Source organism: Oryctolagus cuniculus, chromosome 18 (genome assembly GCF_964237555.1).
Source record: "Oryctolagus cuniculus chromosome 18, mOryCun1.1, whole genome shotgun sequence".
NCBI classification, from domain to species: domain Eukaryota; kingdom Metazoa; phylum Chordata; class Mammalia; order Lagomorpha; family Leporidae; genus Oryctolagus; species Oryctolagus cuniculus.
The window spans coordinates 24,199,058-24,271,146 of record NC_091449.1 but is presented as its reverse complement, the minus strand read 5'-3'; the positions used below and the strand labels follow the sequence as shown (position 1 = coordinate 24,271,146).

Genomic DNA, 72,089 nt, shown 5'->3' with positions numbered 1-72,089 from the left:
TCTCTCTCACTGTCCACTCTGCCTGTCAAAAAAAAAAAAAAAAAAAAGAAAACAGAGTCCAAAGATCCATTTACCTTGGCACACACGAGCATTGACACCCACACACAGCTTCTTCATCCTGTGTGTCTCCCACAGATTTTTGGAGGGCCCACTCGTGCGCCTAAGTGGACTCACCTTCTAATTCCCTCTCTCCGTGAACTCCCTGAAGCACCCTCTGGCACAAGAATTCCTTTCTGTATATTTCTGGGGTTTGCCTTTGCCCACTCATTTGCTTCTCCCAGCTATGAGCTGGGATCCAGGTTGGATCCAGCCAGTGGGAACCCCAGTAGGGAGGCAGAGGAAGAAGGGCGCTGGTTCCTTCTGCCTGGGGCATGCTGCGTGCTGATTTACTTCTCCATCCAGCTTTCTCCGGCTTCAGGCTCAAAACCACTTTGGTTCCCACCCTCCGGGCCTCCACCTCCCCGACCAGCACTCCAGCCTGGGGGCTCCTGAACCTGGCCTGGTCCCTTGTTAACGATCCTTCATTATATTAAATGAAGTTGCATTAAATTGCAACCATTGAGCTTTGAGCGTGCCAAATCTGATCCTGTTGGGCCCTTACCTCCCAAATCTGTACTCTACCCACTACACTACACTGCCCATGTCCTGGGCCCCAGCAAACAGGATGGACAGAGAAAGGGAAGGGAAATCCCTAGCCCAAGCGGACATCACGGAAGCGAAAAGGAGGCCTGGGAAGGCCCTTCTTGTCCTGAGCCTGGTGCTGGGCTTTCGCCAGCTGCCCGGCAGTGGCCAAGGGAGCAGAGGCATCCGGCATCAGGCACACCCACCCTCATGGGTCCTGGCGGCCCACGGACAGCTATGGAGGCCCAGTTGTTAAAATGCAGCTGGGACAGTCACAGCAACTCCTGCAGAAAGCTGCAACAGTGCCAGCAGTGTGTGCAGAGGCGAAGGAAGATGCCAGGCCCCAGAGCTGCAGAGCAAGGCACCCACAGCTCGGCAAGAGTCTTCAAGTCTCAAGTTCACCTGAGTGTAGCCCTCGTCCTGCTGGGCTCAGGACTGTCAGAGGGAGCCCGGCTGGGAAGCCAGGCAGCATCTTCCCTCTCCCGCGCTCTGCTGAGCCCATCCGTGTGCGGGAGAGAAGACTGCTCTGGAGTGCATGGTGGGGGGTGGTCTCCCCGCAGAACAGGGGGCAGCTGAGAGGGACTCCGGCTCACTTCCTTGCACCTGTGTCTCCCAACCAGGAACTGTGGGTTGCCCGGAAAGCCCGGCTCCCTCGCTTTCACAGCAGCTTCACAGGGACAAAGAACACCTTGGTACATGCACTTCAGGTTCCAGCAAGGTTCAAGGCCCAGACCAGCTGCCCTTTGCTCTGTGAAGCTGGGCTACAGGAGTCTTCCTTGAGCTGCGCCTGTGCGGGCCAAGACGTCTCTCACTGCACGGACCATCTTGCAGAAGCTCCAGGCAGGCAGGGACGCAGCCTTGGTACCCTTCGTCACTCCCCCTCCCGTCTCTCTGACACGCAGCCCACACCTCAGAGCACTGGCTGGTGGCTCTGCAAAGCAGCTCAAACAAAGAAAACTGCCAATCACCAGGACCAGAAGGGACGTTGCTGACCATCGTGCCATTTTACAGAGGGGGAAAACTGACATGTACAGCAAGAAGAACTTAGAAAACTGGCTGCAAGGCTGGGAGGTCTGACTCCCAGCTGTGCTGTGGCAGACGCACCCCACCCCCAGCCTTTTTGAATCTCTTTGGTGTCAAAATTGCCCTAGGGCACCGCTGGAACCTCCAGTAACAGCCCAAAAGGGGGCGCTCTGCTCCAGCTTCTCAGGGCCCCAGGATGGGGCTTTCTTGTGCCAGATACCCTGTGGCCCTGCAATTGGTTTTTAAGTTAAATAATCATCAAGGTTTCCTGCCTCTGGGCCTCAAGGGCTATAACCCAGAGCCCTTTGCGCTTCTGGGGCCGTGTGCTGTTTGACCTCAACGCAAGGGTGGGAAACATAAAAAGGTGGTTTTCTTTAAAAATGCGTCCATTAAAAATTAAAACGTTCCAGGGGCTGAATGCCAAGTGTGCAGGTTCAGCCTCCTCGTGCTGTCTAGGCCAAGCGTTCTGTGGCAGGGATGGGTAACGCCTTGGAGAGCCGTTGGGTCAGCACAGAGTAAGGCAGCATTGAACTTGCCCTTCACACAAGAAAGCATCTGAAGGGGCTGGGCCACTGGGCTCTCCAGAGTGGCTCTGAGCCCCACACTTGGGGTTGTGATGGAGAAGGAGTGAGGGTTAGTGTCCAGTTTTCAAAATGAGATCTCCATTTTTGAGGGCACTGCCCAGAACAGGGGGGCTTCCTAGTGGCCATTCGGAGCGCTCCTGCAGAAAGAACCCATGGTGGCCACATCCTATGCCACTAGGGGGGGGGGGGTGGCGCCATTGAAAGCTGTCTGGGCACAGCATCCAACTCAGCAGAGCCAGGAAGAGCAGCTGTTAAGAAAGAGATTCTCACCCTTCCTCAAGCTCAACCTGAGCCCCTCAACCAGCCCAGCTCCCCCGGGGCCACAAAACTCAAGTTCCTGCACCCCCATATCTCTCACCCCAGAACTTCATCATGCCTCCCGCCTCCAAGCAGGTGAGTCTTTATTGAGATGACCTTTTGCTTCAACCAAATGACTCCAACCCAGGGGGACCAAGGATCCGTGTAGGGACATCTGGGCCCTCTATCACCAGAATTGGCCAGAGTGACACGGGGCCACAGAGCCCTTCGTTAAGAGGAGCTAACAGTGGCGCCACAGACAGACCCCGAGCCACAGCCAGGCTTGTGGGCACCATGATCCGACAGGAATAAAACTAAATTATATCACTTGTCATCATTAAGAAAAATTTCCATCTCCGTTCTTCATTTGAAAAGCACTATATTTAATGAATGGGTACTGAGTCATGACATGTGAATGACTAAAATATAGGAATTAACCTGAGGTCAACCAACGTCTTTTTAAACCACGAGATGAAGGACCCTACCCGAGGCTGCAGACGAAGCCTCTCCCAGCAGGATGGTCGTCTGCATGGCTGCCCGTGAGCACTGGGTGACCGTGACCGTGGGTGTCTCTACAGGAGGCCGACTAGATTCCATGCAAATGCCCTTGTGAGAGGGGTCCCCCAGGGCTCACAGGTGAGGGCCATGGAGGCAGGCAGCAAACAGGACCAGCAGGTTCTGGTGTTCTGTAGGTGGCTAGGCGCGGGGATTACAGGAACTGATGATCTGGGTCACTAACTAGAAGAGAGGACTTCAAGGCTTCCCAACACGAACAGATGAGAAACGCTGGCCACGATGGGGGATGCTGAGCCCCTACATGTGCTGTGTGTGTGTGTGTGTGTGTGTCCCCTGAGGGTGCTGCTGACCTTGTCCCGGGACAGCCCCTTCTCCAGGGGCATCTCGGGGCTCAGCCCTAATGCAAGGTGGAACTCCTCCTGCACTTCAAAAGGGAGGCCACACCAGGGGTGCATCAAGAGAACCCCTCTTTCCCAACTGCCTTCATCACTTCCCCATCTCTGGGAAAACAAAGGTTTGGGCTCCAGGAAAGCCTGGGGGAGAAACAGCAAAGAAAACATAAAGAAGTCAGGACCGCCCAGGAAGCCTGGGGCGAGCCGCGCACCGGCCCTGCGTGGCGGCTTTCAGTCTTTCCTCGCCGCAGACATTTCAGCTCTTTTCTGGTGAAACGTTGTGCTGAATTTTCTTCCATTCTTGGTTGTGGAGCTGGAGAGGGATTGACCCCACACACAGCATCCATGTTGGGCACCAACTGTCTTATGTCAGTCAGTCCGTGCCCAGACCCTGACCCCAGGAAGTAATGGCTCAACTCTGGCCGAGTAGTTGACAGCTGTGTGGAGACACAAAGCTTGCAACGGCCAGAAACACATGCACTCACAAAACGAGGGCTTCAGGGGCCAGCACTGTGGCGTAGCAGGTAAAGCCGCTGCCTTGCAATGCTGGCATCCCACATGGGCGCCGGTTCATATCCTGGCTGCTCCACTTCCGATCCAACTCCCTGCTAATCCGCCTGGGAAAACAGTGGAGGATGGTCCAAGTGCTTGAGCCCCTGGCACTCACGTAGAAGATCTGGAAGAAGCTCTCGACTCCTGGCTTCAGCCTGGCCCAACCATGTCATGGCCATTTGGGTAGTGAACTAGTAGATGGAAGATACCTCTCTCTCTCTTTCTCTCTCCCCCATCTCTGTGTCTCTTCCTCTCTCTGTGTAACTCTGACTTTCACATAAATAAATCTTTTTAAAAAAAGAAAGGAGGGTATAGAGCTATTTAGAAGAGGAGGTAAAATCATGCAGAAGCTAATTGTGGAGCCAACACCAACAAGGCCCTTGCAACATCGTTTGGTGCTGGATCAAACCTCACCTGAAGCAGACTGACTTGACCTTCATTATCTAAAAAAGGACAAGAAAACGTTCTCTCTTATTTAATCCAATGACAGTTTCCAAGGCAGGAAACTAGTCTAGGATCCTGGGCTCTAGAGCATGAAGGTGCTTTCTGATCCTCTCCCTCCAACACTCACAAAGCTGGCTGGCACACTCTGAGGCCACTGCAGAGTTAAAAGAGGCAGGAGACAGAGGTGCAAGGGGCGGGGCAGCATCATGGGGATGCCGACTGGGAAGCCAGTTCCACGAGGGCCCTTGAGACATCCTGTAATCTGCTGAATCAGACCTCGCCTGGAGCGGCCAAGGCTGCGACCCGGCGGGAGGAGGAGAAGATGAGGAAGCCTGCACACTGTCTTTCTCTTTCCTGCACGCAGTCGGGGTCCGGATGTGTCATCGCAGGTTCTGCCTAAGTGGAAAGGACCCTAAATGTCACCTACTCTGACTCCTAATGTAATGCATAACTTCCTCTCCAACCCCTCCTTCACGTGGCCACATAGGCTGTGTTGAATGCCTCCAGGGACGGGGAACTCACTGCCCACATCCCTCAGAGTCGGTGCTAAAGGTCTCAACTTTTCCATGTTCTCAACCGGTATTTGGGTTGCTCAGGCCCCAGTCTCCGGGGCTGCTCCTCTCCCACTGTTTCCTCTGGAAGCAAACAGAAAGCCAGAAATCATGGTCCCCTGCGTGTTCATTTCTGGGCTGATGTCCCCTACTCATTCTTCATATAGTCTCGGTCCAATGTACCTAACACTGCCCCTGTCTGTACTGGGCACCATGCTTTGCAGGGTAGGTCTGCTCAGCCCAGCCCTAGGGGCGCCTTCCCATCACCTCCGTTATTCTTTAGACCCTACTCCCATTAATGCAACCACAATTACAGAGTGATCAGAGAGCCCTATGGAGAATCACACCCCTACAATTTCCCCTCCTCACTTTTCAGCAAAGGTAAGGCACCGTCTGCTTATAAGAAATCCACCTTCCAAACGCCATCCGTGACCATCAGTTCCTGTTGCTTGCTTTCTCCTAGCTGCATCACACTCCCCAGCCCTGGGGCCCTTGGACTTGAGAGAAAGCACGCCTCCTCGGGTGAGTTAAGAGCATCTGTGTTTGGGGGGAGTGGGAGGGTTTTTGGCTTTGGAGATGAGTGTGTAGGTAAAAGGGAAAGCAGCCAGACTGAACCTGATCCGCCCAGGCCACTCATCACTAATCGTCACCCATCATGTGGCAGGTGGCAGCCACAGGCACGGATGGATTCTGACCCAGACAAGAAATCTGGGCTTCTAACAAAGAGGGAGGGAAGGGGAGAAAGAGGCGATCCCGGCACGAGGAGAGGACCAGGAACAAGCCTCATCTTAGCAGCTCAACCCTCTGCCACTGGTGTCGAGGCTGGCCGGGACAGCTGGGAGAAATAGGGCCTCGCCTGAGCCTCCCCCCACACATACCCCGGCATACGGCTATCAATAACCCTGCATGATTAATGCTAATGATTTATGTTAATTTTGCCATAAGCTTTATTTGTACCCATTGTTGAACTTAAGGATGTCAAATCATCCCTTCGGAGGCTGTTAAGGGATTTTTAAAAGCAGAGTCTAGAATATAGCGTCTGACATCCTATCTATCATGGCCACAGCCTCCCCAACATTCCCAGCGAGACGAGGGTCACCAGCCCCCTGGAATTACCTCTTATCCGGCAAGGAGTTCCTGGGGAAGGATCCACGAGGGCCCGGGGGTTCCCCTCTGCTTCGGGGGGGGGGGGAGGGGCAAGATTATCAGGGCTGCTAAGAAGGCAAAGGCCATCACTCGCAGGCCACCTGCTATTCGTGAGGCCATGGTTCAGCTGGGAGGTGGCGCGGGCCATGGTGAGAACTCCTAGTATCGTCCCCACTAACTGTGTGGCAGCCCCACCCACCCACTGACTTTGGAGCCTCACCTTCCCTTCTGCTGAATGGGGGCAGAGGGAATGCTTGGCCCACTTCACAGGGGAGCTGGGAGGCCCACTCTCCAGGGTACCCCAAATCCCCAGAGCACTGCATTCTCCTAGATGGCTTTGGGGTCCAGCTGCTCCCCCAGAACAAAGGATGGCAGCTGGGGGTGTAGAGTATACCTGGCCCTCCAGGTGGCCCCTGTCCCCCTGGCTGCTCTCCAGACGTCATTTGTGATCCAGATGGCCTCTTTGGTACCTCGTGTGTGCCCTCCTGAAACCCATGGGACAGCCTGCATGCAGCTGGCACCATACAAGGTGCCAGGGACCACAGTGAACAAGACAGGTGAGACCTAAACCCCCCCGGTGGGCCAATGCCCACCCCTCAGAGATACCCCCCTGACTGCACAGGATCTGGTGGGTTTCTTTTTAGTTCTTGTTATTTGGAAGGCAGGGTACCAGAGGGAGGCAGAGATGGAGTAACAGGGATCTTCCATTTGTTGGTTCGTTCCCCCCAAATGGCTACAGCATTCAGGGCTGTGATGGGCCAAAGCTAGGAGCCAGGAACTCCATTTGGGTCTCCCACATGGGTAGCAGGGACTACTTAGCCCATCATCCACTGCCTCCCTGGTACATCAGCAGGGAGCTGTGTGCCTGCTCCATAGAGGACAAAGGAGGCCGGCTCAGATGGACACAGCATAAACTGGAGGAGGGGTTGGCATCCCAGTGCAGGTCTCCCAGATGTGACAGCGCCCCATCCCCATGGCAGCTCACTCGGGCACCTGAGCCTCACACAGGCCAGAGGTCTGTCTCTCCCTGCTCTCATCAGGACCCAACACCATCGTTCCCAGCCCGCAGCTGCCCCGGCATCCACCTTGGCTCCTATCATCAAGGCTTCTTAACAGCCCAAGGGACCAGTAGCTCTCCTACCTATAAACCAGTGACCTCATCTGCAGCTCCTGCCTTTAAAATCAAACTCTTCGAGCTCTCCCGGGATAGAACTCAGATCCAATCCAGACTCCAAATAAAAGCCCAAACTACGGGGAATCAAAGCCCTGGTCCCTATGGCTTCCCTTTCCCTCTCTGCTCCCCAGTAGAAATTCATTATCTAGAGCTTAAAAGCAACAATTTCTATATGGGTTTGTACCAGAAGGGAAACATTCTCTCTGCTCTCTGTTTCCTGTGACGGGGCGCCACTAAACTGGCTTGGCCTGGGCTGTTCAGCAAACACCTGTCAAAATGTATGGCCCACGCCATTTATCAAATAATCTGCTCCAAGAACAGATAGGCACTATCAGCAATCTGGTATTGATCTGTACAGGCCCCTGCTATTGTTCATCCCCGCATCCCGAATGGCAGCGGGAATTAATGAAAGAAACAAAACAATGCATACCAATCACTCAGCCCCACAACTTTGTTTGCTGCTCCCATTAAGTTGGGCAAAGTTTCCCAGTTGACCCAAAAGCTGGCTCAGGCCCTCTGGTCTGCCAGTGGACCCTCTGGCTGCCTCTTTCTCTCCTCCTGACACCCCCTCTGACCTCATGCTTCTCGATATTCCTGTGCTTGTGAAGCCTGTGGGAGTGGGCATGCTCAGAGCATGCAAGAATCCCACCTGTGGAAGAGGACACGCTGACCACATGTGAGAATCCCACCTGTGGAAGAGGACACGCTGACCGCATGTGAGAATCCCACCTGTGGAAGGGGACACGCGGACCACATGTGAGAATCCCACCTGTGGAAGGGGACACGCGGACCACATGTGAGACTCCCACCTGTGGAAGGGGACACGCTGACCACATGTGAGAATCCCACCTGCAGAAGGGGACACGCTGACCGCATGTGAGAGTCCCACCTGTGGAAGGGGACACGCTGACTGCATGTGAGAGTCCCACCTGTGGAAGGGGTTCCGCTGACCACATGTGAGAATATCACGTGTGGAAGAGGACACGCCAACCACATGTGAGAATCCTACCTGCAGAAGGGGACACACTGATCACATGTGAGAATCCCACCTGTGGAAGGGGACACACTGGCTGCGGGCAAGAACCATGGACATGCTGCCTGCTGGCAATACTCCCCTGGGTCTCCCCTAGGGTCAGAGAGAGCCTCCTCTGACAACCCTCTGCAGTGGAGTGTAAGTCATGCTTGTCCAAGGTCTGCTTGCCTCTCAGGAGTGCAGACTTGCAATGTGGGTGCCTGTGTCCACAATCAATACCCCTAGCCTACCAAGAGGAAACTAGACACTACTCAGGGGGAGAGGGGTAAAATCGGTCCCGACCCTGAAGGCAGGTTTTGTAAAAAGACACCTTCCACCTCCCATCTCTGTGCTTCTCACTAAGCAGTAACACACACACATACATACACACACACACACACACACACACTTGCATCACTATTGCTGTGTCCACATCTGGGCGAGCCTCAGGGCTCAGCTGAAATGGCAACACCTGAAGCCTCCTCCAATCCATCTACCCATAACTGATGTCCCTTTCCTCTGAGTTCTCACCATGCTTCACCTAGGCTGTGAAAACTAGTGACTTGGTGTCTTAGTGTCTCCTCCGTTCTAAGACTTGCAGGGAGCCAGGAGTCAGGCAAAACAAGCACACAGTAATGAGCCCAGCCCTCTGGGGACAAGGACATAGATGCAGTCAACTTTGCAGCTCTACATAGTATCCAACACTATTGACGATGGATGGACGGACAGACAGATGTGTGGATGGATGGATGGATGGATGGATGGATGGATGGATAAACAGATGGGTGAATGGATAGATGGTTAGATGGACAGATGGATGGACAAATCAATGGATGGATGGATGGATGGATGGACAGGTGGATGGATAGATGGACAGACAGGTGGGTGGACAAATCAATGCATGGATGGATGGATGAATGGGTAGATGGACAGATAGATGGATGAATGGGTGGGTGGATGGATGGATGGATGGATGGACAGACTGATAGATGAACAGATGGACAGACAGATGGATGGATGGACAAATCAATGCATGGATAGATGGACAGATAGGTGGGTAGGGGTGGTAGATGGTTGAATCGATGAGTGGGTGAGTGGACGACTCTCAATTAAGTGGAAGGAAACCCAAGAGTGCACCAGTGCCATGGCTGTGAGCCCACAGTGATGGTGTCCTGGTGATGGACAGCACTGGGGATTTCACTCTACACTGTGCCAGGGAACTTTTGTCCTGACAGAACAAGAGGAAACACTGAGGTGCAGAGGGGATGAAGGAGGTGCCTTGGACCAACAGAGACAGCCGCAAACAACAGCCTTCTTGGAAGGGAGGAAGCCTACCCACTGCCTGTTATAAACGAGAACCATAGCCCCTAACTCCTCAGGACAAGCATCCTAATCCTATGCCATGGAAATCTCCAGGCCATGCTGAGACCAAACCACGGCCCTAGCCCAGCCAAGTCATCGCATGCCACAGGGCTCACACCACACCTGAGTGACCCCTGATCCTGCTCTTCTTGGAGGGGCCCCTCGCTGGGCCGCCTTGGTTGCCTGTGTGGGGAGTGGAGCGAGCTGCGTGTGTCTCCCAGGCTGGAGGGATGAACTCTTCCCTCTTTGGAGGCTTCCCCCTGGGTTTGGAGGCATCTTCTGCAGAAAAGCTGTCAGGAGTGGAGCTTTCTACTCCCCACAAGTTTTGCAACAGAGGCAGATCACCCTGAGTTCAAGAGAAGAAGCAGAGATTCAGAGAGGCACTGCCGGGGCCTTGCTCAGCTGAGCAGGCTCCTGGTGGGGAGTCTGGGAAAGTAGAGATCCCAGGGGTCAGGCCAGGCACACGGCCAGTCTCCAGGTGTGCAGGGCCCTTGGAGATGAGAGCAGGCCTGGGGGCTGTTTCCCTTCCTGCCTGCCCTGAGCACCCCTACAGCATCACCCGGACATGGGGCCTTCCTCAAGGGTTGTGTCGCAGTCTACACTGCCCTGCTGCCTCCATTTCCCGGTAGGGGTGAGAAGGGCAGAAGATGAGGCTGGGAGGAGGGGGACAGTTGGGTGCAGGAGAGAAAGGAGAAGAAGAAACTCCAAGAGCAATGGAAGAGCAAAGCAGGTCATGATGGCTCTCATGATGCAGTGGGGAGGCAGGGATGGCTACCACAGCTGTCAGATGCTAAGGCCGAGCAAGGATGAGAAGCCAAACCCAAGGCCCCATGCCCAGAAGGGCATCTTCTCGGGGATCTGGGGGTGTGTGCAAAAGGTCGGGTGAGTGCCAGATTCCCGTGCTGTGGTTGGCATGGTCCCCCTACCCCAGGTTGTCACGGGTTGGAAGCTGAGCTCACAGCACGGCCATGCTGGCAGGTGGTGGGACTTTGCCGAGGTGGGAGCTGCTGGGATTTGGCTAGGTCATGGCTATGTTCTGTCCTGCGAAGGGCTTAAAGGAGCTCTCCTGGGACTCTGAGTTAGCTCTCAGGAGAAGAGTCATTTATACAAGATCCAGCCTGCCCCTCACTCTGGCTTTCTGTCTCACCATCTGATGGTTCTCGCACACACTCCCAGGTGACGTGATGCAGCGAAAGGGTCCTCGCCTGATCCTGAAACTTCAGCCTCCCAACGGTGAGCTAAATAAATCCCCTTTCTTTCCAAAACAGTTATTGTTACAGCAATGGAAGACAGACCACGGCACCCCTTTTGGTGGACTCACAAACATCCCTCGCCCAGTGCCAATCAGGGCAAGATAGGGAGGCGGGCTTTTGTCTCCTGAGCCCTTCCAGGTAAATGCTGCAGGGACCACAGGCCCAACCCATCTCAGTACAGGTCTTTTTGGTGCAGCCTGGCCCATGCCCTACTGTCCCTACTGAGACATGAAGACAGTGGCAGGGGCAGGGCAGACCTTGCTGGAACCCCAGGGGATGAGAACGGAAGACGGGTCCTAGCATGCCAACTCCTGTCCCACTGCAGTAGAGTTCATGGAACTCCAAGGGTGTGCTGGAGAGGAATGGATTCAAAAGGCAGGGAGGGGCCCACCAGAGGGGACCAAGTACAGGGGTGAAGGCGGGGATGGGGACATCAGCAGCTCAGGAGCTAGCGCACCAAGCGCAACAGCAGGCCTGTGCCATGCACCCCGAGAACCACCCTCTCTGCACCCCCTCCTGCTCACACTTGCCTGGCCTTGCCCCTCCAGCAGCCTCATCTCGGGACAGAAGAACTTGTCGCTCAGAAGCCCAACACCCCAACACCATCAGCCTCGGTTCCCATGCACACAGGACTTCCTGTCGAGCTCAACTCCAAGAAAACTGGTGGATCAGCAGAACTGGACCTTACGGCACAGGCATCTCTCCGAGATGGCATCAGTGAGCCCGGGAGCCCCTGAGCTGGCTCAGTGCAGTCTCCTCTCGGCAGGGGGACACGGCTTCAGGAGTGCCAGCCGCCCTTCAACTCCAGCGGGGCGGAGCCTTCATGGGTTCTTCCTGGGACCCTGACGGCCAGGGTCTCCACCCTGCCCTCCTTTTCATGGGCGAACGTCACCTTCCCTGGAAAGCAGGAGCTGCAGCGCAATAGCTGCTGGTGCAGAGCCGAGCAGGGCACACGGGGCAAAGAGAAACTCGAAAGCAAGCCCTGGCTGCTGCCCTTCCGGATCTCAGGATACAGTGGGGGAGGATAAGACACCAAGGACAAGGGCCGGGTGTTGTGGCACAGCAGCTTCAGCCACTGCTTGGGACACCCACGTGCCATACTGGAGTGCCTCCTCAAGTCCCAGCTCCTCCACTTCACAACCAGCTTCCTGCCAATGTCATGGGAGGCAGAAGATGACACCTGGGCTGCCTGACTGCCTGACACCTCCCTGGGAGACCCAGATGGAAGTCCAGCTTCCACCTGGCCCGGTCATGACTATTGCAGACATCGGGAAATGAAACAGCAGGTGCAAGGCTCTCTCTCTCTCTCTCTCTCTGTCTCTGTCTCTATCTCTATCTCTATCTCTATCTCTCTATCTCTCTCCTTTTCAAATAAGCAAATACATCTTTAAAACTAAAAAGCCAAGGACAAGGAACCAAGCCACCAGCTCTGCCCCCTCCCCAGCAGCTTGTCTGCAGGAATGTGGGGAGTGAGACTCCTTTCTGAGCTTCTAGGTATCTCCTACCCAGTGCTCACCACCCCTCAGAGCCTCAGTAGAGCCTGCAGCTTGGAAGCCACTGTCTGTCTGTCCCAACGTTAGGTCAGACTCGGGCTCTGATTGGAGGCAGGGACCCTCTCATCTGCTCCTGGCCAACTGGGACATTGTCACGTGGTTCAGCCTCAGTTGCCCCAAAGCCCATGAAAGCCCATTCAAAGCAGGCCAGAAGAGGTGGCGCCCAAGCCATCACATGCCCACCTGCTTCCCTGAAGCCATGACTGAAGTCACACAGCAAGTGCGGGCGGGAGAGGAACAGAAAACAGTGAGCTGGAACCATGTCTCCCTCTGAAAAGCCAAAAGGCTTACATTTTTTGAAGTCTGAGCCGCTTGTATGAGAGCCCAGACGACACCTAGTGGCATTCCCACCTGGCCCTCCCAGCAGGGGCAAGGCAGCCCCTGACCCTCACTGTCCCACTCCTCTGATGTCAGCTACTCACCCGGCCCTGATGGCGTCTGCTTTGCATGCTGGGGTGGATCTTGGAGGGTCCCGGAGGCTCCTTGGGGTAGTGCTTTTGGCCACAGCCAGCTTCACCTCCTGGTCACCGGAACAGCTAATGCACCTCCCAGGGAACTTCTCCAGAACTCAGCAGGTTGCCCGGAAGCCGGTGAGACCTGGCTTCACTTGGGGAGTCACACTTTCAGAGAGGCCAGGGCCAGGCTCTAGGAGTCCCTTTGAAATGAGACCAGAATCCCGGCTTCCCCCAGCAACTTCACAGGGCAGGCGTCTGCCCCCCCGCCCCAGGTGGGGGGGCTACTTCCAGGTCGCAAGCAGGCTCACTTTGAATGCAAGGCAGGGCTGTGAGGGACCACAGAGTCGCACTCAACAAAGGACGTTAGGGAAATGAAGTCAGGCTTCCCGAGTGCCCTTTGCATGTAGGCAGCCACCTTTGGCCCCGGCTGGCGTGCGACTACACGGGCGTGCTGGCTTCTGGTACACAGGACGTCAGCAAGAGGCAGCCCTGATCTGGGACGGCCAAGGACCGGGTGAAAGACAGGGAGGGAAAGGGGCCGAGCAGTGGCAGGCATTCCACACGGCGCGGCTTGAAGGGGAAAGTGTTGACTATAAAGATGACGGGTGTTGTAGCACTGAGGGAAAAAACATAATTTTTCATTGATGTACGGCAGCAGAGCTGGAAGGAACACAAATCCTACAGTAGATCCATTAGCTGCATGACAAGAAACAGTGTTCACAGCCACTCACTAAACTGTTTTTGATTCTTTAGTACCAACATGCAGAATGATCCTTACATTATGTTGCCGGGGAAAAACCTTAAAACGCATTTATTTCCTAATGTAACTTCCATGGATTATCATAATAGAGCCGTAACGCTTGTGGGAAACACCATGGGGTCTCCAGAACACCTCAGCTCAGTTGTTCCACGGGAAACTGTTTCCGAGTGAGAAACTGGGAGTGGCTACCAAAGTGAGGCTGCCTGTGGGGACGTGGAAGCGGCCAGCGACGTCCCCACCTGTGACCTCTCGCCCCGGCCATCCAATCGCCAGACTCTAAGCGCGGGGTAAAGAGAGCTAAAGTCACTCCAGCCCGAATGCTGTGCGGGAAGTGAGATTTGCCCACAGGGATGGCGATCGCCGTGCTCATGTTAACTCCCAGCTCCCCCAGTGCCACCCTCCTCTTCTTCACCCACCGCCTGTGCTTGGTTCATAGGATCCCATAGGAGCAACAATGACTCGTTCACAGGATACACCTGGCCCGGTGCCTGGACCGGCTGGGAGGCAGTAACAAGTGTAGGACAAATGATGCATGGAAAAATGGAAGAAAAAGACAAACATTTTGGTGCAAACGCTTGTTAAAATTCATGCATATTGGTGGGGGGTGTCTTTAAAACCTTCATAGAAGACGTATACCATGCATTCATTTCCAAACATTTTTGTGCCAAAACAAACTCATGGCTTCACTGTGGGCAGTGGCCTTGTGGACTGGGCAGCAGTAAGCAGCATGAGTGGCATTTGCCTTCCCAGCATGGCCTCTCTGCTGGGAATCCACACCCAGGAGCTTGGCCATAGTTTAGGCTCCAGAGGAACCAGCCCTGGGTAGGATGGTCCCAAGATATTCAGAATGGTAGTGCTGGTTTTATCGCTATCATAACCAAGCCGCCCCATTTTAGGCACTGAGCTCTGGTTTGAGAACTGCTTGGCCTCACTTGCTAGGGACCTCACCGGCAGCCTGGTAGACTATCAGGACAGCTAACCGCAGAAGTAGTGCTGGTTTTATCGCTATCATAACCAAGCCGCCCCATTTTAGGCACTGAGCTCTGGTTTGAGAACTGCTTGGCCTCACTTGCTAGGGACCTCACCGGCAGCCTGGTAGACTATCAGGACAGCTAACCGCAGAAGCAGAAACAAAGCATGGGGAGGGTGAGGAGGCAAACCAGGAAGGCTTCTCAGAGGAGGTGGCACTTGTGATCTGGGATACAACAGACCCAGAAGGCTCACACCCGAGCCAAGTGAGCAGGTGCACTGAGATGGCACATGCAGGTGCTGAGTGGGTCTGCCCAGCTCACCTACCGGTTGCTGAAGCTGGAGAAGAGGCTGGCTGGGGTGGTACAGTGGGGAGATCCGGGTCCTACAGTTGGCTTCCAGGCACTCCCTGGTGTCGCCACGTGGGACTGAGAATGGTGCACTGGGTGACTGGTGGTTGGAGGAGGAGCCAGTGCAGAGGAGGTGATGAGGCAGTGAGGACAGGTAATGAAACCAGGGGTGCTGGCACGGCAAGCACTGTAGACAGCGCTGGTCTTTGGTTGAAGGAAGGAAAATACAAAGGGGTGCATAACAGCAGGGGCCAACCTGCACCCCGAGGTTGTAACTGGGCAGGTATCAGGGGTACCCACGTTCTACCCATTGTCTCATTCAAGGCCCCCACCCAGCCCAGGGAGGGGTGTATCCACATTGTGTGGATAAGGAGGCCAGGGCTCAGAGAGGGGACAAAAGTCTTCACAGTTGCACAGCTGTACAGCTGGCTCCAAGGCTCATCCCCTTAACAGGCACTGCCCCCTTTCGATCCAATGCATGACAAACTTCAGATAAACTCCACTGAACAGCGTCTGTGAGAGCAGAGGACAAATGGTGAACCAGGCAGCGCCCGGAAGCAGAAGCAGTTCAGACAGCTCTGCTCTGCATCTGTGGGTTCCACAACCAGGGATTGATTCCATGACTGAGGGTCAAAAACATTCAGAAGTAGCTGGGGGCCTGCACTATATACGCAGTAGCAGGTGTCTTTCTGGCCATCATTTCCTAGGCCATACAATGCAACAACTCTTCACTTAGCATTTGCCTTGCGTTCAGCATCCTCAATCCACGGGAGATGATATAAAGGATACAGGAGGCCAAGTGTAGGTTACAGGCAAAATGCTCATAGAAATGGAATTAAAATATAATGCACACTTTCCAATGAGTGTCTTGAAGGATCCTCGTATGAAAATACCGTGCCATTTTACACAAGCAAGGGTCTTGAGCATTCCTCAGGTTCTGGAGCCACACACAGGAGACCCTGGAACATTCTCCTAAGAATCTGAAGGAGCACTGCGCTCTTAGGAGACAGCTGACAAAAGCAGAAACGAGAAACCAAAAACCGATTGGTTGTTTCAAACCTGCTTTCCTTTTAAAGGTCAAAGCAGAGGGCGCTTCCTCGTGCAACACACACGACCTGTTTGGGGATTTGGTTATTATTTTTCCCTCTCTCTTGATTTCCTGGAAGATCAGATAAAAGACTGAGTTTTGCCTTGGTGATGTAGCATGAGTGACTCCATCTTGGTTTGGGCCGTTGGGAGCTGGTGCAGGGGCTCCATTCAAATCAATAGTCTCCTATGGGTTTTGTGAAATAAACCTCATCCTATCAGCTATGAGGAAAGAGGTGGTTGCCAAGGCAGGATCAGCAAGGATATTATGATAGATGGTCCATGAGGAAGAAATAAAATGAATCTCTTACCCAGACTTAGCACCTCTGATAGAAAGGGGCGGGGGCGCCACTGGGGCTTGATGGGTGGTGCTGCTGCCTGCAGCGCTGGCATCCTATGTGGGTGCCATTTCGGGTCCTAGTTAGGGTCCTGGCTGCTCCGCTTCCAACCCAGCTCTCTGCTATGGCCTGGGAATGCAGCAGAGGATGGCTCAAGTCCTTGGGTCCCTGCACCTACATGGGAGACCTGGAGGAGGCTCCTGGCTCCTGGCTTCGGATCAGCTCAGCCCAGGCCATTGCAGCCAGCTGGGGAGTGAACCAGCAGATGGAAGACACCTCTCTCTTTCTCTCTCTTTCTCTCTCTCTCTCTCTCTCTCTCTCTCTCTGCCTCTCCTTCTCTCTCTGGTAACTCTGACTTTTAAATAAATAAGTCTTGAGAGAGAGAGAGAGAGAGAGAAAGAAAGAAGAAAATCCAAGTCAGATCCAAGATTTCATTTCATTGTGATGGTTTGGGAATCTGACAGCAGGGAACACGCCTCTACAGATGCCTGCATCCCATATCAGCATCCCTGGGCTCGAGTCCCTACCGCTTCTCATCCAGCCTTATGCTAATGTGCACCCCGAGAAGCAGCACATGATAACTCAAGTACTTGGGCCCCTGTCACTCATGTGGGAGACTTGGCTGGAGTTCCAGGCTCTGGCTTCAGCCTGGCCCAGCCCCAACTGTTGGGGGCATTTGGGAACCAAACCAGCAAATAGATTTCTCTCTCTCTCTCTCTCTCTCTCCCCTCCTTCTCTCTCTCTCTCCCCTCCTTCTCTCTCTCTCTCTCTCCCCTTCTCTCACTATCTCTTTCATTCTTTCAAATAAAAATAAATACATAAATAAAATTTCAAAAAATGTCATTGTGACAAAATAAAGCCATGAAACCCCAGATGAAAATTACACAAGCATTTTGTAGAATCTTGAGATAAGGCAAGATCACCAGACATCACTGCTGAGCCACACCTGCTGCCTTCCTCCCTTTGGCTGAAACCAGCTTGGTTTTCCAGGCCTCTTTAGAAAGACACAGGCTCTCATTGAGAGGTGGGATCAGCTTCTGCAGAAGTAAGAATCAAAAAAAAAAAAAAAAAAAGTTTTCTTTCCAACACAGCAGCACACAGGAGAAGGATGGGTCTTGGGAAATCTGTCTTGAGCTGGGGGGTGCGGAACAGAGAAGTTAACCTGGAGCCCTGTGACCTGATCCTTGTGGGTCCCAGCTTTCGGGAGGGGCATTTCCCTGCAGCTCCCCACCCATAGGCAACCAACTCCATCTGCAGGAGCGGATTCAAATCCTCTAACTCTGCAACCACCTGCTGAGGGGTACTGGGTGCCACACCCTTGTTGTAGGTGATGCAAAGATACCAGCAAATGGGCTGGGAGCGTAAGCTCAGTGTCCACATGAAGACCCGGATGTGAAGACCCGGATGCAAGCCCCTCTGGCTGAGTTCCTCCTAGAATCAACACCTTCCTAGCTGAGGCCGTGCCCTGGCATCCCAGGGACAAGAGGATTCTGAAGCCACTCCACCTGCCACCTCCCTCTCTCAGAAGGCTTCAGGAAGTGGCCTCTCCACATAGCTTCTCCACCTTTTTGCTCCATCACATCACCAATCTCAGGATCAAGGGAACCACACAGCAAGACCCAGACGCTGCAGATAAAAACACACGCAGTGCGCTCAACAAACACAGCCCTGCTCTTAGGCACCCACAGCGGTGATGACTTGAAGGCCAGCCCCAGCCCCCAATCTCTGCAGAACCCTAATCCCCAGTAGACATTCCTTGAAGCAAAGAAACGCCCTGACTTCTGTTGTTGCTTTGGAAGACTTTTTTTTTTTTTTGGTGATGTTTGCATTAGAGTGTGTGTGTGTGTGTGTCTGTATACATGTATACAACATTCCACTGTTTCTTGGTGAAATTTCCATGAAAAAGTCAACGTGAGGAATGCCTTGGGAAAACATCACGCACAATCCACCGGGAGAGGTGGAACTGAGTGGGAGGGGCAGCAGCCCGCATCTCGCTATCTGTCCTACGGCAGCCCTGGAGCCCCTGCACAAAGTGAGCTTCCCGACTGAGGAGCACTCCTGTACTTTTCTGAGAACTCAGTATCTTGGGGATGCTCGTCCTCTCCTGAGGAGGGTCACAGTGCTGGATGCACGTGTCACCACCTCCTTGGTGGCATAGCCCCCCGAGACCCAGACGCCTTCTTTCTCTGCACTAGCCAGCTCCTCTTCCGTACCGCAGGACCCAATCCGCCCACCAACATTTGGATTTCCAACATCGTTCCCCACACTGCCAGGCTCTTCTTGCCTCCTCTCCCTCTCAGTCAGGAACTCAGAGGCCCCACTCATTAGCCACGGAGTCACAGAGACCCACACGGTATTAAGATGGCAATATCGTCTTATTGGCTATTAACACAAACGTGCCAATAAACGTGGTGCATAAAAGTTATACATAGTCCCTCGGAGTCCATAATCCCAAACTGATATGGCAGAATGCAAAACACACGTCCCCAAAAGCAGTGTTTAGAGTCACCATGTACAAATTGAATTTTAAAGAAATTTCCTGAGACATCACCAGCAATTCCAGCCGCTATGGCTGTATGCATTTGCTAAAAATGAAACACATCAAAATGGGCGTGCCCACCCCCACCCCAAAAGGTGGGGCCCATGGGCCCTGCCCTTGAGTTGTCCAAGAGGCAGGCTCACCGCGGAGGCATCCGGGTGCAATTACTAAAGCAACCCAAAGTTCCCCTCAAGGGTCTCTCCTAATTATCAGTGAACATCAGGCTCCCAAAGTCAACTTGTCTTCACCTCATTCTCCATCAAAAAGGAGATGTTAATTGCATTATCGCCTTGCCAACACCCTGGGAAATGATGGCAGTGTGCATTAGCAGCCTACTGGGGAGCCAATCAGAGCCGACCCAAATTCAGGGCCAGCCAGTGAAGCGCCCTCACCCCACGTGTGTGGAAACACTGAAGACACGAGCAGCCACCAGAGGTAAGGGATCTGCCCTGACATTCCATTGTATGTCCAGCTGGCTGGACTGTAGAATCCAACACTACCCCCCTACACACATACACAGTGCCCACCCATGCACACATGTATGTATGCACACGCACATACATGTAGACAGGTGCACACACATGTACACACATGCACACACCTGCGTGTGCACAGACACACACAGCAAAGCAGCAAAGAACTAGAAGTTTCTCTCAAGCACCATTACATTTTTCCCCACCCTCTGCCTTCCCAACCAAGATCACTGTCCACCAAAAATTAACCAGAGTGGAACCAAATTGCCTTTTTCTGTTGAATGAACAATTTCTCCATGAAAGTTGTCAGCCTGCTTCGTTTCATGAATAAAGAAGGAGGCAGCCGGCGCCATGGCTCAATAGGCTAATCCTCTGCCTGTGGCGCCGGCACACTGGGTTCTAGTCCTGGTCGAGGCACCAGATTCTGTCCCGGTTGCTCCTCTTTCTGTCCAGCTCTCTGCTATGGCCCGGGAGTGCAGTGGAGGATGGCCCAAGTCCTTGGGCCCTGCACCCGCATGGGAGACCAGGAGAAGCACCTGGCTCCTGGCTTCGGATCAGCGCGGTGCGCCGGCCGCAGCGCGCTGGCCACAGCACGCTGGCCACAGCAGCCATTATGGGGGTAAACCAATGGAAAAAGGAGGACCTTTCTGTCTCTCTCTCTCACTATCCACTCTGCTCCACTCTGCCTGTGGGGGGAAAAAAAAAAAAGGAGGCAATCATGTGGCCCAGCAGTGAAGACGCTACTTGGGATGTCTGTACCCCACGTTACAGTGTCTGGCTTGAGTCTCAGCTCCTCTGCTCCCAACTGCACCTTGTTGCTAGTGAGCACCCTAGAAGGCAGCAGTGATGAACCAAGTAGCTGGGTCCCTTCCACCCACGTGGAAGATGCGGTTTGAGTTCTAGGCTCCTGGCTTCAGGCTGACCCAGGCCTGGCTGTTGAGGCATTGGGGTGTGAAGCAGCAGATAGAAGATCTCTGGTTGTGTCTCCATTTGTGTCTCTCTATCTCCCTCTATCTCTGCCTTTCAGATAAATTGAAAATGAATTTTAGAAAAAGCAGCATTTGGGTTACACACAGGTTATCTTCAGCAGAGACCAAGACCAGAAAGAATTCCTTCTTACTCTCATAACTCATTTCCTTAAGTGTACAGAGTGACCTTGTGGTTGACCTGAGAGCATTCTTTCCACATAACTCACCTAGGCAGGTGCCTCTTGGACCGAGCCAAGACCCAGCTATCAAAACCCTCCTCATTCTTCAAGACCTGGCTCACGCCCCAGTCCTCTATGTCTCCTGCTTGGCCCATTAGAAGAGAGAAGATGGACCAGTTGACCTCTTCATGTTCTGAAGGATTCTTTCAAAGACTCAAACTGCAGAAGAAAACCAGGAGACTCACCCAGTCATTCACAGAAGAAATCTATACACACAGGAGACTTAGGAACCTTTACTCGTGCTCACTTCGGCAGCACATATACTAAAATAGGAACCTTTACTCAACCTCCATCGTGAAAGAAATCTCAACTCCAAGTATTTTTCTCCATCCAACAGGTAGCATAGTAAAGCCCACCTCCTGACTGGGGACCCAGGCTGCCTCTAACCCTCACAGCTCACGGGATCAACCTTCCCAGGAGGGCAACATTTTCAAAATGCATGAAGCTTGCTATCAGAGCTTTCTTTTCTAATTCCACTTGGAGAAAGAACTGGGGGTTGGGGACCAAGAGGAGGGGCCCCTAGTAATTAATGCCATGGGATGATTGTCACAGTTCCACTGGTAACCAAAAAATGCTAGAAACCACTCACTATTGACCAAGAAAGGAGCGGTTAAACAATGGGCCACATGCCTGAAACGTGCAGAAAACTGTGCAGAATCTTCAAAAGACACAAAAATGTTCATGAAAACCATTAAGAACGTGGGAAGCGTTTACACTATGCTAAGGGATGGGGAGAAAGGCATGATATAAAAGCTGTATGTCGCACTGAATCCCAATTCTGAAAAACTAATAATACAGCCAAATGTCCATGAGCCTGTAGAGAAATGCATAAAAAATTTAACAATGCTTATCTCTGGATAGCGGGATGGCAGACAGTTTCTTTTTTATTTTCTTCTGGAAACTTTCTTGGATTTTCAGACATTCACAAGTACATTTGTGTTACTCCTAGATTCCCAACCCGGTGTTTGCTTTTGATCTTTACAAACCCAGATTCTCCACAGCACTGGCTGTCGGGATGACTTACTGCAAACTGACGCCATCCCCACGACTGCGTGAGCCTCCTGCAGGCCAGGAGCAGGGCCTCCTCCACCCTTGCTCATCACCCGGGATCCATGGGCTCAGTTCCTTATTTTTACTCCCACTCTTGGCTCATACCAGCAAGTCCCGGTCAGACAAGGTGCTGTGTTTCTCCCGGGGAACTGGAAGACAGAGGTAGGGAAGGGAGCCTGAACAAAGTAGGAGGTGTGAAAAATTCTCCCTGGCCCTGCCTAAAGGTTGGCCGTGGTAGTTCACGTGCACATTTAATTTGCAGCCATGTGGGCACTTGATAGGCACTTGCCTCCACACACATGACAGGGTAATATAAGCCCCTGCCTTGGGAGTTACGGAGCAGGAAGCTGCTATCTACTGGTCTCTCCCCCGAGTCTGGTATTAGTTGGATTTTGTTGTTTTTGTTGTTACTATAATGAAATACCTGGGGCAGACTGCTTTATAAAAAAGAGGTTCATCTGGGTTCATGATTTTGAAGGTGTAAGGTTTAGGGGCTTCATCTGGTGATGGCCTTCCTGCTGGCAGTGTGACACAGCAAGAGACAAGGAGCACACACGTGTACATGTGTCTCTGTGTGTCTGATTCTCTGCCTAGAAAGCCTCCAGGATTCAACCATCTCACCTAATCCCAACCACTGTCAAAGGTCCCTCCTGGGAGCACCATAATCTGATTACGCGTCGCCCCCTTGAGACCCCACAGTGGAGGCTAAACTCCTATATGAGTTCGAGTGGGGGGGGCATAGTTTTCTGGGGCCATGTCCTGGAGCTGGCATTGAAACAAGGGACACAGCCACTGGTTCTGACACTGTGTGAGACTGAGGCCATGGAGAACCATCCCACCAAGTCAGCAAGGGAGCTGTGGCTTTTCTCTAATTCTACATACTCACTGACTCGCTCCCAGCCCCTGAGTATCGTGGAATGGACCGGATCCTTCTATCCTGGAGTGTGCTCACCCCATCCCGCCAGGTCCCAGAAAGAGGGCCACGGCCCCAGACACCACATCCCTCCCTCATGCCCTTCCTTCCTCTCTGCTGCAGCAGGGTCCTCCCACTGCCACAGCCATCGACAGCCTGATATTGGAGGGACCCCTGTGCCCTTCCCTTTACCTACCTGAGCTCCATGGACACATGGCCCATGCACCTGTCACACCATAAATACTGTCAGCACCTGTTGATTGCTCCCCAAACAGCTACTCAAGTTGGAATTTCAGCCACCAGGAGCTCCGTGAAGGACAGAGGCCCTGGCCAGGCTCTGGTCCTGGCTGGTTTGATCTGGTGGGTCAGTCACCTTTTCTTGACCAAGGACACTGAGCTAAGCAGGTGCATTCCCACTGATGGCCTCTTCCAGGTCAAAATGGAACCCAGATAGCAAATAAAGAAGACAACGTTTCCCATCCCCACCCGAGCCAAGTCTTCCCGTCAATCACTGGGAGACACTGCACCTGCTCCAGTAGCTTAAGATAACTTACAGCATCTCTTTTCTCCCCTCCAAGGCCAGGACCAGCTCTCAAAGCCCCATCATGACAAGCCCTCCCTGCTAGAGGAAGCTCACCCCCGAACATGGGAGATGGAACCGGATCTTCGTCCCACCCCAGCAGTTTATTTCTTTTTTTTTTCTTTCTTTCTTTTTTTTTTTTTTTTTTTTTTTTGACAGGCAGAGTGGACAGTGAGAGAGAGACAGAGAGAAAGTCTTCCTTTGCCATTGGTTCACCCTCCAATGGCCGCCGCGGCCAGCGTGCTGTGGCTGGCACACCACACTGATCCGAAGCCAGGAGCCAGGTGCTTCTCCTGGTCTCCCATGGGGTGCAGGGCCCAAGCACCTGGGCCATCCTCCACTGCACTCCTGGGCCACAGCAGAGAGCTGGCCTGGAAGAGGGGCAACCAGGACAGAATCCGGCACCCCGACCGGGACTAGAACCTGGTGTGCCGGCGCCGCAAGGCGGAGGATTAGCCTACTGAGCCGCGGCACCGGCCTCACCCCAGCAGTTTCTAACACAGTGCCACTCGCTCCCAGCTGCCTCCCCTGGCAGGGTCAGGCTGTCGACTGGCCTCAGCCACAGTTAGCCTGACACGACGAGGAGCCTCGAAGCAAATGAAATGAGGCAGGGAGGCCCAGGCAGTGATCACTCCATTACGTCCCCCTCTGCTTCCATTTAAGCAGTGCTGTGGAGGAGGGGTGAGGGGACAGCAGGTGCATCCCCCTGAGAGACAGCCTGGGTGGGGGCTGGATGAGCCGGGAGGAACCCTGACCCCGCTGCAGGCAAGCTTCTGATTCACTGTCCATTGTGCTGTCCGACGAATCATTTTTATATAATAATTCCACCGGCAAGCACCAAACCCTCTTCGTGAGAATGCAATTAAGGGAAAAATTAGCAATAAATTGTTTTCAGTACTTAACCCAGCTCCAAATTTATGGTTGCTGGAATTTATTGTTTCAGAGGCCTGAAAAATGGCGATTAATTTTATCCCAGTTTCTGTCATTCACCCTCAAAAATTGAAATGCAAATAAAGAACCATTCTCAGCCTTGGGTTTCCCGGCTGGTTCACAATCCTCAGAGCTGTACCCCTTCAACCGGTTACCTCTGAAGGCTCCCGAACCTTCCAAACAGGGAGGGAAACACCTCCTTCTGTGCAGGCGTCCCCTTTTCTGCTCGCAGCCCTACGAGCTGCCTGGGTGCTGGGATGGGCTTTCCAGAGTGAGGTAAATGAGGAAACACTAAGTTAGGTGCCGAGGGCCAGTGCTGGATGTATCGGTTTACCCTATAAATAAGCACTGATCACCTCCATTTTATCGAACTCATTTTCCAGGCAAGCAAAGACCACAGGATTCTTCGGCACATTTTCTCTTTACACCCTCTAGTACTGCTGCTCGTGTCAGCCCCGAGAGATTTATGGCCCATTCATTCACGGGAACAAAAACCCTGCCACGGCTGGTCATGGGACACGCAATGGCAGTTAGTTCAAAAGATAACAGCTGCAATACCTCAGCCCTCCATTCACAGAGCCAGCACTCCTTCGGAGGTAATAAATGCTCCTGCCGTGTGTGTGCTCTGAGTCTTAAACCGGTAGGGACTGTGGTTGGCCTCGCCCCAGGCCCCGCCTCTGAGAACCACTCCCCCCAACCTCCCCACGCTGGGCCTTAAGTGCCCCAGAGAAGAGGCCAGGGAGCGGCTGAAGGCAGCCGCTTGTGCAAGCAAATGGAAGCCTCAGCACCTTCCTTCTGGCCATGCAAGCAATTACGTGGAGCTGGGGGGCGGGGCTTCCCGTTGGCCATGGCCATGGGTGTGTGTGCATCCATTCTGGCTTGGCACAAGATCCTCCGCCCAGGTCGGCTGCACGTTCCCACCTACCAGCCTCAGCCAAGCCATAAAGGAGATCCAGCACCCACACACCCTCTCTGCAGGCTCACAGCAGTCATAGGGGCTCCCGACAGAGGGCTAGGAGCCCCGGTGGGAAGTTACAGAAGGGCTGGCCCTTCCCTTGCAAACTGACCAGAAACAGAGCTGGGCTCCAGGCCTTCTCTCCCCAACAGCAGGCAGCTGGGTGGACAAGGTCACCATCACCCCCAGGATCTGGAGCACGCCAGACACAACGCGAGCCCCGACAGCCATGTGCTGAGCGAACTGCTCACTGTTTTAGAAAGTGAATGACACAGTGTTCAGAGGATCTGTGCCTGTCGCTCCCCGTCTTCATGGAGGAACGACACAGGACCCTGCGCTGTTCTTTCGTCTGCTCGGCCCTCCCCGGGTTGGCTGCTGGTTCTTCCCGGGTTGGCTACCGACCCTTCCACCTCCGTGGAAGGGCAGTTCCCCCTGGCCACATTCCCCACTTCCGCGGGGGAGCGGCACACCGCCGGCTGGCTCTCTCGGGGGCTGCACAGGTGTTCCCCTTAGATGTTCCCCTTAGATGTTCCTGGTGCATGCCGTCTCTCTCCTCCTTTATAGTCCTCCTCCGCCAATCCCAACTCGGCTGCCCACACGCCGAGCATGCTGCTCTCCTCCAATCAGGAGCAAGTCCTACAGTTTATTGGCTGAACTGGAGGCAGCTGTGTAGAAGCCGCTTTCTTCTCTCCCAGCGCCATATTGTGGGAGAGCAGATGCATAGAATAAGTCTTAATTCCAGTAACAGTCTAGTCCGAGTTGCTCCCCACAGATCCCCCTTTCTTTTTATTTTTTGGCGTTGATACGCGCCTGTCTTCGGTGTCCCGCGGCACACACTCTGCTCTACTTGCTAGAGTTGCCACAGGTTCTTACAAGTCCTATCAATCAGGCAAACCGAATCCGGGTCCTCTCTTCACCATGTTGTGAGGAGGTTTTTAGGCGCTGATGCGTGCCTGTGTTCGGTGCCCTGCAGCGCATGCTCTGCTCTGCCTGCAGGGGCTTACAAGCCCTAACAATCAGGCAAACCGAATCCAAACCTTCTCATTGCCATATTGTGGGGGAGACTTATTAGTGTTGGTTCGTGCCTATCTTCGGTGACCTGCAGCTCATACTCTGGTCGAGCTGCCTGCTGGTGCTTACCGCCTTACTAATCAGGCAGACCGAATCCAAGCTCTCTCATTGCTGTGTTGTGGGGAGGCCTTATTGATGTTAATTCGTGCCTGTCTTCGGTGACCTGCGGCGCATAAGCTGCTAGCCGCCCGCAGGTGCTCATCGCCTCACTAATCAGGCAGACCGAATCCAAGCCTTCTCATTGCAGTATTGTGGGGAGGCCTTTCTATTTCTCTATTTCTCTATCTCCGGGCATTCCTATTTCTCCCATTTTACTTCTATCTGCCAACATTCCTATTTCTCTCATTTTGCTTCTAAACTTCTGTTTCTCTTATCCCCGCGGCTTCCCGGTGCCCGCCCCGAGGCTGCTTCTCGGCGGCTTTCCGGCTCTGAGCCGCTTCAGCCCGCGCCTCTCTCATCTGCGCGGCTTCGCACTAGCCCAGCGTTCCCTATCTACTTGAGCCCCGCATGCTCTGTCTGCGCGCAGCAGCCTCCGCGAGTCACACAGCGTAGCTTACGTCTCCGCCACTAGCATTCAATCCAAGTTCCCCGGACTAACCTGGCGAATTCCAACCTGGCGGCCCACGTCTCTGGTTCCAGATCTTCGCCTCTTGCTCCCCGGGGTGACTTGAAGAATTCCAAGGTGGCTTACGTTTCCGCCTCGGCCTGCACTCGCGGCTTCATCCTCCCTAACATTTTTCTCTACCTGGTATGTTTCCCTAAGTTTTCTTCCAACAATATTCCTCCCTCATTTCTCCTGGCTTCTCCCCACAGTCCGTATCCGAGTCTAAGTTTCTTCTAGGTTTCACTTTCACTTTCAACCTGCAGTCCGTATCTAAGTCTAAGTTTCTTCTTGCTTTCACTTTAAATCCTAACTTCTTTCCCACAGTCCATATCCGAGTCCAAGCCTCCTCCAGGTTTCACTTTCGCTTTCAATCTCCTAGCTTCCCCGCCATAGTCCGCATCCGAGTCTATGAAAGCTTTCACTTTCGCTTTCAATCCTAACTTCTTTCCCACAGTCCATATCCGAGTCTATGCCTAGGCTTTCAATAGCTTCTTCCAGCACCTAGGCTCTTTGCTAGTCTCTCTCTCCGGTATTTTCCACTTCTTCCCTCCTAGGTTTCCTATCCAAGTCACGGCACCATTATGTTGCTCCCCCTCTTCGTGGAGGAACGACACTAAACCCTGCCTAGGCTTCATATCCGAGTCACGGTACCATTATGTCGCTCCCCGTCTTCATGGAGGAACGACACAGGACCCTGCGCTGTTCTTTCGTCTGCTCGGCCCTTCCCGGGTTGGCTGCTGGTCCTTCCCAGGTTGGCTACCATCCCTTCCACCTCCGTGGAAGGGCGGTTCCCCCTGCCACATTCCCCACTTCTGCAGGGGAGCGGCACACCGCCGGCCGGCTCTCTCGGGGGCTGCACAGATGTTCCCCTTAGATGTTCCCCTTAGATGTTCCTGGTGCATGCCGTCTCTCTCCTCCTTTATAGTCCTCCTCTGCCAATCCCAACTCGGCTGCCCACACGCCGAGCATGCTGCTCTCCTCCAATCAGGAGCAAGTCCTACAGTTTATTGGCTGAACTGGAGGCAGCTGTGTAGAAGCCGCTTTCTTCTCTCCCAGCGCCATATTGTGGGAGAGCAGATGCATAGCATAAGTCTTAATTCCAGTAACTTAGTCTAGTCCGAGTTGCTCCCCACAGTGCCAAAACTCTCTCTTGACAGACAAGGAATCTGAAGCTCAGAGCAAGGGCAAGTTTGGCCAGTAGGGGGGTAGAATGGTTACGCTCTCGGCCTCAAGCAAAAGCCCCTCACAGCCCTCAGTGTTCTCATCCGTAACAACGGGGCTAGTTCAGGAGGCTGCTGCTGGGATCCCGCACAGCCGTGTGTGGCTTCATGCCGGGCACGCACCCTGAGAAATGGGTCACTAGGCAGTTTCGTCCTCATGTGAACATCACAGAGGGTGCCTGAAAAGCCAAGATGGCTGCGACGTTGCTGGGCTACACAGTCTTGGGAGACCAATATGAGACCAAAACGTCATTCTGTGGGGTGGGGTGACTTTTTAAATACACAAGGGAACTTCAAAAAGCTCACAGAAACATGGGATGTGAAGATAAGTAGATTTCAGTGGAAAGAAAATGTGAAATCCAGGCACAGTTTTTTTCATAAAACACATTTCCCATGAACTTTTTAGAGAGTTTTTCAAAAGTCCATGGGAGGGGCCGGCACTGTGACATAGTAGGTTAATCTTCCACCCATGGCGCCAGCACCCCATATGCGCGCCGGCTGCTCTTCCAATCCAGCTCTCTGCTTATGGCCTTGAAGCACCTTAAAAATCAAACCAAGATGGAGTGACTTAAGCTAACACTATTAAAAACAAGAAGTCACCTTTGCCCCAAATAAAAAATTAAAGTTTAAAATTACAGCCCTAAACTTTTTCCCCCAATGCTAAAATTAGGTGCAGCTATAAAAATAAGGGACCCTATGCTTAGCTAGCTGCGACACTTGTGCCTGGCTGTGCTAAGACCTAACCCAGTTTGTATGCCTCCTAATACTCAAATAACGGTGTGGGAAGCAGGACACCACTCTCCCACAAGGGGAACAAAGGGAGCGAGACGTCGTCCCCCCTCAGGGTGAACAAGATGGCGCTGGCAGGGAAAGGAACTACTGAAGAAACAACAAAATGGCGACGAGGTGCATGCCTCCCATGTGATCCCGTAGCTGATTGGATAGAAGACGCATGCCCTTCACATGAACAACTTGCGGATTGGACTGCTGTGTGCATGGACACTATAGTGCTTTTGATTGGTCGCTGCGGGTATATAAACCGTGTGGCTTGTACTGGGGGCGCTCTCTGGACTCCCGAGTTCAGGAGGCCCGTCTGCGCAGACGCCAAATAAATCCTCTTGCTTTTGCATCAGCTGGTCTGGAGTCTGAGTCTCTGGAGTGTGCCTCTCGACGTGTTAGCATCCTCACTCCGAGGGTCTAACAGCCTGGGAAAGCAGTGGAAGGTAGCCCAGGTGCTTGGGCCTCTGCATCCATGGAGACCTGGAAGAAGCTCCTGGCTCCTGGCTTCTGATTGGCCCAGCTCCGGTTGTTGTGGCCATTTGGGGAATGAACCAGCGGATGGATGGAGACCTCTCTCTCTGTCTCTCCATCTCTCCATCTGTAATTCTGCCTCTCAAATAAATAAATAAAATTTTTTAAAAAGTCCATGGGAAATGCATATTATGAAAAACTAGTCCTAGGTCTCGAAACTTGGGGGACAAAAACAAACCTATTCTTTAATTCCATTTCCATGAACTTTCTAAAGTGCCCTCATATATACTGATTTAAAAACTTAGCACCGTGTTAACCAAACACTCTATGTTATCAAATAAACGAATGCGTTTAGATGCAGAACAGATGCACACAAGAAACTTTAAGGAAGATCACAAGACAGAAGGTCATCGAGATGGAGCTAATGTTTGCAGGATAGGGAATGCCTGGGCTGCAGGCAGGATCAGGCCCGCGAAATCCCTTGGTCCGGCCCTGCCAAGGCAACCACAGGTGGGACTTGGAATTCAATACCTCTACATTCAGCTGCTTTTTAAGTTGGTGATTTGTATCATGCACGAATGATGTGGATTCCAAATGGCCCCATGGTAGACAGAAGATTCCCCACCCCTGAAGGGGAAATGTGTTCAGCTTTTGAAATCCTCCAATAGGGCAGGTACACCTGCCCCCTCCTTACCAAGGCTCTGGGGCCTGGACTCTGCAGCTGTGTTCTTGTTGCCGGTGCACCCATCTCCTCACAATTAAACACCAAAGGAAAGAGCTGATAACCACTGCAGGAATCCAACAGCTCTCCTCCTGGGGGCCGCTCATTCCCATCACACCCACGGGTCACCTCGCTCAGAGTGCAGGTGGAAGGTGGGTAGGAAGGCAGCACAGGTGCAGACCAGTCAGTTGAGATGGAAGCTGAGAGCCTCTGGGCTGGAGAAGATTCTGGAAGGAGAAGCCAGCATGGAACTCCCCCATGGAGAGGCAGACTTCAGTGTGTAGGGTGGGGGAGAGGTAAATGCAGGCCATGCCCAGCGTGGGAGACGACACACATGTCAGATACTCTAAGTACACTCCTTGCTAATCAATCAGCTTTTATTGTGATGCCCCTAGCTCAGCTCAGAGGGCCGGAAAGCCACTTCGGCAGCAGTTTAAAATGTTTCCAGTTTAATAATCCCTGCTAATTGAAAGCAGCTCGGAAACAAGGGGCGGGTGGCGGTGGGGAGCACATCAGCCCTGTTCATGGCATTGGAGCTGTTCCCCCGGGGGACGAAATACCCTGCGATGCTGGAAACGAAGCGCGGTGCCCCCTCCCCAGACGACTCATTCCTCCTACTGCCTGCCTTGGCCGCAGACTCTTCTCTCCCTTAAGTTTTCACGGTGCGATGTTACCGTAGCAGAATTGCTGGGAAACCTGTTTTTATCTGTGGAAAATGAGGCAACCCCTGCTGTAGGAACTGGCTTCTTTTTTTTCCCCCTTCCACAGAGAATCACATTCATTTTTATAATTTCCCTTCAGATCACCTAATATGACAAACGCTGGGTGCCATAACAGTTCAGCTGCCAGAGTGTGTCTGGATGGTCTGAGCCTTCGACGCTTTCCGGGAGAAATCGCTTGATTTACGTAAATCACGTCACCTTCACCCTTGCAACCGTATCGCTTGCAGACGCCTGCTATCTAACCCTCGGAGCACAAACACAAACACATTTACATCTCCAGGCCGCGATACTTGGTTCTAGCAGTGTACAAACAGTGCATCAGCAAAGGTCATCTTAGCACATGGCTAAAGGACAACGTGCGTATACCTTTGACAGCTTTTACACGTGTGTCGTTATTCAGAACCGTAGTTTAAACAGATCCAAGATTTCCGAGCGCTGGTCTCAGCCCTGGTTTCCTCAGCTTCTCAACAGAGCTGCAGAAATGCAGACAGAGCAGACACACGTCATCTGTCCAAGGTGCCCAGAGTCAGCTGGGCCAGCCTCACCCCCACCTGTCCTAGAGGGTGGACCAGGGCTCCCCCAGCTTGGTGCTGTGGGTCTCTATTTCTACTATGCCTTCCCAGGTATTTTTTAAAAGGCATCACTCACCAGGAAAGGAAAAAATAAGAGCTGTGGCCCTGAGTTCACTCAAAGATGAGAATGGACAGGAGTGGACGTGGTGTAGGGGTGGAGAGTGGAGAGGTGGTACGAGGCGGCTCCTAGCAGGACAGCACCCAGTTCCACTTCCCCACTGGCCTCCACTTAGATAATTGGGTCAGGAAACCACAGATGAGTGGGGGCGTTTAGATGGCAGCAGCTAGGCAATGACCGTGGACCAAAAAGTAAGTGGTCCTTGGGAGAAGCAGTCTATGCCTTGAGTGAGAATCTCACCTCTTTGGGGGGCGTGTTTGGCTGAGGAGTTAAGTTGCCTGTTAGGACCCCCACATCTCACGTCAGAGCACCTGGTTCAATGCCTAGCTCAGGTCCCAGGCTCCAGCTTCCTGTTAAAGCAGACGCTGAGGCCGGCGCCGCGGCTCACTAAGCTAATCCTCCGCCTTGCAGCGCCGGCACCCCGGGTTCTAGTCCCGGTCGGGGCACCAGATTCTGTCCTGGTTGCCCCTCTTCCAGGCCAGCTCTCTGCTGTGGCCTGGGAGTGCAGTGGAGGATGGCCCAAGTGCTTGGGCCCTGCACCCCATGGGAGACCAGGAGAAGCACCTGGCTCCTGCCATTGGATCAGCGCGGTGCGCAGGCCACAGCGTGCCGGCCACAGCGGCCACTGGAGGGTGAACCAATGGCAAAGGAAGACCTTTCTCTCTGTCTCTCTCTCTCGCTGTCCACTCTGCCTGTCCAAAAAAAAAAAAAATAAAATAAAAGCAGACGCTGAAATGCAGCAAGTGATGGCTGAAGTAACAGGGGCCCTGCCACCCATGTAGGAGACCTGGATTGCTTTCCTGGCTCCTGGCTTCCACCTGACCCAGTCCCAGCTATTGTAGGTATTGATGGAGGTGAACCAGCAGATGGAAGGTTCCTGCCTATCTAAACTTCTCTGCCTTCCAAATAACTTTTTTAAATCAAACAAATGGTCAGGCAAGATGGCTAAACAGGGAGAAGACGCGCTGCTTTAGACGAGCAGGAAACAGCAGAAGAAAAGCGGAGGAAGTGCATTCCCGGGGGAAGCTGGAGAGACGTTTGCATCGGAAATTCTGCAGAAGGAAGAGCAACGCTGTGGAGCAGCGTGGAAAATGCAGACGCACAACAGCCAGTGGGAACACCTCACAGGACCCCCACAGCCAGGGACTGGAGCAGAGCACGGTGAGAGCAGACTGCGGCAGCCCTCACTCAGGTGATGTTGCCTGAGGGATGGCCTTGCAGACCACACTGTCTTCAAGTTCAGCCTGGAGCCCTAACAGGGGGCAGGATACCCACCTAATCCAGTAAAGAAAAAGCATGTTTCTTTCTCTCCATCCACCCACAAAGGTGCCCGGCAACTGGTGGGGAGAAGGAACCCTTTGGACACCAGTAGAGGTTGTGGCAGCTCTTGTGAGTGCCTGTGATCAGCGGATTTTACCGGAAGGAAAAAGCCACATTCCCCACTGACTTGGAGTCTGGCTGGGAGAGGCGACAAGGGGCTGGGCATCCAAGAAGCACTGTGCAGTGCCCCCATCCTCTCAACACATCACAGGCTCCAGGGTGCAAGCTGCCAAGCAGAGCACCCACAGGCAGCTGGCTCTGGGAATGACTGCCCTCTCCATGGATGGGGAAGGCTCACGGGGCTGAGTGAGTCTCCTGCATCCTGTGACTGTGGGAGCCTTGCATGCTGTGACTGTGGGAATTCTGTGACTGCACGATAGGGAGTGGGGTGAAGCTGGGTCTCTGGGCAATCACTGTGCCTGGTGTCAGAGGCTAGGAGCTCCGTGACGGCCTGGGGTGGTCACTGCAGAGCCATCCATGCTCAGACTGAGGACCACACAGATCCTTTGTGCAGTTCATGCACCAGTATGGATGGGTGTTGAATCCACTATGGGCTAATCCAGTCATTGATCACCTTAGGAGAGAGGAGGTGAGGTTGTGATTACAAGAAGAGGCAGGATCTTACCCTCTCCCCTGATGACAATAGGGAGCTATCACACCCAACTTGGGTGTCACCATGGATTCTCTTCCTGGAGCACCGAGCAGAGCTCCTGGGCCCTACCCAGCACATGCCTCTAGGTACTCACTGAAAGATCAGACACTTCACTAAGCCACAGAGGCATAGTTCAAAGATAAACTCCTTAACAGGAAAAAACCAATCAGTGTTTTCACAAATGCATAAAATTAAATGCATAAATTCAAGAAACAAGAATAAGGAAGACAACATGACTCCCCTAAAGGAGCACAACACTTCAGTATGAGAAAGTGAAGACGAAGAGACTAATGAAATACCTGAAAATGAATTCAAAAGACTGATCATAGGAATACTCAGAAGCAATAAGAAGCAAATTCCTGAGTTAAAGAAATGCACACATGACATGGAGGGAAAATTTTCCCATGAGATTGAGATTTTGAAGAGAAATCAAACTAAAATATTAGAAATGAAGAATTTGGGGCCGGCACCATGGCTCAGTTGGCTAATCCTCCTCCTGTGGCCCCGGCATCCCATATGGGCCCTGGGTTCTAGTCCCAGTTTCTCCTCTTCCAGTCTAGCTCTCTGCTGTAGCCTGGGAGGGCAGTGGAGGATGGCCCAAGTGCTTGGGCCCCTGCACCCACATGGGAGACCAGGAAGAAGCACCTGGATCCTGGCTTTGGATCAGCACAGCGCCGGCCGTAGCAGCCAATGGGGAGTGAATCAACGGAAGAAAGACTTTTCTCTCTGTCTCTCTCTCTCTCACTGTCTATAACTCTACCTTTCAAATAAATAAATAAAAGAGAGGAATAATTCAATATCTCAAATAAAAAAATACAGTAGAAAAACCTTAATAGCAGACTTAGTGAGGCAGAAGAAAGCATATCCAAGCTAGAAAACATATCTTTGGAAATATCTCAGTCAGACAAAAAAAGTAGAAAGTAGAAAAGTTAAAAGCAATGTTTAAGATTTATGGGATACTATCGAATAACCCAACATACAAGTGTTAGGAGTTCCTGCAGTTGTGGAACGAGAGAATGGATGAGAATGGCTATTTAGTGAAGTGATTATAAAAACTTCCCTAAATTGGAAAAAGAAAGCAAAATACAAGTATAGGATATACACAGAACTCCTAATACACTTGATCGTCACCACAGCACATTGTAGTGAAACATTCAACAGGAAAACATAAAGAAAAGAGTCTAAAATATGCATGAGAGAAATGCCAGACTATTTTCAGAGGATCTCTAATGAGACTCACAGCTAATTTCTCATCAAAAACCCTATAGGCTGGGGCCAGCACTATGGTGCAGTGGCCCGGGCCTCTGCCTATGGCACTAGCATCCCATATGGGTGCTGATTCATGTCCCACTGCTCCTCTTCCAATATAGCTCTCTGCTATGGCCTGGGAAAGCAGTGGATGGATGGCCCAAGTGCTTGGGCCTCTGCACCCACATGGAAGACCTGGAAGAAGCTCCTGGCTCCTGGCTTCAGATTAGCCCAGCTCCAGTAGTCACAGCCATTTGGGGAGTGAACTTGCAGATGGAAGACCTCTCTCTCTGTTTGCCCCTCTCTCTATAACTCTAACTCTCAAATAAATTTTAAAAAAATCTTTAAAAAATTACAAAGAATCCCTACAGGCTAAGAAAGATTGGAGAGTCTTAAAAGAAAAAAAGAAGAAAAAACTAAAACTGTCAACCCAGAATACTGTACTCTGCAAAGTTCTCATTTTTTTAAAAGAAGGTGAAATAAAGACCTTCCGTAATAAAACAAAACTGAAATAAATTGCCCCCATCCATTCAGCTTTACAAATGATGCTTCAGGATGTGTTACACACAGAAAGATAGTCATCATTATGAAAGATTGTGAAGGCAGAAAATCTCCTAGTAAAAAAAAACAAAGGAATCCAAAGAAAACAATAACAATATATATGGGGAAATGGCAGGGCCAAGTCATTACTTATCAATAGTAACCTTGAATATAAATGGCCTAAATTCCCAAATTAAAAGATACAACTGGCTGAATGGATGAAAAATAAGACCTATTTATTTGCTGCCTACAAGAAACACCCCTCACCAACAAAGGTCCATGTTGACTGAAATTGAAAGGATGGAAAAAATATATTCCATGTTAACAGAAAGCAAAAATGAGTAGGTATAGCCATCCTAATATCATACAAAATAGACTTTAAAACACTAAACTGTTGAAAGAGAAAAAGAAGGACATTATGTAATGATTAAGGGATCAATTCAACAGGAAGATGTGACTATAGTAAATGTATATGCATGCAATGCCAGGGTGCCTGGCTATTTAAAACAAACTTTAATGGAGCTAAAGTGAGACAGATACCAATACAATAGTAATGGGGGACTTCATTATCCCACTTTCACCAATGGACAGATCAATCAAGACAGAAAATCAACAAAGAAACAACAGAACTAATCTACACTATGGACCAAATGAAGCTAATTGATATCTACAGAATTTTTCACCTCACTGTTGAAGAATACACATTCTTTTCATCAATGCATGGAATTTTCTCTAGGCCAGAAAGTAATTCGTAGTAAATTAAAAAAAATTGAAATCATACCATGTATCTTTTCTGTCTACAATGGTATGAAGCTGGAAATTAACAATTTAAGAATCTCTAGAAAATATGCAAACACATGGAGACTGAACAACATGTTCCTGAATGAACAGTGGATCACAGAAGAAATCAAAATGGAAATCTAAAAATTCCTGGAAATGAATGAAGATGACAACACAACATATCAAAACTTATGGATAGAGTATAAACAGTGTCAAAAGAGAAGTTTATATCAATTAGTGCCTATGTCATGAAATTGGGAAGGCATCAAATAGATGAACTATCAGTGCATCTCAAGGACCCATAAAAACAACAATAAACCAAATCTAAAATTAGTAGGAGGAAAGAAATAATTAAAATTAGAGAAAAATAAATAAAATTGAAACAAAAGAATACAAAAGATCAGTGAAATGAAAAGGTATTTTTTTGAAAAAAAAAAAAAAACAAAGTTGATACACCATTGGCCCAACTAACCAAAAAAAAAAAAGAGGAAGAAGACCCAAATGAACAAAATCAGATGAGAAAAAGGAGATGTAACAACATATACCACAGAAATAAAACAAATCATCAGTAATTACTACAAACAGCTATATGCCAACAAATAGGAACATCTAGAAGAAATGAACAGATTCCTGGACACATACAATCTACCAAAATTGAGTCATGAAGACATAGAAATCCTAAACAGACCAATAAATGAGACAGAGATGGAAACAATAATAAAGACACTCCCAACATAGAAAAGCCCAGGACTGGATCACTTCACTGCTGAATTCCATCAGAATATTTAAAAAGAACTAATTCTAATTATCCTCAAGTTATGAAAACTATTGAAAGGGAGGAAGTCCTCTCATACTCCTTCTATGAGGTGAGCATCACCTTAATTCCAAAACCAGAAAAAGAACTATAGACCAATATCACTGATGAACATAGATACAAAAATCCTCAATAGCTAATTGACTCCAAGAACACATCAGAAAGATCATTCACCACGACCAAGTGGAATTTATCCCTGATATGCAGGGATAATCCAATATATGAAAATCAATATATGTGATACATCACAGTAACAAATTGAAGAATAAAAATCATATGATTGTCTCAATAGATGCAGAGAAAGCATTTGATAAAATACAAGATACTTTCATGTTAAAAATTTTAAGCAAATTGGCCAAAATAGGAACATTCCTAAACACAATCAAGGCAATTTATGACACACACACACACACACATATATAATATATATGTATATATGACATATATATTTATATATGCAGAGAGAGAGGGAGAGAGAGAGAGAGATAGTGTGGAATACTACTCAGCTGTAAAAATAATGAAATTTTGTCTTTTGCAACAAAATGGGTGCAACTTGAAACCATTATGTTTAGTGAAATAAGCCAGTCCCAAAAAGACAAATATCTTATGTTTCCATGATCTGTGGTAAGTAAATAGAGTACCAAAAAAATGTGATTTATATGAGTGAAATTGACATTTTGAATTTTGATGATTGTTTACAGCCTTTGTCTCTTCTGTTGAGGAATAGTGTTTTTTTCTTCTTACTATTTGTTGAATTTTTTTTGTTAAGTATAGGTTAAGTATAGGGTTAATCTTATAAGTATAAAATAGAATAAGAGTAGGTCATTGTAAAAATTAAAGGAAGGAATGGGAAAGGAAAGAGGAGGGAGGGAGCATAAGTGGTAGGGAGGGTAGGGTGGAGAGTATAATTATGCTCCTAAATCTGTATATATTAAATACACAAAATTTGTTTACCTTAAAAAATATAAAAAAAGAAATAAAAGAAATGTTAAATAAAAAATCAAATAAACACAGCTGGGCATACACTTGCAGTCAGAAGAGGGTGACTGTGTACTGGGAGACACTCTACGTGTATGTAAGTAGCAATATTGGCATCAGTTTGGGTCTTCCAATACCTCTTCTGAAAGACTGAAAGGAGGGTAGTTAGACGATGGGCTGATTAGTGTAGGAAATGCAGGCTGCATTCACAGGAACGTTGCATCCAGCATTAGGGATGCCCCTCCCTTCTGGGCTGGCTAGCACACTCAGGAGCTGTTCCCTTTGGGGAAAACTGACAAACTGCAGTGGGACTGGAGAGCAGAAAATGGGGCGCTTGGAAGCTACGGAGGTGTGACGAACGCTGGGCGACAGGTGAAGAGACTGGAGGAGAGACCACTCCAGAGAAACACACTTGGTGGCCACAAACCCCTGTGGTGAACAATCCTGGGAGCCTTGTGACTGCTGAAGCTGAGCCATTCTTCACATAAAGTCTTCCTCACACCCTCTGCATCGTCACTGAGGCCCGCAGGACTGGGGCCTCCCTTATTACAGTGGAGAAGTGAGGCAGGTGGGAGGACCAGTGATGACCCCTGGACCATCTGCCATGACGAGGTGGAGCGAGGATGACTTGGTCTCTGTGCTGCACCTGCAGTGTCTGGAGCATGCCTTGGTCTGTGGAGACAGGCGTGGCCTGGAAGGGCCTGGGACTATGTGACAGCCGATTTCAGCCCAGCGTGTGCCCTTCCTTTTGGTCATTAGGGCCCCAGCAGTCTGAAAGCCGTGGCTGGATATCTGCCTACTGAGGATTTTGTAGAAGAGGGAACTAGGGGTTTCCCTCTGTTCTCAGGATTCAGTCATTAGAGCAAAGAGCCACACCACTTCCTCCTCACAACAGTATGTCCCCAAATCACTTACTGAGGTTTTTTTTTTTTTTAATTTTCAACAATACACTTTATTTATACAACAGACTGTATACATTTGGTTCTTTCCTGAAGAACCATATTGGCTCATTCATTCATTCAATGTCAAAATTCCTCAAGAGCTTGATGTATGTCAAGGCTCAGTGACTTGGGGACACATGGCTCACCTGGCCTTGATGTTGAGAAGGTTTCTCCTGGTGCCACAGCAAGGTCATCCAGGGCACGAAGCTAAGGTTCTCCCAAAGCAACGCCTGATGGGCCTCATTTCTCACCTAAACCCAAGCCCACTGCCTCTTTTCTCAGCAACATCAGCTGTTCCTGTCAAACAGCAGGGAGTCAATGAACATTTGCTGAATGACAGGCATTAGGCATGGTGGTTAAGATGCCAACTGGGACATGCACATTCCATGTCAGAGTGCCAGGTTCAAGTCCTGACTCTACTTACAAGTCTAGTTTCCTGTTAATAAGTACCCTGGGAGGCAGCAGACGATCGCTCAAGGCATTGGGCTCCTGCCACCCACATGCAAGAACTGAGTGAGTTCCTAGATCCTAGCTTCAGCCTGCTGTAGCCATGTATGTTGTAGATATTTGGGGAGTGAACCAACAGATGGGAGATTTCTCTCTCTCTCTGTCTCTCTCTCTCTCTCTCTGTCTCTCTCTCTCTCTCTGTCTCTCTCTCTCTCCGCCCCCCGTAATTCTGCCTTTCAAATAAATAAATCTTAAACAATTAAAAATGAACATTTGTTGAATAAGTGAATAGAAATGATTTGAATAAAACAAAATACAAATGTGCAAATGTGGGGATAGTTTTATCCCAATAACAACAAAATAATTGAATCCCACAGGAAGCAGGGACTCCTGTCACTGAGAATTCAAACCCTCATCCTTCTGCAACCTGGTACTGCTCAGCAAGCGTTGATCCAACTACTTCTCAGGGTGGGGAGAGGGGGAGGGGACCTCCTGGTTCCTCTCAGACCCCATGGAGGAGTCTGAGCAGAGAGAACATGGTCATAACGTCTGCTTTCCTCTGATGCCGACTGAAATTCCTTGTAATGACCAGAAGCTAGGAAAGGCAGAGTTCTTCGTGGGCAGCAAGGGCCAATTCCTTCCGTGACAAGATTTTAAAGTCACACATGATGCTAAGTATTGCCTGAACAAAATATAACTTTGTGAAACTGAGTTTTGTCTCCATTTTTTAAATGAAGCAGTTCATCTCTCAGGGCTGAGGCAGCGAAAAAAATCTTATGATCCCATAAATTAACTAAGGGCTTAAGAAGCTCCTAATAGCCAAATCTGGGACAATTCCAACAAGAAAATAAATAACAGGAATGGTTTACAACCCCCAGAATAAAACATACCAATAGTCCCTGTCTTACAGTGGTTCAACTCATGATTTCTGGACTTAACAAGGGTGCTTGAATGACACCGATTCAGTAGGAACCACCCTTCAAATTTCCAATCTTCATCTTTTCCTGGGTTACTGGCAGGCAACGCTGTCCTGTTGTGTGGCGCCCAGCAGCAGCTGTGGGCCACAGTTCCCTTTCAACCCCACAATTGTAGGGATGAACAGCTGACACTACAGTGAGCTGTGTTGCCAATGCTTTTTGAATAGTCAATCAAATCCATGTGTCATTCAACACTTTGTTATAAACCAGGTTTTGTGTTGGATGATGCTGCCCAACTGTAGACACAAGTGTTCTGAGCGTGTGTAAGCTCGGCTAGGCTGGGGCCAGTGTTGTTGTACAGTGGGTTAAGCCACCACCTGTAACACCAGCATCCCACAGAACACTGATTCTAATCCAGGCTGCCCCACTTCTGATTCAGCTCCCTGGTAATGTACCCAGGAAAGCAGCAGAAGACGGCCCAAGTACTTAAGGCCCTGCCACCCACATGGAAGACCCAGATGGAGTCCCAGGCTCCTGGCTTCAGCCTGGCCTAGCATGGGCCATTGTGGCCATTTGGAGTATGAATCAGTGAATGGAAAATTTTTCTCTTTCTGTCCCCCTCTCCCTCTCTATAACTCTGCCTTTCAAATAAATAAATAAATATTTTTTTTGAAAAATAGGCTAGGCTAAACCATGATAAAATAGCTATATTCAATGCATTTTTGATTTATGACATTTTCACCTTAAGGTGGGTTTATCAGGATATAACCTCATCATAAAGCAAGGAGCATCTGCCTCTATAATAATTAAATCAATTAAGAAGAAAGGAAATCTGCTTCTTACTTTGCAATCTCAATTAAGTATAGAAAGAACAATGGAAACAGGAAAGTTACTATGAGGCAAACAGCATGACAATAATCATTGCACACAAGAATCAGCGATGGATGCTAAAATTGGTGGGCTCAGATGTTGATAAGAAGTAAGATTTCTGCACAGTCTCAGAGTACCTCCCCACGAGATGATTATTTGAAGCAGAAACTGTACAGTAGAGAATCTTGTAGGTAGCTCCTTGAACCAGTGGTCACACTTAAGTTCACTTGCAATGTAGTCTATACACAGAGGCAGGCAATGTGGCACAGCAGGTTAAGCCACCACTTGGGATGCCCGTATCCCATTTCACAGTGCCTGGGTCGAGTCCAGCCTTTGCTTTTGGTCCAGCTTCCTGCTAGTGTGCAACCTGGGAGGCTTAAATACTGATGGCTTAAGTACTTGGGTCCCTGCCACTCATGTGGGACACCCAAATGGAGCTCCTCCTGGCTCTTGGCTTTCGCCTGGTCCAGATCCAGCTGACTTTCAAATAAATAAAAAATGAATAAACTTTTAAAAATACATATAATCATGTACCACTTGATAAGATCCAACTGAAATTCTAAAATGCTAGCCTTTTCCTTTAAAAAGTTCTAGTACTTATAAAACACAAAAGGGGTAGTATTCCCCTTTATGTTACTATTATGTTACAACATAACCTTAATTACAAAAATATTTTAACTTCATAATTTTATAAATGCACTACAATGTACTAAATAATCCTTTATTAATTATACATTTTGAATGAGTATGAGATTTTTCTGGTTCACTCTTCTACAAATTTCTGCAAATTCATATATTAGGTCATTGAAACTAATACTTTTAGCAACTTGGTTTCCAATCAGTATCATGGGAAGTGATGTCAGCCAACTTTGGCAAACACAAGGCCACAAGTATTTCACCGTTTTTAATTTGAGAATGATCTTTCTACTGATGCACCTGTTGCTGGTGCCCTGAAGAAGCTAAGAGGCTGTAACAACACTGGGACACATTTCTGGTAAACCATTTCAAAACACAAATTTGAGTACATCTAGAGCTGGTGATCCTCATGGAATGACTTTTCTAAAGAGATTCTCTAACTCTTCCTTTCAATCAGTGTTGTGTCAGTCTGGATATACTTGTCAATGTTCACTGATACAATGCCCTTTAATGTTTAATGATGTGTTTTGTTGCAGTATCCACATGTGATGCCTTTATTTTGTAATAATTTACCAACGAAGTTTACTGTCTGGGCCTCACAGCCCCTGTTCTAGTGCTCAGACTGAAAGGTGATGTCTGTGCCGTCACCAAAAGGACAGGCTCCCGGTACACATTGGTGAGCTGGCCTCCGGCCTCAGTCCCAGCACTTGCCATGGGAAGTCCCTGCTGCCACCACCACTGCTGGTTAGGGGGTTTTTGTTTTGTTTTGTTTAAGATTCATTTATTACTTATTTGAAAGGCATAATTACAAAGGGAATGAAAGGGAGAGAGAGAGCGAGATAGACAGAGATGAGAGAGAGAGAAATGAGAGAGATGAGAGAGAGATGAGAGAGAGAGAGAGAGAGAGAGAGAGATCGAGATCTGCCATTTGCTAGTTGACACCACAAATGGCAGCAACGGCTAAGGCTGGGCCAGGCTCCTGGGTTTGTCCTGGCCCAGCCCCAGCCGTCTCCATCTGGGTCTCCCATGTGGGTGTAGGGACCCAAACACTTGGGTCATTCCCTGCTGCTTTCCCAGGTGCATTAGCAGGGAGCTGGATCAGAAGTGGAGAAGCCGGGACACAGTCGGCACCTGTATGGAATGCCAACATTGCAAGCAGCACCTTAACCCCCTGTGCCACAGCATCAGCCTCTGTTGTTGTCGTGGGTGTTTTTTTTATTCCACTTTCCACAAACTTCTTTTTTCCCCCTTTTAGATATTTACTCGCTCTTTGAGTGACAGAGGAACAGAGACAAGGAGACAGAAGTCTCCCATCTGCTGGTTTACTCCCCAAAGGCACACAACCATCGGGGATGGGCCAGGCTAAAGCCAGAAACCAGGGACCTCACTCTGGGATTCCCACGTGGATGCGGCCACTCAGCTACTTGAACCAACACCTGCTGCATTCTAGGCCGCACACCAGCAGGAAGCTGAGTTGGGAGTGGAGTTGGACCTCGAACCCAGGCACTCCTGATCTGGATGGGGGCAGGTAATCTCCATGCCAAATGCCTCCTCCACTGCTGTTTCTGCTGCTATTGCTGCCATGGCCCCTGACACGCAGAGTGCAGTGTCTGGCCCACAGTGCTACCCTCTGCTCATGTACACACTCTGCCATCAACTCAACTCCTTGGGTCAAACACAGATCAAAGGTAAAATTGTCAAGAATTTCCCAGAATTCCAAAATGACTACAATGCTTCAGCCACCCACGCCATGCGCAGTGTTCACAGGACACACGCCCATGAAGCCAGCCCTCTCTGGTTCTTTCAAGCTGTAGGTTGGCTTTTCATTGTTTGAACAATTTCCATACCGTTTTCCATAATGGCTGCACTAATTTATAGTCCTACCAACTGCATGCAAGTTTTCACTTTTCTCTACATCCTTGAAATTTAGGTTGTTTTCAGGTTTTCAGAGAGCATTACAAATAATTTTGCAGCGAACCAATCAACATACTTGTGCATCTGTGCTCTTGCTCCTCTGGGGTAGAAACTAGAGGTGGAAGTGCTGGGGGATTTTTTATGACAAATGTCTAACTAGCATTGAATTGCGACTGCACCAGGCAGCATGCTAGGCGTTTTACATATACCTCTCACTGATGCTCTAACATTTACTCCCCCTTTCTACAAATGAGAAACCGAAGCCTCAAAGAGGCTCAGAAAGTGGCTCAGGCTACACAGCCTTTTGGTGTTCTAATCGCTGCCCTGTTCTGCCTCCCTGATGTACGCATTTATGAACCAGCCTGTGTGGATGGTGTGTGGGCCCCATTGGTGCCATTCATCATGTAGCAAGAAGCTTGATGCTGTTCAATCTCAATGGTCCCCACGACGCCATCAAGTTAAAACGTTGGCCCCGTGGACCAGAAGCAGCAGAGCCAGGATCTGCCCCAGAGCCTCTCCGTTCTCCTGAGTAGGAGCAGGTGCTGAAGCTGCTCACCAGGGTGGGTCTTGGGCTCAGGCCAGCCTGCTCAGCCCATGTTGGAAGATGCAGGGGTGCTTGGAGCCTTCTTCCAGCCCAGCCACACTCTCTAGGACCCCCTTCCTAAACACAAAGAGGCCCTGGTCTCAGTGAAGTGCCCACCTTGGGAGGAGGGCTATGGGATGCAGTTTCAACTTCGACCCTGCTCGGACAATAGTCCTTGACCTTGCATGGCCAAGGTCAATGAGCATACAATCCCAGGGGCTGGTGAATCCCTCTGGGCAGAGCTGGAAAATATATGTGTGTATACACACACACACACACACACAGAGAGAGAGAGAGAGACAGACAGAGACAGATAGAGAGAGAGGCCAGCGCCGTGGCTCAATAGGCTAATCCTCCGCCTGCGGCGCCGGCACCCCAGGTTCTAGTCCTGGTCGGGGTGCCGGATTCTGTCCCGGTTGCTCCTCTTCCAGGCCAGCTCTCTGCTATGGCCCAGGAGTGCAGTGGAGGATGGCCCAAGTGCTTAGGCCCTGCACCCGCATGGGAGACCAGGATAAGTACCTGGCTCCTGGCTTCGATCAGCACAGTGCACTGGCCACAGCACGCTGGCCGCAGCAGCCATTGGAGGGTGAACCAACGGCAAAAGGAAGACCTTTCTCTCTGTCTCTCTCTCTCTCACTGTCCATTCTGCCTGTCAAAAAAAGAAAAAAAGAGAGAGAGAGAGTCTATGTCCCAAACCAAACCAACCCTGCTTTCCCCTGGATAGCCCACAGCCCTGGACACTTCTGAGCTTGACCGTCAGACACTGCACAGGACACCAGCAAATGCCATCGGGTTGTGTCAGCTGGCTCCTGATCCAGACAGCATAGGTAATCAGAGCATGACCCCGTGGCGGCCAGACAGGAAAGCTGGTGGCCCCTCATTCTCCACACAGGCCGCCCTCCGTCTTGGAGGACTCTCTGCCGCAGCCTTTAAACCTAGCTTTTCTCTTATGTATCATCAAACCACTACAAGCATGTGCGTGTTCTGGAAGACTGGAACCAGCAAACATCTCTCCCCTCTGGCAGCATGACCAGGCGTTATGCCATCCACTTGGGGTTGCCCCAAAAATCACGCAACAGGCACTCTTCAGCACAGAGGAGACACCTGCCCCCCACCACGCCTGGGACCCCCGCCCGTGGCTCACACAAGCTAACTGGCAAAAGGAAACTGCAGTAAATCTAAGCTCTTCCCTCCCTTCCTTTGCCTGGCCCTCACCCTCGTTCCCGGAGTCTTCCACCAGATAACCCCCTGACCTCCCCTGAATGGAAGGGGGGAAATAAAGAAATCACCAGACATGTGGAATTATTTAGCCATTCGAGAGGCATACATAAATCTGGACAATTAGAGCACACGTCACAATCAATGGCAGAGTTAATGCAGTAACAAGAGCAATATAAAGAAGCTCGAGATGTTCCTCCAAGAAGACATTTCAGGGATGAAACCGGGGGAGGCGGATTGTAAAAGAAAAACACAAAGAGGTTGCTGTGGATGCAAGAACTATGTTTGACCGGTTTTTAGATGGAGAATCAAAAGGCAAACTCAAAAGAGATCCCCAGGACTCAGACATAGATGAAAATGAGAAAGTAATAAGAGTCAGTGGGCACTTATTCTGGATATAAAATAAGTTTCAAAGAAAAGAGAAGCAGTAATTTAAAAAAGGAAACAAAATCTTCCTTAGGGTGCATGAATATGGAAGTCTTCAAGGTGGAAAGTATCTCCGGGAACAAAATCCTTACCAGAAGGAACTAATATAGGATATGCGATGATTCCATATAAAAAGCAAAAAACCCAATAAGTGTCTAAGCACAGAATGTGAATCAGCTAAATGTTTCTATTAAAAGATTGAGTTTGGGTCAAAAGCAAAACCCAGCTTTGTGATATTATAAAGGAACACACCTATAAGAAAATGTTCCAGAAGATTTAAAATATTCATTCATGCATTTATTCATTCAACAAACAAATACTGAGTTCTGTCTATGCCAAATAAAGTGATGGGCAAGGACTTACCAGGCAAACACAAACAAAAACAAATCTGGGATGATAACATTAATATTTCACAAGGTAGAAACTGAAGCAAAATGGTCAATGATTTTTGCCAGATAGAGAGACAAAAAAAGAAGATTTGGCCAGTTAAGAAGAAACTTGAAAATACATACACATGCAGATACACACACATGTGTACATACATATACATGCCTAGGAGAGTATGCCAGAAAAATCACAGAAAATGCATATTACAGTGGACACAGTGTGCACGGGGACTCTGTCTAAGGCCTTAGCAGCAAGTGCTGAGCGAATCTCAAGGCAGCGTATTCCATCTCTACCATCAAATTAGGAAGCTTTTGTCTTTATGCACCAACTGACTTATTTTTTAAGATTTATTTATTTATTTGAAAGTCAGAGTTACACAGAGAGAGAAGGAGAGGCAGAGAGAAAGAGAGAGAGAGAGAGAGAGAGAGAGAGAGAGAGAGAGAGGTCTTCCATCCGCTGGTTCACTTCCTAATTGGCCGCAACAGCCAGAGCTGCGCTGATCTGAAGCCAGAAGCCAGGAGCTTCTTCCTGGTCTCCAACGCAAGTGCAGGGGCCCAAAGACTTGGGCCATCTTCTACTGCTTTCTCAGGCCACAGCAGAGAGCTGGATAGGAAGTGGAGCAGCTGGGACTTGAACGGGCACCCATATGGGATGCTGGCATTGCAGGTGGCGGCTTTACCCACTATGTCACAGCGCTGGTCCCTGAACTTGTGTTTTAAAGTCACTTTCCATGAACTTTCCCAAGTCCCTGCATTTACTTGTATCTAGGGGAAGTGGCTTCAGAAAGTTAATTAAAAGGCAACTGAACAAAGACGGCAGCTGAGTAAGAGGCTCCTGCCCCCACTTCCCACAGAGATGGGGAAACAAATAGCTGTCCATGCACTAAGTCATCTTTTATAAGCACTATGGAAGCTGAGTGAGCGACCACAGCACCTTGTCTCATAAGAATAATAAGCAAAGTCACACTGAAAGAAGCAAGAAGGAAAGAGTGGCTCACGTCACCCAGCCCTCAGCTCCAGGGAGCTCCCGCTGGGGGCAGGCAGCATCCTCAGCCACATGGCCTCTGCCACCCTGCCTCCAACCACCTTCAGAAAGTGGAACTCCAGCCACACGGAGCAAAGGAGCTCAGAGCTCAGACCCCAGCCTGATAAGCCTAAGTCCAGCACCCGATAAAGCCCAAAGACCTCGAGCCCCAGGCCAGTGCTCCCAGGCTGAGCCACCGTCCAGGCCTTCCCTTGCATCAGCGATAGCCCTGTGTTGGGGGATTTGGACTCATTTTATAGCCTCCAGTGGGCTGGACACCCTCTGGAGCTTCCTGGGAACCGTGACCGTGAGAACTAGGTGTGACCATCCTGGGATCAGCCTGGGTATCAGAGGGCTATCTTTCTCCCTCTCCTTTAAGACGGGGCCAGACAGCGAGGGCTGGCAGTGCTAGGCAGATCCCTGTGGGTTCCAGCCCGAGGCAGGTGCCTGCGGACAGTCTCTGGGCTTGCCCCAGTATCAGGTGGAGACCTGCCCCCTGGAGAGACACACATGTTTTGGCATATAGCATCAACTACCTCTTGCAGGCCTGCTGTGCCCCCCCAAGACTGCACAAGCCTGCTTACTGCGGGACCCAGATGTGGCCCACCCAGATGTCTGCCTGAGTCCCTGGGGGGCTGCCTCTATTACCCCACCCCCACAACCAGGGGCAGATATCAAGGAATTACAAGACTGGGGACTCTTCAAGAGGCTGACAAAACCCAGAACTGAGCAGATCCTAATCGTCCCTATACCCAGGTCAGCACAGCAGACAGAGCCTCTGGACCTGCATCCATGCCCAGAGAAGTCCCTGTTCCCAGCTAAGCAATGTTATACCCCACACAGCATCACCAGCTACTAAATACAACAGCAGGCAATGAGCTCACCCCAGCAGAACACAGAGCATCCTGTGGGGAGTTTGGTCTCACCCCCAGGCTGCACTGGTCTTGGTGGGCCAAGAGCTCTGGGTGCGATTCAGCACTGTGACATTTGTGGGTACCAAACAAGGAGTCTGAGCCTAACAGGCCCAGGAAATGGCGAGTAGGAACTCCTCCAGTGCATACGGAACAGCACACCAACTGGAGGTTTGGAACAAATTGGAGTCTGCAAGACTCGCAAGACCAAATCAGTAAAAAAAATCAACACCAGTCCTGGGGCAAACTGCGACTTAGGGTGCTACTTAGTACTGAAAAAGAAGAAGTAACCACAGGCTCAGAAATCATAAACAGACGGCTGAGAATTTCTAGAAGGCCAGACACAAGCAAAGCCAGATTACTACCCTAACCCCTCAATGCACAGCAGGAAGCATCAGGGAGCCCCAGGGAACCGAGACCTCACCTAGAGAGAAAAGAGAGTGCCAGAACCAGACACCTAGGAGTTCACACTTCCAGATGCTCTGATGAAGATGCCACATCGCTGTTTCAAGAAAACTCAGTGAGGGGCCAGTGCTGTGGCGCAGTGGGTTGAAGCCCTGGCCTGAAGCACCAGCATCCCATTTGGGCATCGGTTCTAGTCCCAGCTGCTCCTCTTCCGATCCAGCTCTCTGCTGTGGCCTGGGAAAGCAGTAGAAGATGGCCCAAGTCCTTGGGCCCCTGCACCCACATGGTAGACCCAGAAAAAGCTCCTGGTTCCTGGCTTCAGATCAGCGCAGCTCCAGCAGTTGTGGCCATCTGGGGAGTGAACCATCGGATGGAAGACCTCTCTCTCTCTCTCTCTCTCTCTCTGCCTATCATCTCTCTGTGTAACTCTGACTTTCAAATAAATAAATAAATCTTTAAAAAAAGAAGAAAACAGCAAAATTCAAGAGAAACATAAATAATTCAGTATTCTAACAGAGAGTTTTGATCTAGACATGGAAATATTTTTTTAATATCAAGCAGAAATCTTCCAACGGAAAAGTACACCAAGTGAAATTAAGAATGCAATACGATGAAAGAGAAATCAAAAAAATTCTTGAATTAAACAAAAATGAAAGTACAACATATCAAAATCTGTGAGATATAGCAAGAGCAGAACTAGAAGGAATGTTTATAGCAAAAAGTGCATACATCAAAAAATAGAAAGATTTAAAATAAATCATAAATTCATGCATCTCAAGGATGTAGAAAAGCAAGAACAAACCAAACCCCAAACCAGCAGGGGGTGAGAAATAATAACAGCAGAAATAATTAAAATTGAAAATAATTTTTAAAAATCAACAAAATGGAAAACTTGTTTTTAAAAAAGATAAACAAAATAGACAAAACTTTAGCCAAATTAATAAGAAAAAGAAAAAAATTCAAAGAAATAGAATTAGAGATGAAAATTGATACCCACAGAAATGCAAGGATCATAAGAAACTACTATGAAAAATTATATGCTAACAATTAGAAAACCTTAAAGAAATGGATAAATTCCTGGGTACATACAACCTACTGAGACTAAATTTCAGACATGGAAAATATAAACAGATGAATAATAAGTAATGAGACCTCAACAGTAATTAAAATTTTCTATCTAAGTCCAAGACCTAGCAGCTATACAACTGAATTCTTAAAAAAAAAAAATTTAATGAGGAACTAATTCCAGTGCTTTGCAAACTATTCCAATTATCAAAAAGGATGAAACTTAGCCAAATTCCTTTTGTAAGCAATATTACTCTGATTCCCAAAAAGAAAGAGAGAAACACCACAAAAATGCAAACTACAGATCCATGTACTTGATCAACATAGATGCAAAAATTCTCAACAAAATATTAGCACCCAGATCCAATACTACATCAAAAAGATCAGGTAGCACCATCAAGTGGGATATACTCCAAATAAGCAAGGATGGTTCAATACTCACAAAAAAATGTAATAAATTATATCAACAGAATGAAAAACAAAAACAATATGGTCATCTCAATCGAGGCAGGAAAAATATTTGATAATTTCAACATTCCTTCATGATTAACAAAAACTGTCTACAAATGATATGTAGAAAAAATATACTTCAAAATTATAAAGACCATATGTGACAAACCCACAGCAATGTTGTATTGAATGGAAAAAGCTGAAAGTTCTTCCCTTCACATATGGAACAAGACAAAGATGTCCACTTTCACCACCATTATTCAATACAGTATGGGAAGTATTGGCAATTAGAGGAAAGGGCATCAAAAATAAATAAAACCATCAAAAATACACAAGGAGCATCAAAACTAGAAAAGAGGAAATAAAAATATCCATGTTGGCAGACTACATGATTTTGTGCATGAAAAAAGCAGAACACGCAACAAAAAGCTGTTAGAATTGATACACTATTTTAATAAAGTTGCCAAATACCAAATGAAAATATAGAAAGTAGCATGTTTGTATAGCAATAATGATCTTTCAGAAAGAGAAATCAAGAAATTCCACTCACAATAGCTACAAAAATTAAATAGTTAGAAATATATTTAACCAAAGTGAAGGATTGGCACAATAAAAATCATAAAATGCTGATGAAAGAAATCATCAAGGACACACACACAAAAATAAAAGATGTTCCTTGCTGAATTGGAAGGATGTTGAATTAATATTGTTGAAACATCAGTGCTACCCAAAGCAATCTATAGATTCAATGCAATCTCTATCAAAATGTCAATGATAGTCTTTACAGAATGAGGGGAAATCACCCTAAAATTCATATGGAGGTACAAAAGATCCAAAATAGACAAAGCGATATTGAGCCAAAAAGAAAAAGAAAAATTAAGCCTGCAGCATCACAATGCCTGATTGCAAAGCATACTACAAAGCTACAGTAATTAAACCAGCATAGTACTGGCATAAACACTGACACTTAGATCAAGGAACAGAAGAGAGAGCCCAGAAATTAATCCACATGCAAAGAACCAACTGATATTCGACAAAAGTTCCAAGAACTTCACTGCAGAAAGGAAAGTCTTTTCAATAAATTATGCAGGTAAAACCAGACAGACCTATACAGAAGAATGAAATTAGATCACTCCGTCCTGCTATACACAAAGATGAGTCCAAGATGGATCAAAAAACTAAACGTGACATCTGAAACTGTAAGATTCCCGGATGAGGGGCTGGTGCTGTGGGGTAACAGGTAAAGCCGCTGCCTGATATATCCAGCATCCCATATGGATGCCAGTTCACGTCCCATCTGCCCCACTTCCAATCTAGCCCCCTGCTAAGATGCCTAGGAAAGCAGTGGAAGATAACCCATGTATTTGGACACCTGTACCCACATGGGAGACCTAGATGGAGTTCCAGGCTTCTGGCTTTGGCTTAGCCCAGCCTTGGTCATTGTAGTCATTTTGAGAGTGAACCAGTGAATGGAAAATCTTTTTCTCTCTGTTTTCCTTCTCCATTCTCTGTAATTCTGCCTTTCAAATAAATAAATAAATCTTTTTTAAAAAATTGCTGGAAGCAAAATATAGAGGAAACAGTTTAAGATACTGACATAGGCAACAATTTTTTTGGAGAAGACCTCACAAGTGCAGCCAACAAAAGCAAAACTAGATCCATGGGAGTATATCAGACACAGAAGCCTTGGCACAATGAATAGAGTGAAGAGACGTCCATAGAATGGGAGAAAACATTGTGCAAGCTACTTATCTGACAAAGGATTAGTATTCATAACATGTCAGGAACTTGAAAAACTCAACAACAAAAAAAATCAATCCAAATTTTTTAAAAAGTCAGTCTATTCAATAAATAGGCAAGGTACCATAGACAGTTCTCAGAAGAAGAAATACAAATGGCCAACAGGCATATTTTTAAATGCCCAATATCAGCAGTCATCAGAGAAATGCAAATCAAACCCACCATGAGATGTCACCCCACCCTGTCAGAAAGACACAGGGTGACAAATGCTGGTGAGGATGTGGAGAATGGGGAACTCTTTTCATTTTTTAAAGATTCATTTATTTATTTGTTTGAAAGGCAGAGTTACAGAGAGGCAGAAGCAGAGGCAGAGAGAGAGAGAGAGAGAGGGAGAGAGAGAGAGAACTTCCATACACTGATTCATCCCCAAATGGCCGCAACAGCCAGAGTTGGGCCAATCCAAAGGTGCAGGGGCCCAAGGAGTTGGGCCATCCTCTACTGCTTTCCCATAGCAGAGAGCTGGATCAGAAGTGGAGCAGCCGGGACTTGAACCAGAGCCCATATGGGATGCTAGCACTGCAGGCGGCGGCTTTACCCACTACACTACAGTGCTGGCCCCATCATTATGTTCTTAGAATTGTATCTACAAAACACATTGAATCTGTTAAAAACTAATTAAAATAAAATTAAAAATTATGAAAGAAAAAGATTGACTAAAACTATATGATTATCTCAATAGTTGCAGAGAAAGCATTTGATAAAATACAGCACCACTTTGTGATAGAAATCTTAGCAAACTGGGTATAGAAAGAATTATCCTCAACATGATCAAGGCAATATATCACAAAACCAGTCAGCATCCTATTGAATGGGGAAAAGTTGGAAGCATTTCCACTGATATCCAGAACCAGACAAGGATGCCCACTCTCACCATTGCTATTCAATACAGTCCTGAAAGTTTTAGCCAGAGCCATTAGGCAAGAAAAAGAAGTCAAAGGGGTACAAATTGGAAAAGAGGAAATTAAATTATCCTTGTTTGCAGATGACATGATCCAATATATAGGAAAACCAGAAGACTCCAGTAAGAAACTGTTGGAACTCCTAAGAGAGTTTGGAAAAGTGGCAGGATATAAAATCAACATTCAAAATCAGTAGCCTTTGTATACACAGGCAGTGCCATGGCAGAGAAAGAACTTATAACATCAGTGCCACCACAGTAGCTACAAAAAAAATTTAAATACCTTAGAAAAAATTGTACCAGGTCTCCCACATGGGTAGCAGGGGACCTAGTACTTAGGCCATCCTCTGCTTCTTTCCCAGGTGCATTAGCAGGGAGCTGGATTAGAAGTGGAGCAGCTGGAACTTGAACCAGGGTTCATATGGGATTTAGGACTTTAACCTGCTGCACCACAGAGCCAGCCTGACAAAGATTTTCTGGATGAGACCCAGAAAGTAGACAATTAGGATTTTGTCTAACCAGAAAACTTTTACACAGTAAAGAAAACAAGAGACAACCTACAGAACTGGGAAAAATATTTTCATATTATGCATCTGACAAGGGATTAATATTCAATATATTTAAGGAACTAAACTCAATAGCAAAGAATAAAAGAATAATCCAAGTTGAAGATGGGCAGTAGATCTAACAGACATTTCTCAAAGAAAGACATACAAATGGCCAATGGATACATGAAAAAAACACCCCACATCACTAATCACCAGGGAAATGCAAATCAAAAACCATGATGAAATGTCACTTCACTCCAGGAAGACTGGCTAGCTTGAGAAAGACAAAAGCTAACAAGTACAAGAGGAGGATGCTCAGGAAAGGGGACGTTTGCACACAGAGGGTGGGAATATAAATTAGCACAGCCATTGTGGAGAAGAGCATGGAGGCTCCTCAAAAAACCAAGCCTGGATCTGCCACATCCAGCAATCCCACTCCTGGGTGTGTATATCCACAGGAAACCAAATCCATCTGCCAAAGAGACGTGTGCACTCTCACGTCTACTGCAGCACCATTCACAATAACAAAGAAAGGGAGGGGATGGTGCTGTGGCACAATGGGTTAAACCTCTGCCTGCAATGCCAGCATCCCATTTGGGCACGGATTCACATCCCAGCTGTTCCACTTCCAATCCAGCTCCCTGGTAATGGCCTGGGAAAGCAGCAGAAGATGGCCTGAGTGCTTGGGCCCCTGCACCCATGTGGGACACCCTGATGAAGTTCCTGGCTCCTGGCTTTGGCTTGACCCATCCCTGGCCAATGCGGCCATTTAGGGAAAGAAATTCTCCCTTTCTCTCTGTCACTCTGCCTTTCAAATAAAATTAATTTTTTTAAAAATGGAAGCAATCTAAGTGTACATCCCCTGATAAATGGATGAACAAAATGTGGTACAGGGGCTGGCATTGTGGGTAGCAAGGCCACCAAATTGAGATACCAGCAACCCATATGGGCACCAGTTTATGTCCTAACTGCTGTGCTTCAGATCCAACTCCCTGTTAATGCTACTGGGAAAGCAGCCAAAGATGGCCCAAGTGCTTGAGACCCACACCCACATGGGAAACCCGCATGAAGGTCCTGGCTCCTGGCTTTGGTCCAGCCCAGTCTTGGCTGTTGTGGCCATTTGGGAAGTGAACCAGCAGATGGAAGATCTCTCTCTCTCTCTCCTCCCTTCCTCTCTGTAACTCCACCTGTCACATAAATAAATCTATTTTTTAAAAAAAGTCAGTATTTTAGCACAGGATGTGCTCATTGTCACTGGTATCACATCACTGGTATCACATTGCTTCGAGTCCCTTTGAGCAGACAGAGTTGGGAGATGTCCATGGCAAACACACACTATCTTTTGATGCCATTTTTTACATGAATTTTTTCAAGTACCTTTGCATGTAAGGGTGTGTGTGTGTGTGTGTGTGTGTACATGTAGCACATAAGCATAGATATTTATTCCATATGTATAGATTATCATGTCAGACCATAAATTAGATAGATGATAGATCAATAAATAGACAGATATGATTGATAGAGAGAGAGAGAGAAAGCCATGAGTTCATCTCTTTTTTATTCCAATTCAGCAAGACAGGGAACATTTCCAGGGTCCTCCTTTCGTACTTGCCCAACAGTGAGAAACTCTGCTCCTATTAGCCAAAACATATTCATTTATGCAATCCCAGAACTCACAGAAGGTAGGTTCAAAATTCTAACTCATTGCCCCTGCAGGAGGAAATCAACTAGGGGCAACAGCAGCACCAACTATGGATCAGAATTTATTTATGTCTGTTGGTTGGTTGGTTCTAGGAAGGACTCCTTGGAGAAGTAACAGGTAGGAAAGGGAAAGCACATCGTGAACCTGAAACAGCTTTCTGTGCCAAAAAGTAAGGACGCACTCCAAGAGTGGAAGGATCCCAGAAGCCCAACTGAAGATGTTTGGAATGTCAGAATACACTGTTACATACAACAGTACAGAGTTATAACCTATTGAATAAATCGAGTCAGGACTCTACACTGATGTAAGTAAATTTTTCTAAGTATGGGAATGGAGAGAAGAGACCTCTTTTCTACAGTAGAATGCTACAAATAATATACAATGAAAGATGGAGCTACAAAGTCATCAGCATGTAATAAAACTAGTGGATGAAAATTTGATGAAGAATGGAGCATTCGCACAGCGTGGAAGTGCTCCCTACAAATTACTTACTGCTTACAAAAGGAGAACATAGTGACAGTAGAGTGGAGGGAAGGAGCCAGACAGACTCCACCTTCTCCAAGACATCAAAGTCAGCAGTACCTGCACTGGGACAACCCGACCTTGTGTGCTGCTACCAGAAAGATCCACCGAGTAAGGCGCACCATCCCTTGGGTAGCATTCCTGCTCAAAGTGCATAAGCGGAACCTATACACTGTGGGGAGCAACTCGGACTAGACTGTTACTCGAATTAAGACTTATTCTATGCATCTGCTCTCCCACAGTATGGCGCTGGGAGAGGAGGAAACAGCTTCTACACAGCTGCCTTTCACCAACTTGACAAGCTGCAGGAGCTGCTCCTGATTGGAGGAGAGCAGCGTACTTGGCATGTGGGTAGCAGAGTTGGGATTGGTGGAAGAGGACTATAAAGGAGGAGAGAGACAACATGCACCAGGAACATCTAAGAGGAACACCTGAGCAGCCCCCGAGAGAGCCGGCCGGCGGTGTGCCGCTCCCCCACGGAAGTGGGGAAAGTGGCAGGGGGAACCGCCCTTCCACAGAGGTGGAAGGGACAGTAGCCAACCCGGGAAGAACCAGCAGCAAACCCGGGAAGGGCCGAGCAGACAAAAGAACAGCGCAGGGTCCTGTGTCGTTCCTCCACGAAGAGGGGGAGCGACAATACACGAGGAACCATGGAACAAACCCAAATGAGAGGCATTCTGCAAAATAACTTGCGTAGGTTCACCAAAAATGCCAAGATCGAGAAACACAATAAAAGGCTGAGTTTTCCAGAGAAGGTTAAAGACACAGGACAACTCCCTGCCACACTTGATCACTTGACTCTGAACTAGACCTTGCAAGATGGAAATAACAGCAACATTACAAGTTACCAAAAATTTGTAAATAGTTGACAATTTAATATTTTTTAAAAATTGAACTACTAAAAAATTCAGGATTGAATTCCTTACTGCAAATAAGTACCTGTCAAGTCTGATTAAGGAAAATGAAAAATGACAAAACAGTTACACAAATAGAAAATAAAAATAGTCATTGTTGTAGAGAATGCTGTTTTCCTGATAAAAGAATGTGGCAAATCCATATGGATAGCTTTGGTGATAACTAAATCCCAGACTTTATTCAGATGTCACCAATCTTTTCACAAATGTTCTTTCTCTGTGGCAGGATCTTAACAGAGATCCCACGTTTCCTTTAGTCATCATTGTCTTCTTGGTCTCTAACTGTGCAACAGTTTCTCCATCTTTCCTTATTACTCATGATCCTGACAGTTTAGAGGAGTTGGCCAAGTATTTTATAGAATGTCCTTCAATTTCACACCAGTAGCTTGTACACATCTCATAAAATGTCTAAATTTCTTGGGATATATGGATTACTGTCAGCAAAAGAAATGTTGAAAATCTAAACAGAAAAGGCAGGCATAAACATACAAGAATTGGAAAAACTATTGAATGAATGATTCCAAAAAACAAAGCACTGGATTAAACTTTTAAAGGCAATTTGTCCCCAAAATCAAGGTAAGAAGAAAGCCCACACAACATTCTTGCTGTTTTGAAGGAAAGAAAAATTTGGAAATTGTCCTCATCCATTGCTCAAAGCAAGCTTAATCTTGACACCAAACCCACTCAAAGATATAGCACACACACACACACACACACACAAAAAAACTGAACCAATCTCCTTTATGAATAATGATGTCAACATTCTAAGTAAAAACATTACAACTCAGATCCAGCAAGATCCAGGTTTTGCTGACAACACACAACGATGCTTCAACATTAGAAACATCTATTAACAATAATACAGCTCAGTGGAAAGCCAAAAAAAGCAAAACCACGTAGTCACTGTGATGGGAGTTGAGAGGTGGGTCGTGAATCCAGTCTCTCCTACTGATGAGAACTCAATGAATATGGACTAGAAGAATCTGATCTGCAAATAACACAAAGCAGTTACTTCACACCACAGGTAATATCGCACCTAACCGCGGGAAACCAAAATCGTCTCAGTTCAAGTCAGTGGTAGAACAGGTGCACACATTATCACCATGAACAACTTCCAGTCATTCCAGGCAGTTCAACAATACAAGGACAAAAATAAAATCTGCGGCCACTGGAAAACTTGAGGCAAATGTTTTGCTGTTTCTCATTATGCTGGTTTGACCTGGAATAATGCAAGAGAATTTGCTGGAAATTGGACAACTAAGGAAGCTCAGTCTGCCATCCAGTTCCATATTAAATTTACTAATAATATGATTAGCAAATATGTATGTGTGTGTACATATATATAATTGCTTATTCATCCACAAAACCCAGTGAAAAACTAACCATAATGAACAATGCAAAATAATATCATCTTCAAAAACTATTGAAAATATGAAACCATAGAAAAATGAATAGGCAATTCAACAATAAAAATGAAATATTTCTGTTAGTAAAATGAAAAATTAGAAGTCTTCAAGATGGGATGGGAGAGGGAGTAGAAGATGGGATGGTTTGAAGGTGGGAGGATAGTTATGGGGGGAAAAACTGCTATAATCCAAAAGTTATATTTTTGAAATTTATATTTATTAAATAAAAGTTTTCTAAAAAAAAAGAAGTCTTCAAAAAAGAAGTGTGTAAACTGAGAAATATATCATGTTCTGATAATATTATAAAGATAACAGGTTTAGTTAATTTATAAATACATTGTCATCTCAAGCAAAATCCTCACAGGAGAAAAATGCTCGCAAAAATTTTGAGCGACAAAATGAGATTCAGAAGTGACTTGCACTATCATATTTTAAAACGAATTACATAACTGTAGTTTTAAAACAGTGTGGCACAATCCTAGAAAAAGACAGATGTGAAGGGATACAAATGAGGAATTTATATCAGAGGCAATAAAATAATCAATGAACATATTAGAAGATAGGTTTAGCCTATTAGTTACCAAAGAAATGTAACTCAGTATCAAATAACACTTGTGACTTTCAAATGGGCAAAGATTGAAAAGGGCTATAAAACATGGCTGTTGAAGAAGCAGGAGAATGTCTACTCTTCTTATATTCTGAACATGAGGGGAATTTTCCGTAACCTTTCCGAAAGTGATTTGAAACACGTGAGAACTTTTAAGTGTAGTGTGAATTTTCATGTGGGAATTCTATGATCAAAATTGGAAGCAACCATACACCTGCCTTTAACACTATGTGAAAGCTGCCTCCTTGAGGGTCCAGCGCTGGGTGTAGTGGGCTAAGCCTCCACCTGCAGCACCAGCATCCCATATGGGAGCCGGCTGTTCCTGTTCCAATCCAGCTCTTTGCTATGGCCTGGGAAAGTAGTGGAGAATGGCCCAAGTCCTTGGGCTCCTGCACCTGTGTGGAAAGTCTGGAAGAATCTCCTGGCTCCTGTCTTTGGATCAGGCCAGCTCTGACCATGGCGGCCAGTAGCTGATAGTCTACTTCTGCCTCTCTATAACTTTGCCTTTCAAATAAATAATTAAATATTTAATTTAAAAAAAAAAAAAGCTGCTTTCCTGAAAGATAAACTATTACATGGAAAGATACTCCAGAATAGCAAGTGAGACACACAGCTTAGGAAGCCCTTGTGTGGTTGGATCCCGTGTTTAGAAAGGAGCAGGGAGATTGGAGAGTGGACACAGAGACTCCGGAAGACAGGCGCTGCAACGACCTGCAACTGTAGCAGCTGCATCCTACAACATCCTTGTTGCTGTGAGTCTTCCACCTCCTTGACTTCATCACGCCCACCAGGTTGGTCACTTCCCTGCCGGCAGGGTTGCAAGCCATTCATGCATTCATTTACGGTGCAAGAGTCCATTGTGGAAATAAAAAGAAGCCCACCGAACAAGAACAATCAGAGGCCACGTCAAGGGACCCGGCCACCATCACTGATGTCTGGCGGAGTCTCAAAGGCAGCAGAGGAGTGGAAGCAAGGACAGGCTTCGGGCGTGTCCTGCGGTGCGGGGAAGTGGTAGGCGGGCCAACCAAAAGCAGGGCACCCTCTGGGATGGGTTACAGGAGCACATTTGACTTTCTCTAGATGGTCTGGGTCGGATGAAGGCACAAAAACCCGGGACGGTGTCAGCGGTTCTGCAAGCCCATTTGACACCGAATGTGACAAATGTTGTTGTCTGACTCGCAGCACTGCTTGCTGCAGATGTCTGTCTGTGTGTCTGGTCGCCTAGGCAACGGGGAAAACACGGGCTTGACAGAGACATGTGAAACTCATCGCCTGCCCTCAGCTGTGGAATTTCCTAGTTGCTCGTCCACACCCTACGACAGAGGTATCTGCCTGGCACTGGGAGAGCGAGCTGCACATGAGACCAAAGCCGTGCTCCATCACCAAGGCCTGCAAGACCCCTCAGGACCAGGCTCTTGCCAACTCCTGGAGCCTCATTCTCTTTACCCACTGCTCACAGTGCTGCAATCAGCACTGGCCATCCTGCCAGTGGGAAACAGCCATGCCCCCATGCAGGCCATCAGCATGCCAGGCATTCTAGACAACATCCATGCCCAGGCGGCACCATGGCACAGTTGGTTAATCCTCCACCTGCAGCGCCGCTATCCCATAGGGGCACCAGTTCTAGTCCCGGCTGCCCCTCTTCCAATACAGCTCTCTGCTATGGCCTGGGAAGGCAGTGGAGGATGGCTCAAGTGCTTGGGCCCCTGCACCTGCATGGGAGACCAGGAAGAAGCACCTGGCTCCTGGCTTCGGATCTTCACAGCTCCAGTCGTTGCAGCCATTTGGGGAGTGAAGACCTCTCTTTCTGTCTCTTCCTCTCATGGTCTGTAACTCTACCTCTCAAATAAATAAATAAAATCTTTAAAAAAAATGCACTCCTCTTAAAAACTGTGTTGGTCTAGGTCCTAAACAATTGCTATCATCACTGTGAGTTTTAATACTCTACACGAAAGCTTCAAATTACCACATTTTTATCACCTTCATTTGAATGTCCATCGACTCTACCTGAAAGTTAAGTTGAATAACTTACAGTTATATAGAGGTCCCCGAGACGCACAGACTGACTGGCCTCATTGGTTTTGAGAGTAAGTTTGTAGTGATCTGAAACGGTCACCAAGCCCATGGAGCGCCACACCCTGCATTTAAACAGTAGATTCAAAATCAATAATAATTGCCTGCTGGGTATAGAGCTGATGAAACACAACTTCTAGCCCTTCAATTCTGTCACCCTAGGAAGTTCACTGGCTTTGAAATTTTATTTTGTTTAAAGATTTATTTATTTGTTTGAAAGGCAGAGTTACAGAGAGAGAGAAGAAGAGACAGATAGAGAGACATCTGCTGATTTAGTGCCCAAATGGCCCCAACATCCAGGGCTGAGCCAGGACAAAGCCGGGAGCTTCATCCGGCTCTTCCACATGGGTGCAGGGACCAATCACCCCGGCCATTCTCTGCTGCTTTCCCAGGCCATTAGCAGAGAGCTGGGTAGGAAGTGGAAAAGCCGGGACTTGAACGGGCACCCATATGGGATGCTGGCATCTCAGAAAGCAGCTTAATCCATTGAGCCACAATGCTGGCCCTGTGTTTAAAATTTAAAGAGAGTGATCTGTATCATGTTACTTTTTTGTTTGGTAAGTGCCAACTTCAGTTCATGCTTGAGGAATTTAACTTACATAATTTAACTAAGATCATCATTTAACTTATATAATTTAACTAAGATCATCATTTTTAACTGTAAGTTGTTTGGAAAGTAAAAGAGAGCACAGAAAAGAAAACCTTACAAGGATGATGTAATTTAGGAGTGTTCATCCTGAGGATGGAGGAGGTCTCTCCGTCACAGAAATATTCACAAGGAGCCACAGCCCACCTCGAACTGTGTGCAGCAACAGATGAGACTTAACTGTGGCAAACAGATGCAAAGAAATGGACAGTCAGGGGCCGGTACTGTGGTGTAGCAGGTAAAGCTTTTCTATCTGCATCCCATGTGGGCGCCAGTTCAAGTCCCAGCTGCTCCACTTCCGGTCCAGCTCCCTGCTATGGCCTGGGAAAGCAGTAGAAGATGACCCAAGTGCTTGGGCCTCAGCACCCATGTGGGAGACCTGGAAGAAGCTCCTGGCTTCGAATTGGTGCAGCTCCAGCCATTGCAGCCATTTGCAGACTGAACCAATGAATGGAAGACCTCTCTCTCTCTCTCTCTCTCTCTCTCATTCTTTCTCTCTCCCCCTCCCTCCCTCCCTCCCTCTCTGTAAATCTGCCTTTTAAATAAAATAAATACATCTTTTTTAAAATGATCTTTTGGAAAAAGAAAGCAATGGACAATCAAATGGAAAAAGAATCAAATTTTAGAGAAGAATGCCGGGAAAAGTGACAAAAGGTCTCGTATTGCCAACAGACATGAGCAGAGTTAGCGTAAGGGGCTTGAGCATTTTTGCCCAGAGTTGGACAATGGGCCAAGGGGTGTCATGTTCACCACTATTAAGCCATTCTCCTTGATGGTTGGAACACAAGACAACTTTGAAATGTTTTACAGAGTGAAATAAAAATTGATGATAATATTTTGGTGATTTTCAAGTAGGGAACACATTTTACATGGAATTCATAGAAATCACTGCCAAATGATGCTCATGCTGAAGACTTTTCATAACTCCCAGCTGTTCTGCGTGAAACTCTTCAAAAACTGAAAGTAATGAAGAATTGTTTTTCAACCAACTATGAGTGAAAACAAACCAACAAATGAATATGGAACATAGATATAGAAAGACAAACAAAACTACCTGCAACTTTGCAGAAGTCCAGGCTTAAAACAAGAAACCATAATGTACTATTCCCCAATTCCACAGATCGGTGTGTAGGAATATAAATTTACCCACACTAACGTAATTTAATACTATTAGTCTGTTATGTATTTTGCTTTTTTGTACTGTAATCTTTTCTTTGGAGTTGATTATATATATGAAGTTCAATAAAAGGAATTTTTTTTTCACTGTCTATCATTCTCTTATGGACGTTGCTGCTATTTGTCTTGTTTCTGACTTGGGATCACCTTGGCATGGGGAAGATATTGGATCGATCCCTTCTATCCATCTATCAAGTGCCTCAGACTCACTTCCGCTCCAGATGCCCCCAGGGACTCATCAAGCTTCCGCTCAATGCTGAGGCTTCCTGTACCTGCTCTTTCCTGTACCTGTGGCACCCTCCTTCCAGACCTTTGAGGATCTGGGCTCTTTCCACTCTAATGCCTGGCCGTTTTTATAGTGTCTTCCTCTCCAACACAGGTCTTGCACTATCCTGTTGATCTATTTGTTTTTTGTTTTTTTTGTGTGTTTTTTTTTTTCTTGATAGATAGAGTTAGACAGTGAGAGAGAGAGAGAGACAGAGAGAAAGATCTTCCTTCCGTTGGTTCACCCCCCAAATGGCTGCTATGGCCAGCGCACTGCACCGATCTGAAGCCAGGAGCCAGGTGCTTCCCCTGGTCTCCCATGCAGGTGCAGGGCCCAAGGACTTGGGCCACAGCAGAGAGCTGGACTGGAATAGGAGCAACCAGGACTAGAACCCGGCACCCATATGGGATGCCAGCGCTGCAGGTGGAGGATTAACCAAGTGAGCCACGGTGCTGGCCCCTGTTAATCTTTTGTATACTCATTGTCTGTGTCCTTATACAAGCACAGAAACCCCATGAGGGCTGGCTGTGTGCCTCAGCTTCCTGGTCACCCCTCACTACAGCTCAGCATCTAAAAGGCCTGCAGGCAATACCATGACCGAGGAGCAGAAGCGCCCCACCATGAGAGGCAGGTGAATGGCGTCAGGCTCACCAGGTGCAGGCCCCTGAGTCAGAAGCTAAAAGGATGAGCAGGTGAAGAAGAATCCGTAGGAGACAACAGAGAGGGCTTTCAGGGATTTCCAGCAGAGACAGATCTGGAGGGGAGAGCAAGGGACCCCGAGACGGCCATCCCAACCTAAGGAGATTGACAAAAGGTTTTGTTTGGGCTTTACATCCAAGAAAATTAAGCACAGTTTTAAGCAAAGGAATAGGATGGCCTGATTTACCCTCTCAAAATGCCCCCTGTGGCAGCAGAGAAGGAAAGGGGCACGGAGCAGGACTGGGAGGGGGAGGAGTCGACTGTAGAGAGGCTGTGCCGTTTGCATCTTCTGGAAAGGGAGAGCTGAGATGCACCTGAGCCCGCCCTCCAGCCAGGCTCCATCATCTGCACCTGCTGGTCCAGGAGCAAATCCTAGGAAGAGAGGGCGGGGCCAGCACAGCCAAGAAGGGAGGACGAGAGGAGCCTCCTCAACAGAGGGCAGGGGAGAGGGGCGAGCCAGGAGGATGTGAGGAGGGGGTGGCACAGGGGTAAGATGGGGTGCAGGTGGCGTCCTAACCCAGCTGCTGCTGGGGAACAGAGACAGGCAGAGCCACACTTCCCTTCAGGTATTCCCCTTGCTCTCCAAGGTCACGGCGTGGGGGCAGGTCACAGGCAGTCTCTGAAGACTGACATGAACACAGAACTTCTAGGAAGATGAGGGAGCCACGAGTTCTCCTTTATGAAAATCCACTTTGCCAAGGAAGCCGCTGCAAAGGCTGTCCCACTCCAACTCCCTCCCCCCAGAACCCATGCCTGGTGGCACCACTGGGACACACAAACCTGGTTCAGAGGCTGGCAGTTGCTCCCGGGACCCCTTCCCCACACACCGGTGGCCAGCCCTCGCCTTGTCCCAGAATCAGCCTCTGCTGTAGGAGCTCTCCTGGGACAGGGAGCAAGGGGGCACGCTCTGAATCTTTCCATTCCACAAGCAGGAAAATCGATTCCAATGCCCAGAGGAGGGAATTACTGCAGCAGCAGGTCACCAGCCACTGCAGGCTGCAGACTTCGACAGGGAGAAATGCCTCAAAGTGAGGGAAGAAGGCTGTGGCTTCCAAGCAAACCCCCTCTCCCCAAGAATAATGTGAGGGAGTCCCTGTGTGGGGCAAGGTGGGGGGAGGGACAAGGCTACACAAAGGAAGTGGTTTCTTTGTGTGTGCACAACCGTGGTAAAATCCCAAATTCTAGCTCCCATCACCCAGGCAAGTCCTCACCTATAGCTGCAGAGTGCTGATCCCTGTCCCTTCCTGGAGGAACCAGCTGACATTTCAACCTGATTTTTGCAGTGGCAACACCATCAGTGGCAATAACTGTATCACCGGTGTGCCAGAGACAGCCTTGGCAGCCCAGCCTCGGGGGCCCCTGGAGCACTCTGATCACTGACACAAGGATGCTGAGTTTTGACTAGAGATGTGACTTCTTAGATCTACTGCAACAAAGATAGAGACCGTACCTCTGCCCAAGTGTCTTGTCTTTTCTTGGGGCCAGTGTCACAGAGCACAGCCAAAGCAGGTGTCATTGGGCTGGATATTGAAACCCCATTTCTGGGAGGAGAGACTTAAAAACAGCTAAAGCCCAGCTTCTTGTCCAGGCAATGCAGAGATAAGCAGGTGCTCTGTATCCTGGAATTTTTTTTTAATCAATTTATTTGAAGGACAGAGTGACAGAGTGAAAGAGAGGTAGAGAGAGACCTTCCATCTACTGGTTCACTCCTTGGAGTTGGGCCAAGCTGAAACCAGGAGTCAGGAACTGCATCCAGTCATCTACATGGGTGGCAGGGACCCAAGGACACATATTATATCTGTTGCCTTCCAGGGCCATTAGCAGGAAGCTGGGTCAGAAGCAGAGGAGCCAGGACTGGAACCGGCACTCAACAGCGGATGAGGACATTGCAAACCGCAGCTCAACCACTGCACCACCGCATCCTAGGTCTACAAAGAAGAGGGGCATGGCGGGCCCGCCAAGGCTGCCACTTTACCCCGGACGTTACATGAAGTATAAAACCAGACGAGGTGCTACAGAGTAGCACTGCAGCTGGATACGCCAAGTTAGGGACGATCTAACCATAGAGTGGACTATAACAGTCCCAGCCAAGACCTAGGGGCCGTGAAAGGCAAGGAAGCTTCTAGAAGGCAGCCATATGGAGGAAGGGGGAGTCTAGGCAAGAAGTACAATGTGGGTGGGGGCTTCCTTGGTGGCTCCCCTAAGAACGCCTTTCACGAGGGCCCCCGCAGGCCAGGGTTCCTCCTACGGAAGCCCAAGAGTGAGCTGGGCAGGGGCGAGGCAGGAAGTGGAGAAGAGCTGGAGCCAGGTCCAAGCAGAGCCGCTGCCTGGAAGCCACACCCTAACACCACCCGTCGGCTGACGGGAATTAAAATAAAATTAAAAACTGGTGGCATGACACCACCAGCACAACCCATCAAGGAAAAGGATGACACATTGGACTGCATAGAAATTGGAAACTTGTGTTCTGCGACAGATACTGGTAAGGGACAGCAAAGAGAAGTCACACGATGCAGAAAAGCATGTGCCAGCCTCACACTCAACCAAGGACTCTAATCCAGATGATGGGAAGACACCTAAAGACTCAATAGCAAAGCAACCCAACAACAAGTGGGCCAGACTTCCAACAAAGACTGAGCCAAAGGAGACAGAAAAATAGAACAGCAACATGTTTAAAAGGAGTCATTAGGGAAATGCAAACTCAAGCCACCGTGAGGTCCGTACACTCCTATTAGAGTAAGTAAAATACAGGAAGTCCATTTTAAAAATATCAATAGCAAGTGCTAGTGAGGATGTGGAGCAACTGGAATTCTCACACAGCATTGGTTCAAAAATAGTACGGCCTTTTTGGGACGGAGTGTGGCAGTTTCTTATAGGTGATAGCCCTTGGTGAGTGCAAGTTTATATATCCATCAATACCTGAATCTGCATTTTTGTAGCAAATTTGTTTATGATCAACAAAAGAACTGCGCATAACCCATATATCCTTCCACTAGTGAATGGCTAAAAATCCTAAAACATCACACAGTGGAATGCTACCCAGCAATGAAAAGGAACAAACTACTGAGATGCACAAAACAACCTGGGTGAATGTAACGTATGTCACGCCGAGGGAGAGAAGTTCCACACGAGAGACTGCGTACTCTCTGATTGCATCTGGAAAAGGCAAGAACGGTCAGGTCAGAAAGCATTACTAGTTACCAGTGTGGGGGGGGTGCATTTAGGGAGGGGACATGTGGATTACAGAGGGTCAGGAAGAGAAGGAAGGGGTTGGATCTGTTCAGTATCTTAATTGCTGGGGGAATGTGGTGACCATCTGATGATCACTTTTGTCTTAACACCTCTAGAACTATATCCCTAACCATGACTGTACCATATACAAATTTTAAAAGTGAATAAATAGGTTAAAAGGCCGTTTTGAAAAATTAGTGGTAAGGGAATGGGCATTTGGCCTAGCAGTTAAGGTGCTTGCATTCCACAGGGGAGTAGCTGAGTTCAGCTCCCAACTCTGGCTCCGGACTCCAGTTTCCCACTAATGCAAATCCTGGAAGGCAGCAGGGATATGTCGGATCCCTGCCACTCACATGCAAGATCTGGATTGAATTCCTGACTCCTGGCTTCAACTTGACCCAGCCTCAGCCATGATGGGCATTTGGGGAATAAACCAGGAATGGGATTTCAATTTAAAACTGGTGGTAAGAAATTTCTCAAGGGGCCAGCGTTGTGCTATAACAGGTTAAGCCACCGCTTGCACTGCTGGCATCCCATGCAGGTGCTGGTTCAGGTCCTGGATGCTCCATTTCCAGTCCAACTCCCTGCTAATGCACCTGGAAAAGCATCGGAGGATGGCTCAAGTGCTTGGGCCCCTGCACTCACATGGGTGACCCGGAAGAAGCTCCTGGCTCCTGGCTTCATTCTGGCTCAGCCCTGGCTGTTGCGGCCATTTGGAGAGTGAACCAGCAGTTGGAAGATATCGCTATCTCTCTCTCTATCACTCTGTAACTCTGCCTTTCAAATAAATAAAATCTATCTTTTGAAGACAATGAAGAAACTTCTCAAAAAGGACTTTCCCTCCAATTGTATAAACATGGCAAGGAGTTCCTACTCAGCTCACTTAGCAGACATAAACAGGGGAGAGCCCTGCACGGCTCTGACAGTCTGGAAGGATCTGGAAGGACTGAGACTTCCACCTCCCCCCACTTCTGCCTTCCAGAGGGAAGTGGGAGCAGACAGAAAAGCCAGCCGGAGCCTAGGGCTTTGGTGGAGGAGATGGAGTGCTAACTGGGCCCTGAGGAGGGGGTAGGATCCGGGGGTGTGGACACAGGGGCAGTAGGATGTGCCTGCATACAGACAAGGCAGATTCTGAGACAGGGAGGCCAGACCACACATGCTGCCGGGAAACTCAGCGAGGGGCCAGTCGGTCGGCACAGCGACTTTGTTTGGGAGACAGATGGAACATAAATAAAAATCAGCATCTAGCCCACTGAGCTCAAATGGCACAAGAGCATGGGGAAGGCCTTCTTAGCAAATGCCAAGGGCGACCAGCCCCCTCAAAGGCGAGCTCTCCAGGAGAGAACACAATGACCCCATTAGCTGACATTTACAGAGTGCCTACCATGTGCCGGGCACTGAAGCTAATGCTGCCTGTGTACTGACTCATGTAACCCACACACCACTTGGCAAGGCACTTTTATGAAGCTCATTGTGCAAGTGAGAGGATCGAGGTACAGCGAGATGAAGTAAGAGGCCCAGGATCACGCGGGATGCGGGGTGGATCCAGCAGTCGGGCCCCCATGGCACTCTCAGAACTCCACACTGAGCTGGGAGTCGCACCTGTGTGACCCTGCTGAGCACACACACACATGCGTGTGCAGGTGCACGAGGACACACACACTCCACAGTCATCCTCCATCACCCCCCTCCACCAGGACACCAACAGAATCCACGGATTCAGATGCCAAGTAGAATCACAAGATGCTGGTTCTTAAAAATAATAAGGTGAGGACGTATGAGCAGCAGCGGGAGCCAAATGACGTCTGAACAGTGCAGCCAATAAATTAATTTCATGTGGGGAAAAAAAAAAAAACTGGGTTGGCCCTGGGTTAATAAAGATCCCGTAGACATAAAGATCTCATTATAACACAGCCTTCCCTGGCAAGGTCGCATCTGCTGAAGCTGTTTTGAATTCGAGCTTCTTCAGGGTCCCCTGTGCCTAACAAAGATTCCACATCAAATGTAGAAAATATGGACCTGTCTAGACATCGCTGTATAGAAGAAACCACGCGGCCTTCTGTCAGTCCCCATGAAGTAGGCTCTGCGTGAAGCTCCCCACCTCCACCCTGGCTTCCAGCAGCAGGACAAACACAGATATTCTGACCCCGGAATCTCATCCAGCCTCTCTTTTGTAGCAATTGTTATGGAAGTTCTAGAACATTCTGAGGACTCGGTGAAAAGTAACGGGGGGGGGGGGGGGGGGAGGGTGTTCGACAGCCCACAGTCCCCTGGAAGACAGGGAGACACACCCGTGACTCACTGATGAAATACAGACCACTCCACATCAGTGTTTAACCGCACTTCTGCCCTGGCTGAGCTGAAGTCTCCCCTAGGCACAGCCAAGGAACAGAGGACCCACGAAAACACGGGTGGGTGGTGTAAACTGGAGGAGGGGACAGAGACCCCATTGGTGGAGTTACTAACAACTGTCCTCATACCCCGTTCATGAATATTTATGCAACTCCTGTTCCAGGGCAGGCCCTTGCTAGGAGCTGGTGTTTGGAGGTGGAGAGAGTAGTGTGCATAAATAAGTAAATAAATAAAGAAAGAAAGCTTAATAATGAGATTTAAAAAAGGAAAGTGCAGGCAGTGCATACGGCATGCGAGGAGACACAAGACCAGCTCCACACTGGAGGCTGCACCCTGCCTGTCTCGCCAACCTCGGCCTCAGCAGAACTCTGAGTTCAGCGGCTGTTGGAACACAGCCCAGCACCTTCGAACTTTGCCACTCCCTCCCTTCCTCCCTCCAGAAGGCTCTTGCCCCAGCCTCTGTCCAGCTGGCTGTTCTCAACCCAAGGGACCGCCCTCCTACGGCCACGCCCCCTCCCTCTCTTGCCTTGAGCTAACACGACATAGCAAGGTCTGTGTCTTAGTCCGTTTTGTGTGACTCCAATTGGGTAACTTGCAAACAAGTGCATTTGGCTGATGATGCTGGTGGGTCAGGGAGGGGGTGGGGAGTGTCCAAAAAGCACAATGCCAGGACCCTGGAGAGGGCTCCCTCAGGAGTCACGATGTGGCAGAGAAGCAGAGCTGAAACCCTCAGGGTGCAGATGGAGCCAAGAGTTGAGGGGGTCTCTGTATAGCAGCCTGCTCTCCAGAGACCATGTGAACCCATTCATGGGGGTGGTGCCTGTTCCACCACCTCAACTGCTGCATCCCGTATCAGAGTGCCTGGGTTCAAGTCCAGCCCCTGCTGCCAATTCCAGCTTCCTTCTGATGTACACAGTAGGGAGGCAACAGGCGATGGCTCAGGTGGTTGGGTCTCTGCTGTCCGTGTGGAAGACCTGGATTGAGTGCTCAGATCCTACCCTCAGCCCTGCCCTGAAAAGCCAGGCGAGTGAGACAGCCTAGGGGAGCTCTATCTCTTACTCTCTGCCACTCTGTTCTCTGCCTCTCATGCAAATCTTCTAAAAAGAAGGAACCTGTGGCATTGTCTAGGTAAGATATAACAGACAGAGGGCAGTGGAGCAATAGGTGGAACAAGAATTCTAGAAGCAGGTGGATTAAGATGGCTCCTAAGGTAGACCCTGCAGGCCAGCTAAGTATGAGTCTAAGGGAGGACAGGGGCCAAGAAGGTTGACCAGGGGTGGTTCTGTGATAGGATTGGCAATGCAAGTGTCCAAGAAGGGTCTACTACAAAGAACTCTGGCAGGGGCCAGCGCTGTGACGTAGCAGGTAAAGCCAGCACCTGTGATTCCAGCATCCCATATGGGCACTGGTTTGTGTCCCATCTGCTCCGCTTCTGGTCCAGCTCCCTGATAATGGCCTGGGAAAAGCAGCGGGAGATGGCCAAGTGCTTGGGCCCATGCCAACCATGAGGGAGACCCAGAGGAAGCTCCTCGCTCCTGGCTTCAGCCTGGCCCAGTGCTGGCTGTCCTGGCAGATGGAAGATGTCTTCCTCTCTGGGTCTCTCCCCCTCTCTGTAACTCTGCCTTTCACAATAAATAAGGAGGTCATGTTAGCTTCAAAGCTTTTCCTACTGCAGAGCATTTCTGTGCTTTATTTTTCCCTGTGGATCTCCCAGGTGAACAGTGGTGCAAGTGTAGCACTGATCACAGATGGATTTCGTTAGAAGCATCAATGAGACACTTGCAGGACACTGCAATGTGGGACATTGCTTGTTTCTTCCATATTTGGAAGATAAGTGTATGTGTAGACAGTTTTATGTAAGATATAGTTAATAGCTACAATGTATTGAAATGGTCTTGCTCGTATCCAGGTGCTTAAAGGAAGCATTGAGGCTGCAAATATTTCTAATTTTTAGAAATTATTTTTATGAACAAATGCACCAGTTGTCAGTCCACATCACTGATGCTTTCATTGTTTAAAATGTCACCTATAAGATGACTTGTGTGTGGGGATTTTTTTTTGCATTCCTGATAATATATGTATTGTATAAGGAAATCTGTATATACTAAATACATGAAATTTGTATGTCTTAAATAAAATTTTAAAAAGATGTTAACCATTAAAAATAAATAAATAAATAAAGCTTAATAATGAGATTAAGAAAAAGGAAAGTCTGCACATTGGATTATAACACTGCTGTATTTAAACTTACAGACTTATTTGTAATGTAAACCACCATCTCAATGTGTAACTAACATAGCTATAATATGTACAAATCTCTTGCCCACCACACAACTCTTTTTGTGTGTGATAAGCCAATTTTGGTTTGAAATAAAATCTTGAAAAAAAATTTTTAGAAAAAAAGATCTCTTGCAACTCAACAATAGAAGACAAACAACCCAATTTAAAAATGAGCGAAAGACTTGAATAGGCACGTCTCAAAAGACATACAGATGAAAAAAAAAAAAACTGCTCAACATTACTAGTCATGAGAGAAATGCAAATCAAAACCACATGAGATACCACTCTGTGCACATTAGGACGGCTATCACTTAAAAAAATTAGCAGTAACAAGTATTGGTGAGGATCTGGGAAAATGGAACTTTTGTCCATTGCTGGTGGGAATATAGCATGTTGCAACCACTGGAGAAAAACTTAAACACAGAATTACCTTAAGACCCAGAAGTTTCAGTCCTGAGACACCCAAAGGAACTGGAAGCAGGTCCTCAAACAATTAAAATACATGTACAACAGCACCTTTAAAGTTCTTAGAAATTGGGATTAAAGCATAAATTCATGTGGGTGCAAAGTTTGAAATCCATGCATTGTTTTTTCATAACATGCATTTTCCATGAATTTATTGAAAAGCTGTCATAAATACCTGGTTCACAGCAGTATTCATGGTAGCTAAATGGTGGAAATATCCCAAATTTCCATCAACAATGGAAGAATGGATAAACAAACCAGGGTGTGTATACCCAGTGGGACATTATTCAACCATGAAAAGGAATGAAGCATTGACACATGTTAAAACATGGATGCATCCCCAAAACTCAGGCTAAGTCAAGCAAGCTAGACACAGAAGTCACATGTTGTGATTCCATGTATATAAAATATCCAACATAGGTAAATCCATGGAGATGGAACTCAGACTGACAGTTGCCAGGGACTCTCCTTGGAGGAGGGGGGAAAGAGAGTGACTGCTTAATGGGCATGAGGATTTTCTTTTTTTGAGAATGAAAATGGTTTGGAGCTAGATGGAGGCAGTGATTTTACAACACTGTAAATTTATTATATCAAACTGTCCGTTCCAAAACGCTTG

At 48.4% G+C, this 72,089-nt stretch overlaps 1 long non-coding RNA gene across 2 annotated transcripts; it reads right to left on the bottom strand.

Annotated features, from left to right (window-relative positions):
- Nucleotides 1-21,526: 21,526 nt before the first annotated feature.
- Nucleotides 21,527-68,502, bottom strand: LOC103352341 (uncharacterized). 2 transcript variants are annotated; one of them, XR_007914417.2, is made up of 5 exons: nucleotides 68,396-68,502; nucleotides 66,228-66,301; nucleotides 61,067-61,185; nucleotides 60,319-60,424; nucleotides 21,527-21,856 (listed from the first exon to the last, which is right to left on the bottom strand). It is a non-coding gene; the product is annotated as an uncharacterized lncRNA (long non-coding RNA). The 2 variants fall into 2 exon arrangements; XR_007914418.2 differs by lacking the exon at nucleotides 66,228-66,301.
- Between the last annotated feature and the right edge of the window lie 3,587 nt (nucleotides 68,503-72,089).